Source organism: Trifolium pratense, linkage group LG7 (assembly GCF_020283565.1).
Source record: "Trifolium pratense cultivar HEN17-A07 linkage group LG7, ARS_RC_1.1, whole genome shotgun sequence".
Classification (NCBI taxonomy): Eukaryota; Viridiplantae; Streptophyta; class Magnoliopsida; order Fabales; family Fabaceae; genus Trifolium; species Trifolium pratense.
In genome coordinates this window covers 22,187,554-22,258,012 of record NC_060065.1, presented here as the reverse complement: position 1 = coordinate 22,258,012, position 70,459 = coordinate 22,187,554, and the positions used below count along the sequence as shown (strand labels likewise).

The window sequence follows — 70,459 nt, the reverse complement described above, 5'->3', positions numbered from 1 at the left end:
TTGCAGCTTTAGCCTCAGCTTCCTGTAGGGTTAATTGAAAAATATAAATACAATAATATAGAGTAGGAAAGATTCTAAAAATTAAAAATAAAAAGTATTCTGAAGACCTGAAGTCGAGAATTAAGACTTCTTTCAACAGCAGCCCAAGCTTCGGCTCCTCTGGCATTTGTTTCCTGTTATCGGGTGAATTCTAGTCTTAGTACAAATCCCACTTAGCAGAACAAAAAACAGAAGGAAAAGTAATTTTTTATCATATGTTTATTACCTGCATGGCTTCAATTTGCCTTAAAAGCGGCCTTGTAGATTCTGGAACTTGCGTAATCAGTTCTTCACACCGTCTTTCACTTGCCTAGCAAAAGCAAGTCAAATTAGAAAACTACCAAAAGCACAAACACGGCTGCTAAACTATAATAAAACAAGGAAAAGCAAACCCATCAAAAGTTAAATAACTGAACAACAATCAGAAAGCGGGGGAGCAGACCTGGTAACGCTTTTTCAAAGTGTTCAGGTAACAAAAAAATTAGAAATATTTTACATACTGAACACTTTTTTCCAAAGTGTGTAGGTAACAAAATAAATTTGGAAAAATTTTACATACCTACGCACTTGTTTCAAAGTGTTCAGGTAACAAAAAAAAATTAAAAATTTTTTACATACCTGAACACTTTTTTCCAAAGTGTGTAGGTAACAAAATAAATTTGGAAAAATTTTATATACCTACGCACTTGTTTCAAAGTGTTCAGGTAACAAAAAAAAATTAAATTTTTTTTACATACCTGAACACTTTTTTCCAAAGTGTGTAGGTAACAAAATAAATTTGGAAAAATTTTACATACCTACGCACTTGTTTCAAAGTGTTCGGGTAACAAAAAAAAATTAGAAAATTTTTACATACCTGAACACTTTTTTCCAAAGTGTGTAGGTAACAAAATAAATTTGAAAAATTTTTACATACCTACACACTTTTTTTCAAAGTGTTCAGGTAAAAAAAATTAGAAAAATTTTATGTACCTTGACACTTTTTTCCAAAGTGTTCCGGTAACCAAAAAAAAATTTACATATCAGAACATTTTTTTCCAAAGTGTTCCGGTAACCAAATTTTTTTCTTCAGGGTTTTAGTTTATATATAAGGGTAAATTTGTCCATTCAAAATTAATGTTGGGGTAGATTGACAATTGTTGTTGTAGAAAAGAAAAATTCCCAATACTCAAACATTATCCACTACTTAACAATCGTTACTTAGTAGATGTGAAAAAATAGGGCGCGAGTAATCAATAACCGACAAAAAAGTAGATCCCATAAATAAATTTGAAGTTTTATTTATCTATTGAAAAGCAATTGGAGTTGTGTACTTTCAGAAAATAGTGACCGCGGTGCAATTGGTACAATAAGATCAAATGGTCAAAAATTTAAGCTTCATATTTCTATTTATGAACAAAAAATTGTTGTGAGAGTGACGTTGTTGTCGATTTGTGTCACCGTTCACTTGAATGGTAGATACAATTGATAAAATTTACTCCTTTTTTCACTATCCTCAAAATTACTAGTATAATAATAATATTTATTATATGCAATTGTGTTAGAATTCTACCCTCTCCAACCTTACTTTGTAACTAAATTGGATCACCTCCTTCTCCAATTTTTTACATTTCTCTCCTTCATCTCTATTTCTCTTAAAATCACTCTCTCTCTCTTGGTTTATATATTGTTTTTTATTGATGAAAGAGATTGAAATTAAGAGAAATAAAGAAGAAAAAGAGATATGTAGAGATTGGGACGGAGAGGATCCAAGTCCCATAGTAATAGCATTTCCAATAGTAAACTCTACGAATAATAATTTATGGGTCACATTTGAGACGCTCATATTAAAATAACTCACATATTTTTTTACTTTAATAGTGCAACTTTAAAGAACCCACATTTGATACTTCAACTTTACCTAACACATCAATATTTTATTAGTATTTAATTTTATTGTAAAGATGAAAGCAGAGCCGATCAAGAATTTTAGAGTTCGCATGCAAATTTTAAAAGTGAGCTCTTAATCTATATATATATATATATATATATATATATATATATATATATATATATATATATATATATATATATAATTCCTAGATAGTTCTCCTACTATCTATGTAAACCCTAATTCACTTAAACCAATGAATTTTTTCCATTTAGCCACGTCAGCCACTTACAATGCCACATCACTTATCTTTACATCATTATCATTTCTAGACTCTATCCACTTTTCATATACCTACATTTATATAAATGACTTTTCATATTGTCCACATTAAACCATGAGGAACTTATACTAAAGATCCACAATTTACTACTTACTCACCATATATTCCATCGGTTGCAAAAACAATTCATCCATTTACATCATGCATGTTCCATAGTTAATGTATTAAAAATCCTTTATATTTTATTAAATTTATCAATTTCATTTTTAAATTATTCATGTGCACTCAATACCTATATGGCTATATCTACGATGCATAGATATTCATCATTTTTTTCGGTGAAATATTGTGATGGTTTTTATCTCCATAAATCCATTCCTCAAGACACATTTAGAGGCAAGTGTATATATATTATATCAATTTAGAAATATTTACCTTACTTTTTCTATTATTATAGTAAATATTTTTAGTTTTTTTTATTATTGACTCTTTTTCCATTATTATAATAATGTTCCAATGCTTAACCAATTTTGTTTCCTCCCTTTTCTTTTTTTATTATTGACTCTTTTTCTTTTTTATTATTATTATTATTTATTTTGATCATACTTATTGTTTCAATTTTTCTATGTTATAATATAAAACAGCGCATCACACCCGTGCATCGCACGGGTAAGGGTCTAGTATATATATATAAATCCTAGATAGTTGTGGAATTGCCTATCTAAACCCTAATCCACAAACCAATGAAAACTTTTCATTTAGCCACATCATCCACTTACATCCATTTAATGTGGGGTACTAAATCTAATTATTATTATTATTATTATTATTATTATTATTATTATTATTATTATTATTATTATTATTATTGTTGTTGTTGTTGTTGTTTTGGGTTATTATTCATTTTAAATTTTTTTGTTCATTTTATTATTTTATGTATTTTATTGTTTTTTTTTTCAAAAAAGTTAATGTTTTTGCTAATAATCTTTTGTCCAATCTTTGTAAATATAAGGAGTTGGTCGATTGTCAGGACTACTTTCTAATGTTAGTAAAAAAAAATAGATAAAATAAAATTTACTAATGATTGTTATGCCCTGTATGATTTTTATCATATTCGATATTTGAATATGAGTTAAGTTAATTTATCTTTGCTGCAATAAGTTTCAAATTAATATAAATGTCAAATTCGATAATACAATAGTTTTTTGGTAAGAGATAATGAAGTAGTTTATCCAACTCAGAATCCTTCAATGAGATTTATAATATAAATAAAAATTTATGTTTCAACATCGATTGTTTTTCATGGTCAATTATATGTTGTCATTTCCATAGTTATTTTGAAGAATGAGTTAAAGATATTGTTAATCAATGTTAATGAAGAAAATACCAAAGTAACTTCAAATGTGATGTTTAAATAAGTTTTTTAAATGTATAAACATCTATCTATATCTATATATATAATTCCTAGATAGTTGTGCAACCACTAATCTAACCCTAATCCACGTCAGCCACTTATATCCAATTAAATCACTCAATAATGTCACATCACTTCTACTTACATCATTGTCATATCTATACACTTTTTCATATGCCTACATTTATATACCTATGACTTTTCATTATACACTCACTCAACTAATAATAATAGTTTTTACTAAATTATACACACTAATTAATCTTTTATACTATATATTGAATTATAGTGTCCAATTAAGAATCAAATGCACAATGTATGAGTATGACCACAAACCATTTTCATAGTGACATGACAATTTTTGGATTACCAACTTATTTTGGTAGATGCAATAGGATCCATTGTAATCTTTTCGAAATGTATAAACACATCTTAAATATCTATCTTATATTTACATCACTTTTATTATTATTAATTTTTTTTTTGAAGAAGCTAAATTAGCCCACCCAAATTGTATTATTATTATTATTGTTTTTATTATTATTATTATTATTATTATTATTATTATTATTATTATTATTTTGTTGTTGATGTTATTATTATAATTTTCATAATACTTATTGTTTCAATTTATACGAATGATTTTTCAACATTATAATATAAAATACCACATATCACCCGTGCATCGCACGGGTGCGGGACTAGTAAAAAATAAATACAAAAAAAAAACCTAGATTTTAAATTGCAAATAGAAAAATACCAACACATTATATCATACTACTACGCTGAGATGAAAGTTCATATTTAGTAGCCTTAAAAAAATAAACGGCAAGTGATGATGCATAATCATCCTCATCTTCATTTGTAAAAAAAATAATATATATATATATCTTCATCTTCGTCTTCATTGTCAAGTTTTCGACCATCCAAACAAAAAGTCAACAAACACACATTTTTCTCTATCTATCAAATTTCTATGTTCTTCTCCCAACAAACAACACACATTAGAAACTCTAAATTGTGAAATTTCAATTTTTATCTTTAGCTTCAATGGATATTCTGAGAATGGAAGAGTGGGTAGGGCGACGGTGGTGATGGGTGGCTGGCCGTCGTTTCTTGTGGACCGATGGTGGTTGTGTGGTGTTGTCTTTGTCATCTTTGTATTCACGAGTTATGTATTGTAATTGTTTGGATCTTTCCTTTTTTATTTTATTCTTTTTTAAAAAGATTGAGCCTAACAATTGAACCTTTATATTTTGCAGCAATATATTAAATTTTACATCGCTGGTTTACTAATACTAGTACCTTGTAAATTATTTCTTAGGCCTTCCTATTTTAGAGGCCCACTTCCATAGACCTTGTTGATGATTGCTTTTTTGGCCCCTATAGTTTCCTCTGAGGCCCCCCAATGTGACCATTTTGGCCCTTAAATGCGTTAGGATTCTAGAATCCGAAACTTATTTGTTATGGACCATACAATCGAAAACCAGTTTAAACAAGCAATTGACTGGCTATGGCTGACTTGTACGTGATGTTTTTCCCAGGAAAACATGGGTTTGAATTGTACAATCCGAAATTCCTTGTTTTTAATGTGTTTGGATTCTAGAATCCGAAACCAGTTTAAACAAGAAATTGGCTGGCTATGGCTGGCTTGTACGTGATGTTTTGCCCAGGAAAACATGGGTTTGGATTGTACAATCCAAAATGCCTTGCTTTTTTAATTTTTGCATTGTTTCGGATTGTACCAACTGGAAACGCTGACATTCGGTTTGTAGGATCCGAATACAATCTATATAGCCTATGTGACAGAAGTTGTACTTTCATAACCACTTTGACACTAGGGCAATTTTTTGGCGTATCAGAGGTTTGAAAACAACGTTTATCCACTCAAAGAGGGTCGCAATGCTCAATCGGAGTCATACAAGAGGTAATATGCACTTTAAACCGTTAATTTTTTCAATTTTCATGGTATTATCGCCTTTGGATCACACAATCCGAAACCATTTCGGATCCTACATGCCAAACTGTGCAGTTTTTTAAAATTTTGTAATTTGTTGTTATAGGTAGGGTTTGGGATGGCCGAACCTCCGTTTGAAATGAAATCGAACATCGATGAACCCGACATTGCACAACCTAATGTAGTTGAACCCGTCATAAGTTGTAATTTTCTTATAGGTTCGCTTGTATTGTTTTTAAGTTTGAAGTTGTAATTTACATTTTAGAGTTTGAAGTTGTAATTTATTTGATTTTGTTTGAAGTTATCGTATGTAAGGACAATAGATATTTTTAACTTTTAATTTAGTGCAAAAGAGCAAATTCTGAACCTGCATAATGTTGACATTTAACCTGTAAAAATTTCCTGCAGAAAACATGATTTTGGACTCTACAATCCAAACTTGTAATTTGCTTGTCCATTTCGGTTCGCATGATCCAAGCCTGTAATTTTCGTGACCATTTCGGTTCGCAGGATCCAAACCTAATTTGTTTCGGATGGTAGGATCCAAACCAACATCCACACACAATTTTTCCTTGCAAAAACCATGTTCCCATCTATATTTGGCTTGTTTCGGATCCCACGATCCACATCTAATGTATTTCGGATTCTAGAATCGATATCATCCTGAACACCCCAAATTCAAGGTTATTTTGGGATTTTTGGGGGGTTTAAGAAGAACACGGGGGCGAAAAAAGCAATCTTCTTTGGTTTGGAATTGGTTTGAAAATTCAGGCCCAATAGCTAATTCAGGCCAAATCTTTAATTTTTTAAAATTATTTATTGTATAATAAAATAATTAATTAAAATAGGTGGTGGAGGACAGGTGGTCAACACAGCGGTCAACACGACGGTCAACGCCGGACCACCGGTGGCCGGCGCGGCGGCGCTCCGACCGGCACGACGACAAGCGGCGGTTTTCCGGCGGGCCTCCAGCAACGTTTACGGCGGCCAGCGGTGGTGCTCTCGGCGGCCGGTGGTGGTGCTTCGGCGGCCGGCCACCACCAACCACCCATACTATTTTATTATTATTTTATTTTAAAAATCAGATTTTTAATAATTACTTTAAAATAATTAAAAAATCAGTTTTTAATGTTTTTAGTTTTTAAAAATGATTAAAAAAATCAGTTTTTTTTTAAAATAATTAAAAAATCAGTTTTTAATGTTTTTAGTTTTTCAAAAATTTAGTATTTTAGTTTTTTTCCTGTAATTAATATTGGTTTTTTTTTGTATTTAAAAATCAGATTTTTTAATTTTAAAAATTACTCTTTTTTTAAATAATAAAAAATATTTTTAAAACAATATAAAAAATAAGTTTTCGGCTAAGTAAAAAATAATTTGGGTTTAGAAAAAATACTTTGTGGGTTGATTATAAACCAATTCAATCATAAAATGAATGAAAAATTATGTTTTTAAAATAATTAATAAATCTATTTTTTTAATCAACTAATAAAAAAATTAGTTTAAGTAAAAAACCTATTTAAAATTGGATCATGTAAATAACTTAAATTTTATTACAAACCGGTTATAAATTGGTTTCGATCCGGTTAATAACCAAATCCAAATTAGTTTTAAAAAATAACCGGTTTGTCATTGAAATGATTTTGGTTTAGAACCAAAACCATCAATTAGGTGTGGTGTGGTGTGGTTTCCAAACCATGCACACCCGTAATGGTGTGAAGTGAACCGAATGATATTCTTTCGATAAAAAAAAATCACTTATGGTTCGTTTTGATTTCGGATGAAAGATGAAAAAAATCCAATCTAATTCAATTTAGTGTGGTTTAATATATGGATTGGTTTTCGGATATTCAAATTATAAAATGTATTTTTTTTAAAATATTAATATTGTAAAGAATGGTAAAATAACAGGCTTAATGTAAAGTACAACATATAATATTAAAAATTAGACAAATTACACTTTAATCCTTTAATTTAATTTCAAGTCACGATTTAGGTCTTTATCTTTTTTTCTCGTTGTTTTACTCTTTTTGGTCCTTCATCTATATGTTTGAAAATGGTTTTTTAAGCTTCACTTATGTTGAAAGAAAATTATAGATTTGAAGCTTGAAATACATTGAAAGAAAATCATAGATTTGAAGCTTGAAATACATTGAAAAATGACTAGAATGATGAGAAAAAAAAAGATAAAACTAAATAGATTAAATTAGACAAGTAATATTAAGAAATTAAAAACCAATAAATAATAGGTTAATGCAATATATGTTTCTAATAAAAAATAAAGAAGTATTAAAATATAAGTATGCAGTTTGATTTGGTTGAATGGGTTTTAAAAATCAATTCAAAATTCGATTCCATCTAGCGATTTTCACAAAAGGACTCCCAAATATTTGGTTTTATGCAGCTTTTGGTTTCTTTAGGTTAAGTTATTTTGTATTGCTTTGATAGTTGACAAAAACCAGTTTGGTCGAGGAATGGAAATGCCCAATTTCAGTTCTTAATGTGGCTCGGCAAATGATCTTCGATTTGCAATATATATTTTGTAGAATGTGAGTCTTTTACAAGACATGACAATCAACGTTGCTACTAATAGAATGCTTTTGCGAAAAAGTCAGATTATAGAGGAATTGCCCTCATTGTTGTGGCAAGTATGGGTTAAGTCCCACATTACTTAAAAAAGTGGAGGTTGAACACTTTAGTGGAGGTTGAACCCATAAACCTAACATCTTAAGGTTTTGGGTTAAAATGTGGTGTCCAACTCACTTGTGCGTTTGTTCTTAAGCTCAATGTGGATGATCTCTTGGCTGCCCCCTCGTGACTCAACACTCCTATCCGAGGATTCTTCACGATGTAAACTTTCATTTGAATTAAGTAAAGTTACTAGAGTTTATCGGTGTTTTTCTCGCTAGTTTCTATTCTAAGATGAGACACCAATTAGTTTGGACATGTAGGCTTGGAATTCTTGTATATAAATTCCTCAAATGAAGGAAGAAAGGCACGTGATTTGAATTTTTTTTAAAGAAAGCATAAAAAAGAAGAATACGAGAGAACATAGCTTTCGAAGATTATGAAACGTAATAGAAAGAACAAATAAGAGAGAGCATAGCTTGCGAAGATTATAAATTAGGAGAATTTTATTAGTACCTGGATTTCATCCAAACAAAAAAGAAATACTATTTTGCAAAAATATAGGAGTAGGTGCTAATTTGAGGTGAAAAACTCACTTAAGATTTCTATAAAACAAATTTGAACATATCTTGTGTGTCTAACAAAATTTTTCAACTGAGATTAGTCATCATTAAATAATGGTAGGAATTTTGTAACTATAATATAATAACAAAAAAAAAAAAACCGTCAATTCATTGGTAAATTTAATCCGGTATTAGAAATGTAAATTTGTTAAACACCCTAATTATGAAAGAAAAAAAAATGTAAATTTGTCAAAGACCCTAATTATGAAAGGAATAGAAAAATAAATAAAATTTATGTGTTGAACATTAAAAAAAATATTCAAATATCATAAAATAAAATTCCAATTATGTGCTACATCTTTACTCATTCCAAATTCACTGATAATTCCCACACTTCTAAATTCAAAAAAAAGTAAAGACTCATACCTATGTTACCTGATGTTGAGAGTTTTCGTAGGTATCAAGTTTCCTTCTCACCACCGGTATTGTCAATTAATCATATAGATTTAACTAAAACCTTCTTCTTTCTTAGTGGTGTTAGTGGTGTTATCACTACTTTTGCCCTCTAGTACTTCTTGTAATAGAGGTGCTTAATAAAATTTGCTGATTCAAAACAAAAAACATATAGATTTAACTAAAACCTTCTTTTTTTGATAAACTAAAGTATCTTTCGCACGCAACTGCAAGACTAATAATTAAGAACCTAAAACCAAATGATTAAGAGTCCCAAATATCTATCACTTGTGTCTTGATAACTAAAATCTTTTTTGATTCGTGATAATAGGATTGCTAATAGAAAGGTTGATCATTACATTCATAATAAAAAAGATATAATATTACTGCTTGACCTTGACACACACTGCACTCCACACAAATTAGTTACCATCGGTCGGTTCTTTACCGCTAGCTAGCGGTCACTCTCGCTGGTGACCTCAATCAATGGTCAAGATTGGACAGTTAAGATTTCAAATTATCAATTTGATCCGTTTATTCTTTATCTACCGACTTATATAGACCGACTGCAGTGACTATAGGAAATTTCACCCATATATATGTGAAAGGTTGAGCAGCAAGTAACTAACAATGGACTAAACAATCAACCATATTTTATTATTATTATTATTATTATTATTATTATTATTTTTTTACCAAATATTTTATTAAATTTTTAAAACTAGAAAAAAGTCACAATTTACAACCAATGTGCTACTTCCAACTAATTTTCAAATTCTGGGTCAAGTTAAAAATAAAAGCTTTTGATCGTTTACAGTCAATAAGAGGTAAAAAAGTGAAGAAAATGGTAAACTTTTTGTTGTGTTTAAAAACTCAAAATATTTTACTGATTTTTTTATGTTTAAAAAAATATTGGTGTGTGTTAAATAGTAGTAAATCTGAGGTTAATAAAGGTGAAGGTCAAGATGCTTTTATACATTACTTTATCTTTACGTGTTGAATAAAAAGAAAAGTACTATGGTTATTGGTTAACACTATTTAATAGTGGATTACAATACAATATATTGTACTAATAAAATCTAAAGCAATGTAACAATTCAGAGATTCTTTTGGATTTCTGGTTTTCTTTGTTGCTTTAGTAAGAGCTGGCTCTCTCCTTTTCCTTTTATTTTTTTTTATTTTCACATCTTCACACTCACTTTTTATGTTTTCATATACTCCATGTGGGTCATATACTTCAACATTTGTTGCATTGCATTATGTTGCTGACAAGTTGTCTCCCTTAAACTTGAATTCTTGTGTTAACTTCCCAAGAGTGAATTGAGCTTCTTTTCTTGCCATTACTACTTCTTTGAATTGAGTTCGTGTCTCTGTCTGTGTTAGTGCTGCATAATTATCTATCTACTCATTTTTAGGCTGAAAAGTTGATGTGTAGGAAAACATTAGTCTAGTGAAGCTTGAGAAGAATAATGGCAGGAGGTGGAGCTGCACCACAACCAAAGCAAGATGAACTTCTTCCACATCCAGTTAAAGATCAATTACCAAATGTTTCTTATTGCATTACAAGTCCTCCTCCATGGCGTAAGTTACTTAACTTCTTCATTCAAACAACTTTTTTGCTAGTACTTGAGCCTCTTTCTTCCTCACATCAAACTTTTTGCTACATTACATGGTTTCATCAAAATTAAACCTTCAATTTCATCCTGAAATCTATAAAGCACAGACACACCAGATACGACATTGACACGTAAACATCAATTTAAGAAAATAAAAGTAATTATACATATAACCTCATGTGTCGGTATTATGTATACACATGATACGACATTGTAACATCTTCAATCCGAGGTGTCAATGATACATAGTCCTAAACTATCACTCTCTCCTATTTGGTCCCTAAAACTATAGAAATATAATAAACCGTCTCTAAACTAATCTCATTTTTTATGTTAATGAAGCTGAGGCAATCCTACTTGGTTTTCAACATTACCTTGTGATGCTTGGCACAACTGTTCTAATTCCAAGTTCTCTAGTTCCTCAAATGGGAGGAGGAAATGTAAGTCTTTGGATCAAAGTTAAATTAAGAAGCAAGTGGTTATTAATATTTTGTTAGGTTCATAAATCTAATGAAGGATTTCAATATAGGAAGAGAAAGCAAAAGTGATTCAGACTCTACTATTTGTGGCTGGAATTAACACATTTTTTCAAACAACATTCGGGACTCGTCTACCTGCTGTCATCGGAGGATCCTACACTTTTGTGCCAACAACCATTTCAATTATTCTGGCCGGTCGTTATAGTGATATTGTGAATCCTCATGAGGTTTGTTTGTTTGTCACAAATCTACTTGATTAGATCTTCATTTTTGTTATGTAATCATAGTATTGTTTACTTGACAAATATGCAGAAATTTGAGAAGATAATGAGGGGAACACAAGGTGCACTTATAGTTGCTTCAACACTTCAAATTGTTCTTGGTTTTAGTGGCCTTTGGCGCAATGTAGTGAGGTTTTTGAATCTGTCCTTTCTAAACTACTTGATCATTTTGCTCTTTCTTACATTTTTCTGCCACATTTATTTTAACAAAAGAGTGTGAAATCATCAAATGCCAGAATAAGACATCCCAACTAGGTTGGCACCATGGGCGGAGCTGAGTTTTTAGGGGTTAGTTTAGGACAAAACTGAGTTTTTTGTTAGACTATTTATATATTGTCACATATGAAATTTTGTCCAGACTCTATAATTTTTCTGGCTCTGCCCTTGGCACCCCGTGGCCGCCACTTAGCAGTCCCGAAATATTTCTTACATTCTACATTTTTCTTGCACATACTTACCAATTTAGTACATCCTCATATATAATCATATTCATGAACAATTTGTTGTATTTTTGTTTAGGTTCTTAAGTCCTCTTTCTGCTGTTCCCTTGGTTGCTCTCTCGGGCTTTGGAATGTATGAATTTGGATTTCCTGTGGTATGCATATTTGCAACAAGAACTAGTCCTTGTTTTCTTATCATAATAGTATTTTATAATTATAATGTGTGATTCTCACTCTCTTCATTGTTTTTGGCTGTTGAATTCTAGCTTGCAAAATGTGTGGAGATTGGATTACCAGAAATCATCATCCTAGTAGTATTTTCACAGGTAATATAAAATTATAGTTTCACAACCAACATAGTTCAGCTATATATATAGTTTTGTTAGTTCTTTTGTTTTCATTTTGCAGTACATTCCTCACATGATGAAAGGAGATAAGCCACTCTTCGATCGGTTTGCAGTTTTATTCTCAGTAGCAATTGTGTGGCTTTATGCTTATCTTCTAACAGTTGGTGGAGCTTATAAAAATTCAGCACCTAAAACCCAAATTACATGTAGGACAGACCGTGCCGGAATCATAGGTGGTGCTCCTTGGTAAGATCTTGTGCTGGTTTTTCCAATCATATATAGAAATGTTGTATCTTCTAAATTTAGGTAATAATAGTATTTTTCAATCTACATATATAGTTGGAAACTCTTGAAATTTTTGTGTCTACATCAACCATATTAGATGAAAGACAACATAATTAAGCGCTTATCACATAAGTGCTTATGTATTGGCTATTTCTGTCGCAAAAGGTCTTATAAATTGTTTTCATAAACTATCTGAAAACTGCTTGTGGACATGTCGCCATCCAAAAAATTATCATAATTAATTATATTAGTAGATAAGCTCAAATAAGTCAATCTGAACGAACAAATAGTTTCTTACAAAATACATTTTGCAGGATAAGAGTTCCATATCCCTTTCAATGGGGAGCTCCAACTTTTGATGCTGGTGAAACTTTTGCTATGATGGCTGCTTCACTTGTTGCTCTAGTAGAGGTATGTGTTTATTGTTATTTGGTAATTAATATATGCTTTGTTGAGGAAGAGCTTTGGTTTCTTAACATGTAGCTGTGGTTGCTAATAGCATATATAGTATGTTTTAAAAACTGAACCAGACATCGAACTGAGACCTTTGTTTAAATCATAATTCAATTGCATTAAACGGCTCAAATCAGGATGAAACGGTTTCATGCAATTAAACCACAGAAATAACCGAACCATAGTAAAAGTTGGTTCAATCGGTTGAACTATCTAGTTCGGTTTTTAAAATCTTTGGGAGATGTAGAAATAACCGAACCATAAAATTTACTTGTTCCACAGTCAACAGGTGCTTTCATTGCTGTGTCAAGGTATGCAAGTGCAACACCAGTTCCACCTTCAGTTCTTAGCAGAGGTGTAGGTTGGCAGGTAAACAAAAATTTCTTATATTTATTAATCTTGCATTTTTTGTCATAATTTCATACTATGTTCAATTCTTTTATGATCATCTAAAATTGTTATTTCATAATTCTTATGTATCAGGGAGTTGGAATAATGTTATCTGGGATATTTGGGACAGGGAATGGATCATCAGTTTCTGTGTAAGATTTCAATCCATTATAATTTCATGTTATTTGAAGGGTTTTAAAATAATGTGTATGCACCCTAATCTGGGCTGCCACATTATGATTTTTTATGTTTCTGCAACTGCAACGCACTTATTTTAACACTTTTGGTTTTTCTCTAGGGAGAATGCAGGACTGTTAGCTTTGACACGTGTAGGTAGCCGAAGGGTTGTTCAAATATCAGCTGGATTCATGATCTTTTTCTCAATTCTAGGTGAAATTTTAATGCTGGCGATCTACGAAACACAAATATTGACACGAACACTAAATATGATAATGATACTTATACTACACATACAAGTAATCATTTTAGAAAATTAAATGAAGTGACTGAATGTAACTAAATGTGTCGGGTTGTTAAACATTGACAGGTTCTAGACATTAGACAGGCCTTCAATATGAAGTGTCGGTACTACATAACTGATAATTCTGGTGTGCTTTTGTTTGATGTTTTGTTTAAATTTGAACCTAAACATTTGTTATGAATCATTATATGCAGGAAAATTTGGAGCAGTTTTTGCTTCTATTCCAGCACCAATAATTGCAGCTTTATATTGCCTTTTCTTTGCCTATGTGGGTATGTATTAATATTATTATCAATTTAAAGATGTTGAGCTATTATTAATTTATTATTGAAATTTCATTCAAGCATCATTTGATTACATTTTCTTTTATTAACCCTCTGATTCTCGGAAAAATATTTATTTACATTTTTATTTGTGTTGGCACAATACAATTCAGGCTCTGCAGGTCTTAGCTTCCTTCAATTTTGCAATTTAAACAGCTTTAGAACAAAATTCATCTTAGGGTTCTCTATTTTCATGGGATTCTCAATACCACAATATTTCAATGAGTACACAGCATTTAAAGGCTATGGTCCTGTACATACACGCGCAAGATGGGTATTTTTCTTTCTTTTTTTAGTTTTGATTCATGCAATATATCGTGAAGTATCACATTAGATAAAACAAAAGACTAAACAGAATCAAAATGTACGAGTAAATAATGTGAATTATCCAATGTCAAGCTGTATTCTCAGAACCCTGCGGTAAAAATTTAACACAATTTTCCACAGTAATAAATCTGGACCGCTTATTTATGATTGGATGGTACAGATTTTATACATACATCAAAATAATCTAAACTGCTGATTTTAGATCCGACAATCCAGATCTGTTACAGCATGACACTATAACAGCGTCAAATTTTGTCCCATATTCTCCAACAACTATCTTAATGTATAATCCATCTCTGTTGTTTATAAAAACAAATATTTATATCAGTTTTTCAATAAACGTGAATTTTTACTTATATTTTACGGATTGAGTTTATAGAAAAGTGAATCCTTAACAAATGATTTTTTTCTTTCCCTTTTGACAGTTCAATGACATGATCAATGTTCCATTTGCATCTGAAGCATTTGTTGCTAGTTTTTTGGCAATTTTCTTGGATGTAACATTGCACAAGAAAGACAATCAAACACGTAAAGACAGAGGAATGCATTGGTGGGATAAGTTTCGTTCATTCAAAACAGATACAAGAAGTGAAGAATTTTATTCTCTTCCTTTTAATCTAAACAAGTTTTTTCCTTCTGTGTAATTATATATTAGACTATGATGCTCTTAGAATTCTCGCAATAATGCTTGTGATTTTTAAATTTTAGAAAACAGAATTTTCTTCATTCTTAATGTAGCAATTGAGAGTAGCAATATGAATATTGTAATTTTTTTTTACAAGAATATTATCATATTTAATATCTTCGTCCCTATATAAGATACCTTTTAGAAAAACACAAATATTAAGAAAGTTGATTGTGATATTAAATTTGTTGATAATTAGTATTGTTTTTACAATTTTATCTTTAAAGAGAGAAGTTAATGTTTTTAGTGTATTTATTAAGGATTGTAGAAAAAGATGCACTATAATTAAGGGTATGTTGGTAAAAAAAATAATGCCCTTGAAAATTTGAAAGTGATCTTATAAAAATAGACAAAGAAAAATCTCAAAAGGGTCTTAAATTAGGGACGGAGGTAATATAATAATTCTCCATTTTTTTTCTTCTTCACACTACTTTGTCATCATCAACTTCATCTCACAAAGTAAAGAAGATTATTCTCACGATTAACCAAACTTATAGAAGAAGTACTTTTCAAAAATTGTTTCTCTCTTTTATGGTGCGTTTGGTTCTAAGGATTCTAAGGAAAGAAAGTGGGAGGAAAAAAAATTACGCAAATCAATGCATGAATATAGAATAACATTAGTCCAAGTTTATGCATTGATTTGCGTAATTTTCTTTCCTCCCACTTTATTTCCATGGAACCAAAGGAAGGCTTTGCAAAACATCAATGAATTTTGAACATTTAATTTGTATGTGACAAAGCTCTCAACAATAAGGACACTTTTTTTTTTAAACACCAAATGTTTTTTTTAAGAGGCCAAATTTTACACACCACCAAATGTTACTAATATTTATAGGATCATGCTAAATAGTATCTCGTGACACTGGTTAAACATACTAAAAAGGAAACAAATGACAAAATTAATGATAAGAGAGAATGCCTTATACCCTTAACTAGTGTCCCGGAGGCACTATTTAGGATTTTCCTATGAATTCTAATTGTAAAATTAATGTACTTTTTTTCAATGAGCATTAAAAGTGTACATAAATGTTCCCCTAAGTTTGGGTTAGGATCCAAAAATAAATTCCCTAAGGGCCCGTTTGGTGCGCAGGATAGCATAGTGACAGGATAGGATATAAAACAGGATAAGGATAGGATAGGATAACAGCAGGATAACAGTTATACTCAGTTATCATATCCTGTGTTTGGTGCACACAGGATAACAAACATGATAACTATTATATTTTGTTTTTAATACATACTTGCTCATAATAATATGATAAGATATATAACATATTTAATTGGCAAAATTACTCTTGTAAAACAATTGTTATTTTTTTTAAATTATTTTGTAATACTTTGAATTTTATAAATAAAAATCATGAGAAAATAATCAAGTTTAATTTTTTATATGAATCATGATCAAATAAATAACTCAATAATATATACATGTTAGATAAGCCAAATAAATATATGATATATCTCATACATAAATAATAAAACTACTATTGCAAAAGAATTATATTTAATTTTTTATAAAATTTAAATTAATATCCCTATTTGTCAATTTTTTAATAATAATTTTACTTTAAAATATTGTAATTTTAGTAAAATTTTGATTTTTTAGAATATATAAATTACAAAATTACCCCTGTGAAAAAATCACATATATATTTAAAAATTAATTATTTAATTATTTATATTTTATTAATTTTATTTTATGTATTTTAAAATATATTTTATAAAATAAACCAGTATTTTTTTTTCTTATCCTATCCTGCTGGTAACCCAGCTCAAATTCAGGATAAGAATTATAACTAGAGAGACAAGATAGGATAAGCTTCAGGATTAACTTATCATATCCTGCTGTATCACCAAACACTGGATTGTGGCAGGATATGATACAGTTATGCTATCCTGTCTCTTATCCTGTGCACCAAACAGACCCTAAAGGTAAGATAATACAGTACTTCAACAACTTCTTTTATGCTATGTTTGGAATAGAGAAAAGGAAAAGAAAACATTGAGAATGATGGGCACCAAATTCAGGTTTTAAAAACGGTGAATGAACACAACCACCAACACGGTAACAACCAATAACCCACTGACCAGCAATAAGAAATAACGACCATTTCTAACCACCAAGGCACCGATATGAGGATGACGAAGAAATAGTGACCACCCTTCCCAAAAATCAGCACTTATTTGACTCAATAAAACCAGGATATCGTTGTCACCCAAAACGTAAACAGTCACCACCAGGCACCAACAACAGCAACACCATTAACCTAGATAACCTTAAACTCTTCGGGGCGGAGGAGAATATCCAATCTATGAAACTAAGCGCTTGCTGGAAGGAGAGATGGAAACACGTGGAGCGGAGTATAGAACTCATCTTTCCACCCCCGTTGCGGCTACATCAGTCACCTGTGATGGCGTGACGCGAACAAAGGCGTAGCAGTGATGGTGCGAGGTGGTGTGGCATTGAGTGACAACACAATCTGGAGCGGTGGAGATTGTAGGATGAGAGCGAGATTTAGGTTCACGTAGAAGAAGAGGACTTCACGAGATATGGAGGTAAGGGTTGAGTACTCTTATACTTCTTATAATTCAAACTTTGCTTATATGAAAAAATAAATAAAAATAAATAAAAGAGATATGGAGGTAGTGTTAATATAAAAATGCATTAAATTAAGATCAATTAATGTCTACTACAAAGTCTATATCTCGTGAAACCGTCTTCTTCTACGCAAACCTAAATTTCGTCATCACCCTACTCGTAGAATTAAGACTTGTGGTAGACATTAAATTAATCTCTCTATTAGAACGAATAAAAAACTTTTTTTTTTGTTTTTTTTAGAGAATAAAAAACTAATGTATCCTTACTATAAAAGTCAAGGGTATTGTTGGTATTATGAAAAGTCGACACCAAAACTTTTATATCCTCTTTATATATACTCCCTCCGGCCTTATTTATAAGCAAAAGCCAACAAATTTTTTTGTCATAAATATAAGCAAAAATTATCAAAATCAACTTTATTTAATGCTATTTTTCCAAAATTACCTTAATTAATTGTTCTACTTTTTAAGATGATTGTAGAGTCCCAATGCAAAATCTATACACTTGACACATAGAGAACGAATTTTGGACACTGTAGATTTAATTCACTTATGCCACGTCGACTCCGTTTTAAATTTTTTTTCAATTTTGTTTTTTTGTCATGTTTTTGTCTTTTGTGGTTCTGCATAAAACAAAACCCATCGCCTTCCCCTGATATACCTTCATGTTTTTATGGTGCAGTCATTAACCGGTGGCGGTGGTTTAATTTTCCCTCACATTCTCAATCACGCTGATTTGAATTCTGAATCACGCTTTTTGTTTGTGTAAAACACCTTCCTCAGATATCGTCTCGTCGTCTAGGCGTTATCTGGTGCTCTAATTTTCCCTCTACAAACAGTTTCATCTATAAATTTGGGTTGGGTTGAGATGGAAGGTAAATTGGTCATCGCTTCCAGTTTCTTCTCGTGTGTGCTATTTCTTGTGGTTTCATCTATAAATTTGTCATCGCTTCAGGTACTGTTGATTTGCAAAAGATTAGGGTTTTCGGTTTCATCTATAAATTTGAATTATGAATCCTTCGATTTTCAAATTTTTGTTGTTGGCCAGTTTAAATTGAAGTTCTTTGTATCCAAACTGTCTATAATTAGGGATGGAAAGGATTGACGATGCAGAATGAATGAACAGGGAGCACACACAACAACGGCGGCAGCCTCCGATGTAGAGGCAAGGATTCAGATCCATTCTATTTTGGCCCTCAATTTGTTTGTGATTTTTCTTCTTGCTTCTACTCACATCATGTTTTATTTTGTGCATGTGAAATCAGAGATTGCTATTCATGAGACTGAGTAAATAGGTATGATATTTAAAAATATTAGTTTAGCCTTGAGATTTGAGTTTTTGATTTTATATCAATGAACAACATTTCGATTTTGATTATTTTGTTGCAAGTTCAGTCTGTTGTAGCTATAACATATTTTGCCTTTTGTGCCATGGAATTGCATAAAAAATTTATGATGTAAAATCACATGAAGTGTAACATAAAAACTTCAATTTGAGCTACTTAATGGTATGCAAGAGGAACTTTCATTCAATTTGAGCAGCATGGAGTTTGATTTTACTAGCTAAATTATCAAACCTGTTTGAAGCCTTTTTTTAGAATGATTATAATCTCATATGAGCTTTGCAATAAGAAACAAAAAATACAATGTTTGATTCAATGTTGGATTGGTTTCAAAAACATAAGATTACTTTTTAATGAATGTTTTGTTTGTGAAGAATCAATGAATGATTTTTAATGAATGTTTTGTTTGTGAAGAATCAATATTTTCTATGCAAAAAATAACATGTTGAGTGTGATACTATTAGGTTGGGTTAAAGTGTGATAGTCATTTAATAATAACATGCTACTTGAGAGGGATAAATGGTGCAGAGAATAAGAAAACATTGACTTCAATCATTTAAGGGTTGTTGAGGGGTATTGAGTACAAAGAGTATTTTAATTGTTTCCTTTAATTTCTATGTTTGGTATATGTATATTTTGTAGGGAGGTATTGATTTATAATTGAAAGGGAAAATTGGAACCAGCTGTGTTTGCTTTAATAACATGTTTACAGTCTGGCTTCAGATTCAAAGTCATGCGAAGGAATGCATAATGTTTGGGTGTTTTGGCACAGAACGGATGAAACATTACTTGCTGGCTTTGCTACAAACTAGAAGCGTTAATGAATGCATTCTCTTTTTAACCACGTTAATATTTCATGTCTCGTAAATTACCATTTTTGTTAACTAATCTTTTTCTGGCTCCATCATCCCTATTTGTTTTTGTTTCATATTTTTAAACCAATTTAATTTAATATAGACATGATAAATAGTGGGTACACTTGCAGGAGTGAGATTGATAAGGCAAGCGAGTATTTGACTGAATAGTTGGTGTTGTATACATATGGGTATGCATTGAAGTTTTCCCTTGCGATTAATTTTGTAAAACTTTATATTTATGCTTGAATATTGTTCCTTTATCATAATTTTATTCATGCAGTGAAACATAATGGCTCAATTGAAACTGGGATTCTCAATACCATATATTGTAAGTCATAGGAATCTTTATCTTAAAGAGGTATATTAGTTGTTTACTATGTGATGGTTTCTTTGTAAATTTGGTAACAGCTTTACAAAATCATCTTACCCACCAAGTAGTATATTGGTTTACTCTTTTGTTTTGTGACTGGGAGATGGTATCCACAAATGTACTTTTTTTTATATTTACAAATACAATGCTTGAATGTTAATGCCACTGATACAAAAACAAGTAATCTTTTTATTGCCTTCAATTCGGCCATTAATTGATTTAGAATTTTTATTTTCTGTTCTAAAATGAAATTGCATCTTTAGTTTTGTTTTTGTTGTGATAATTGTTTATGGATGTGAAGAGAAGACTTATAGTTATAACTATGAAACTTATTTGATAGTTTAAATTTGATGTTTTTATACTCTAATGTATCTCAAAACATGGTTTGTGAGTTTTTGAAAAACTAATTTGAATGACCATGCCACTGATACAAAATTTGATTTAAACATAAATAAGCCAAAGAAAATAAAAATGAATATAAACATGCTTTCAATATATCAGTAGGTACTACTACCGTGTGCAGGCAAATGTGTAGTTAGCTAACTGAAGCTTAGATAAATAAGTTGTTTTTTACCTTATAAGCTGCTTAAATACTATCCATTGCCTTTTTAGATATCATATGTTTATAATTCTGTTATTTTAAATTATTGTATAGCCTCGTGAAAGTTACCGACATGTTTGGTGAATGATTTTCGTGTATACATTGGTAATTATGCAATCTTGCAAGATCCAAGTAGGCATCGGATGGTGCAGTTGGTTATACAGGGATAATGGCATATAGATATAATTTAGTTGACTTTTCACAACCTTATATTGAATCTGACCTCCACATGGTGGTTACTGAACAACCAGCAAAATCAAAAACATGGAAATTTTTGGATGCCTTTACAAAAGAGATGTGGCTTTTGATAGCAGCTATTCATATTTTTGTAGGCTTTGTTATTTGGTTGATTGAAAGGGAAGATAATCGAGATCTAAGGGGAATTGGTTTCATGCTATGGTTTTTAGTCACTGTACTATTTTATGCACACAGTAAGTCCTCAAACATTAAATTTCAGCATGTTTATTTAACTAACTTTGAAAAGCATGCATAATAATCCTAATTTTGGATACATTTTGAATATGTGCGCAGGAGAACCAACGCAGGGAACATTTTCCAGCTAGGTGGCTTTGGCTTTGTTATTTCAAGGATGGTTGCTATGACTTGAAATTTTTTATGATATTGGTTTAGGTGCTTGGGTTACAATCTTATTTGTAAAGCCTTGAATAAAAATAGCAAGGAAAATATTCTCACACCTTGCCATGTTGAATATGAATGAGAATTACTTATGTCCTTTTTGAAACCAATCTTGAATTGTGAGCACAATAAAGAAAAAGCACATGTTGTAAAAATAGCTTAACTTTCGCATCTTTAATTAGTTCACTACAAATTACCTGCAACTGCAAGTAGCCTACCGATATAAGAAAAACAAACAAATTCGAGCTGCATGTGAAATTATAGTTCAATGAATGATTCCTTACTATTTGATAGCTCTGTCATTATAATTAGCGTGCATTTCAAATTTATATATGCAATTGGTGTTACATAGTGGGTGCATTAAGAAAATATATTCATATATATATATTTTGGTTTGCAGTGCAATCCTTATTGATATGTAAATATGTGTGTATATTAATTTTTATTAACTGAGTCATTTGATTGTTGACTTATAATAGACCAATTCCAATAAATAAAAGTATGTCAAAAAAAAAAAATAGTTACATCCGTGCGGAAGCACGGCTTTAAAGACTAGTTAATATATAAGGTCATTTTAGTAATTGTAATAGAATTTTTACATAAAATCAAAACAAAAAACTTCTTAATAAGTATGCAAATTAAAATACTATATTTGCGTATAAAAGAGGTCGGAGGGAGTAGGTATAGATGACACATTAATTTTTTTTATTTATTTTTTGACAAGTATGACACATTAATTAAAATATAATTTTTGTGATAAATTGAACTAAGCCGTTAGATAATTTGTGATGTGAAGACCCTACCCTATATGCGGTCTTCACTCTAGACTAGAAGTACTCCCTCCGTCCCAAAATATAAGCAAAAAGTGGTCAACTAAAGTGGATGTATTTGGACTAAATTTTTAACCAAATACATCCACTTTAGTTTACCACTTTTTGCTTATATTTTAGGACGGACGGAGTATTTTATTATGGAGGGAAGGAGGGAGGGAGGGAGGGAGGGTGTATTTATATTTAGGCTTAAATGCAGTTTTGGCCCCTCAAGTTTCACAATTGCTTGATTTTGGCCCCCCACATTTCAATTGCTTGATTTTAACCCTCTAAGTTTCACAATTGCTTGATTTTAGCCCTCCAAGTTTCAATTGCTCGATTTTGGCCCTCCAAGTTTACCCCATTTTGCATTTGCTAGCCCCCCGTTGACTTTTTTTACTATAAATTGCTTATGTGACGTTTTAAAAAAATTAAAAATATGTTTTAATTAAAAAATAATAATATTTGCTTTTATAAAAATGTATTAAAAATTGTTTTTTTAATAAAAAGTTTAATAATTATTTTTTATTTAAAAAAAAGTTTACAAAGTTTTTAAAAAATAATTCATAAAATGTTTTTTTTACTTTTTTATATAACAAAATTATTTTACAAACTACATATAATAAAAAAAAATTATAATTTAGTTTTTAAAAAACAATTTGTAATTTATTTATTTATTTTTAAATACTTATTTAATTTTAAAATGCCACATAACCAATTTTTAATGAAAATATTCAACGGGGGGCTAGCAAATGCAAAAGGGGGTAAACTTGGGGGGCCAAAATCGAGCAATTGAAACTTGGAGGGCTAAAATCAAGCAATTGTGAAATTTAGGGGGTTAAAATCAAGCAATTAAAATGTGGGGGACCAAAATCAAGCAATTATGAAACTTGAGGGGTCAAAACTGCATTTAAGCCTTATATTTATAAGCAGCATAGAATAGAAGGGACTGGGGAAGGGAGTTATCGATGATCTGTTGGGACTCACCACTGTGACACACTACACTTGGGTTGGGCAGGCATTACTGTCATATCTCTCTCTCTCTCTCTCTCTCTCTCTCTCGCTATGGTTGCTTCATTCATCATCGAATCTCTTTGGCAGGTTTTCTCCGTTCCCTTCATTCTTCTTCCATTTTATTTCCCCTTTATTATCATCACATGCATTTTTCTTAATCAATTCAACAAACAATCATAATCACTCTCTCATTTTCTTGATTACATTTTTCATTGCATATCGCGAGATTATGCATTTATTAGGGAGCAAAAACAGTGCTTCATCATAAATCATTGCATTTCAATATCAGATTCTTGTTTATATTCAAATGTATTCATAAAAAAAAAAAAGAGGAAATAACAAACAATGTACAACTTTGGAGTAAGAATCAATCAATATAACATTGTACCAATTTTGTTTTGTCAAAAAATTAATAAATAATATTATTTTAATTGAATCTTGCAAGTTCTTCTACATTGATATATATATATATATATATATATATATATATATATATATATATATATATATATATATATTTATTTATTTCAGTAGATTGTTTGATATAACATTTGTTGTTTGAATCAGGATTGTTGATCATAGATCGTAGAAAATAATGGTTTGTTCAAATTCTGCTACGCTACAGGGCTATACTGCTGCACTATTTGACAATAATTTTTGTGTTTTACTAAAGAGTGTATTGCGGAACTATAACAATTTATTCAAATTCCGCTATGTAATAGACTGACCGATATTTGACAAGATTAGTTAGAATTGAATTCCCATATTGTTGATTCAAATCTTAGAATAAAAATGTTGTTTGTTTCTTTTTGTACTTTGACTTTGGCTTGGTATATAATTTGGAGAAATGTTATTTTGACGACAATTTTGTTGTCCAATAACGTTTTTATATACGGTGTAAATGTGATTTTGTTTTTTTAATTAGTTTTTTCTCCTTCTCCAAGTCAAATCAATAGTTATAATTGATGTATTTGAAATAGAGTACGCTGTTAACTTTTAGATGTTCAAATAACATTCCTGACTTTTCGCGTTTTTATGCTGTAGTACTTGATCACAAATTTCAGTGACTTTCAATTGGCGTGTTTGGGGAGTTTCTTTATTCATGAAAGCGTTTTCTTTTTATCTGGACTACCTTTTATATGGCTTGAGAGGGCCGGATGTCTGTCAAAGTACAAAATTCAGGTTTCTCCATTTTCAATTCCATTGCCTCCTTAAACTTTTTTTATTTTTTATTTCAATGAAGATTAGTCTAGTGTTGTCAATCACTGAAAGTAACAGATTGTTTAAATTCCACTATGCTACGATGCTATAGACCTGATTTTTGACAATGCTGTGTAGTAAATACTAAATAGCATATTGTGGAACAATAGCGATTTGTTCAAATTCTGCAACATTGTAGCTGCTATTTGACAACACTAGATTAACCATTTTATGTTTTTTTCCCGTCTTTCCCTTCGAATAACTTGTGGCAAGTTCAAATGACAAACTTATTGATATGCTTCTCAGATCATTAGGGCAGCTCCATTTACATGATAATTGATATCAATCAATCATTCACCTTTTCCATGCCTTCTGTGTTGTACTAAAACAATGTGTTCTGGTATTTACAAGTTAAAGTTACAGTTTAGTTTCCTTTATAATGTTCTACGTTTTACTGTTATGACTTACGATACATGTTTTTGCAATATGCCTTTTATTGTTGATTGATTGTCGAATTTTTGGTTGACCATTCTCACCAAAATGAACACCCTTGAAAATATAGAACAATTTTGTTTGTTTCTTTGAACTTATGCATCATGAGAACATCTTTTGGTACCAGATGTCAGATAAATTTATTCCATCTTAGCTTGATATATAATTGTCTATGTGTTACGGACTGAATCCTATTTCTGCTATTGTTTGAGATCTGGTACTGCAGTATATATTATATATATATATATATATATGAGTTTTTCCCCAATTAAAATTTTATGGATAAGTTATTGATTTAGAGCATAGTAGGGATCAATCGGTATGTAAGATTTTGTTACTAATATACTCACTTTCATGTAGGCAAAAACTAACAGCCCTGCATCTGAGGAGAGATGTATTATTCGCTTGTTGATGTATCATTTTGGAGTAAATCTACCTCTGATGATTTTTTCATATCCTGTCTTCAGATACATGGGCATGCGAAGTAGTCTTCCTCTGCCGTCCTGGTACTTTCAGGTTTCTTTAGAAGACTGGTTCTCTTATGAGTTTCATGATGAGAATTCTTCTTAAAAACATTTAGAATACATTTTTCCAATAAGATTGCTTAGCAAGACTTGCTTTCAATTTTGCAGGAGAGTAGTTCTAACGCAAATAATATTTTACTTCATTTTGGAGGACTTTGTATTCTATTGGGGACATAGGATACTGCACACAAAATGGTTGTACAAACACGTACATAGTGTCCATCATGAGTAAGTTTTATACATGTTATGTAGTCTATCAAATATCAATGAACTGAGAAATGGTTTGCGGTTTTGCTTAAATCTCAAAGGTTTTTAACTATATTGTGAAGGTATGCTACACCATTTGGACTTACTTCTGAATATGCTCATCCTGCTGAGATACTTTTCCTCGGTTTTGCTACCATTCTTGGTCCTGCTGTCACTGGACCACACTTGATTACTCTCTGGCTATGGATGGTTCTTAGAGTCCTTGAGACGGTTGAGGCACATTGCGGTTACCATTTCCCATGGAGTCCATCAAACTTCTTACCTCTTTATGGAGGGTGAATTTCATGTTCCTTCTCCTTAACTTGACATCAACCTTTTAGTTTCAGTTATTATGCTCATTTCTTTGTTGTTAACAAATTTATATCTCCATTTTTCAGAGCTGACTTTCATGACTATCATCACCGTTTGTTGTACACTAAGTCTGGAAACTATTCATCAACCTTTACATACATGGATTGGTAAGTTTTTAACATATTCTTCTCAATATGATGGGATAACGTTAAATAACATTGGACCTGAATTCTTTGCCATTGTGATAACCTTGTTGTATTCACACAGTCACGTGATTTCAGCCTTCGGATCTTAATCTGACGGTTTGTATTTCGAGTTTGCAAAACATATCCAAAAATGAAGTCAAAACACGAACTGTCGGATCAAATTCATATGGTCTAGATAATGTTTTGACTGATGAGAATTCATTTCCATGTAACATTGGTTTATGCATTGGATATTCTGCTTGCTTAACTGACACCAGTGTGTGATATTTTTGTCCTTTATAATAGGGTATTTGGAACTGATATAGGATACAGAAAGTTGAAAGCATTAAAGAACGCTGAAGTTGAATACAGTAGCGAACAAAAGAAACATTGATGGAATGGAATAAATTGTGAATATTTAGAACCATTGAAAAAGTTGATTTCCAAACTTGAGGGAAAATTTGAAAATTGTCTTCTTCTGTGTTTTGGTTCTGGACATGCATGCCATGTAATTTAGAAAAGTTTAGTGAAAGTGGTTGCTTTTGGGATGGTTTCTTCCCCTATTCCACCATCTATTTTGTTGATTCCAATTCTTTCTTGGCAAACATTGGCTATTGTTGGATGTAAACCAGTTTAATGAAATGAAATGAAAGAGACGATTTGTTCTGTGACATATCTTTCCATGCAAATGACACTAGATATTGTGTGCTTCTAGATTTGTTACATTGTAAGAAGTGAAAAGATTTATTTTACAATTGACATTCTTACTTTTGAGAGTACTACACCTAATATTGTCTGTTAAGCGACTACTAACTTCATTTTGCTTACTACTTCAACCCTAATTATAAGCAAAAGTTTACTTTTCAGATTCATAGGATAATTTATGTATCTGATCATAGACCACATATATTAGTTATTCGGCAAAATTACACCAGAGGTCCTTTATCTTATTTATTCGTAACACTTTGATCCTTTATCTTTTTTTTTGTAACGTTTAAGTCCTTTATCTTTTGTACTACGCACATATAGGTCTTTTTTTTATTTAAAAAATATGAGTTGGCAAGCCATGTAAGAAAATCTTATATTTTTTAATATTAAAAATTTAAATTCTAAAATTCATATGAACATTCATCTCATGTTCATCACCTCCTTCATAAAATTAAAATCAATTGAGAAACAAATTCTAGATTTTAACCCAAAACCCAGTTTTTATGGGTGGTCTGAGCTCTTGTTGGTTGTGGCTATTACGTGAGTATAGTTTTTGTTGCAACATTCCTCATGTTGCCTCTCTACATTTTGATATTATGTCATTTCATCCTTTCTATTTATTGATGATTTATTCACTTCACTTGGAAACAATCAATAATCTACCATAATGATTAATGATATGGGGCTATTTTTGGGTTAAAATCCAGAATTTGTTTATGGGTTAATTTTATTTTTATGAATTTTGGAGATTTTGGGAATTTTAGGGTTTAATGAAAATTGGGGATTTCAATTTTGTAGTTTAGGAGAACATTGATGTAAACAAAACACATAGAGATTGATACTATTTTGAAGTGCATTTGGGAAGTAATTGATTTTGGTTAAGAATGAAAATGATGAATATATGAAGATGATGATGAAGGTATGAAGAAGATGATGAACATACATGGATTTTATAATTTTAATAAAATTAAAAAAATTAAATATTCCTATGTGCCTGTCACATCAGTCTTTTTTTAATAAAAGACTTAAACATTACCAAAAAAAGATAAAGGACCAAAGTGTTACAAATAAATAAGATAAAGGACCTTCAGTGTAATTTTGCCTAGTTATTCAATGAATTTGAAAAATGAATTTTTACTTATAATTAAGGCCGGAAGGAGTACATGAATGCCCCATAGGCTGTTTTAAGGGAGCTTGAATTTTCATTTTGATATTTGAAACTGATTTGAGAGATTTGAAACCAAGCTATATTGTTATTCTAGAAAGTACATAAAATGAGCTTAGCTAGGTAAATTGGAAGGTTACTCCATGCAAGTTCTCAATCTGATTAATTATTAATTATTATACAATGATCAGTTTTGACCTCAGACTGCAATAAAACCCCACGGCCTGTTCTTAAATCTAATAATCCTTGACCCCCTCAACAAAAATATTTGCCACTAGAGACAAATGTTGTTCTACAGGTTATATATGTTGATAGAAAATTGGAAGATTACTTTTGAATAAGTTTTATATGTTGATGGGTGCACTAAAGTATAATAAATTTTGAGTTTAATGACTAATGGTGTAAAATAGTTTTACACGATCGTTTAATAAATAACTATTATTTTGTCATGTCATGTCAAGAAAGTGGGGGAAAGTGGGGTTATGTGGCGCAAAACATGGTTGGTATTGATTGACAGTGTAAAATTATTTTACACCGTCGATGCATATCAATTAAATCCATAAATTTTTGGCATTTAAATTTGACGTTGAACACAGAAGAAGAGGCACTAAAGTATAATTTGAAAATAAAACAGAATTGTAACATTTGAAAATATCTACTCGAAAGAGTTGTTTTTGTCCCGTATCCGTTCAAATTAAGTGTTCTGGAAAATGAGACTCAGACTTCGGCCTAAACTAAATAAAATTTGAACAAATAACCGTTTCACTAGGAATTAAACTTTGATTCTTCTAAACGAATCGTCTTAGGAGGCGCTCATTAATAACTTGAATTCAATGTCTTAATTTATTTTTTAAAGAATATGTATATAAGATTTAATCTAGGGTCTGTTTGGTAAAAATAAGCTATAAGCTAGCTTATAGCTGATAACTGAAAAACTAGCTTATTGAAATTAAAGTGTTTGGTAAAATTAGCTTTTAAGTGGTTATTAAATATAAAATTACATAATTGATAGTGGGTAGTTTATTTTTTAGAGTGGGTAGTTATTAAATTAAAGGGTAAAAATGGAATAAAGTGTAAAAAGCTATAAGCTATAAGCTCAAATGCTACTTGAAATAGCATCTGAAAAAAAGCTATAAGCTAGTACAAAAAGCTTGTTACCAAACACCTCTAATTTTTTGAAACAAGCTTATAAGCTCATATAATAAGCTATAAGCTAGGTTATTTGTGTTACCAAACACACCCCTAATTATCGTACTTAATAATAGAGAATAAGTCGGTGTCCTTCTATTTCAAAAAAAAAGTCTGTGTCCTTCTCAACGGGCCAGTTTCCACCAAAAAATAATATTATAAACCCACATTCTTTAAACTGGTGATAATTTGTCTTTTGTTAACAGAAAAATATTATTTTTAATTAATATTAGTAAACTCACATTCTTTAAACTGGTGATAATTTTGTCTTTTGTAAACAAAATATTATTATTATTATTATTACTAGGGGTAAACCCGTGCGTTGCACGGGTTCGATTAAATATATAATTAAAATATTTTTATAAATGAAAAATAATAATTGTTATAAATATAATAATATCATATAGTTAAATGATAGATATTAAAATAGCTTATTTAACTCATCTTCAATGTATTATTGGTCCAAAAAGAATAAGAAAATATGAGACATAAGAGCAATTTAAAGTTCACTTATAGAGATGTCATAAAATAAATTATAACCTTTAACTTCTAAACTTTTGCCTATAGGTCATATATATTCAAATTATTTCTAATGTAGTTGAGACATACATTTTTATTTTTTTTACAAAACATACCAAATCCATAGTTTAAATAGAAGAAAAACTTCCGATCAAATTGACGTGCTCCACAATCATCACAAAAAATGGCTTTTTAGTCATAATTTGCTAAAATATCTATACATAGAAAACATACAAAAAATGAGAGAGCATGACTAAACAAAAAGTATGTGATACAGATGAATAGATATTAGTTATATAAGGATCATGGTTACATTGAGAAGTATTCCAACAGTCATAAGATTTAATTCTAATGATTGTTTAGTTATCATTGCATTATATTTTTACAAATTAACTATGCAAAGGTTAATTTATAGCATAAGAAATTAGAACTCTTTATGCAAAAACCACAATAACACATCGAGTTTTATTCTTTTCATTTTAGTGTGCCGTTTCTTTTGCATATAATCAAAAGTCACACTATTAATTGGTGTTTCCAATTATTTGCAATTAAGCATAAAATAAATCTCATAACCGATTTCAATTATTTTTTCTTCTATGGACTAATAATAGACATGTTATTGTTCTCGTATTTATCAATTCTCTTTTCTAAAAAGTCTGATATCAAATATAAAATTATATTCATAGTTATACAATAACTTTAGTAAAATTACATATTATTAATTTTTTTTCTAAGGAAGATTTTTTTTTTGTTTATCAGAGAATTTTTTAGTAAAGTTGGACGCAAAAATGTCAATATGGCACAATTCAATTTTTTCTCAATTACATTATATACTATCATTTATCATTATAAGTCCAAATTTAGTAGAAAGCTGAGACAAATAATATAAGAATACATAATTGTTTGTTGATATATCTTCTTGTGAGAATTTCATTTTAGAATTTCAACAATCATGAGAATTTAATAGTCATAGTATCAGTTATGTCTCTCTCTAAACCATAACCGAGATATAAGTTTGTAGGTCTTACAATATTAGTTGGTCACTTTTAATTAAATTTTTCATTTTTCATTATTGATATATTCTTTTGTAAGAAATTCTCTTAGAGGTGTCATATCATCACAAAGAAAGCCTAAGAGCAATTCAAGCTTCCTTTTAATAGTAAAATATGTTATATCAATTTTCAAGATATAATTTAGCCGATCAATATAATAGATATCCAACCATAAAAATTATGGATTAACATATATGAAGAATATGAAATACAAAATGGATAAATAATAAAATGGTGAAACTGAATATACAATAGATGATAAGATATTCTTATATGAGTGACCATTTGTTTTACAAATTTCTCGTAAGGATGCATGAAAATCAATAGATACTTTAGTCAATATTCTGTCATAGAAATCAATAAATTAGTGAAGGCATACATGAAAAGTAAGAAAAGAACATAAGACATTATTAAAAGTTGAAGAATACGTACCCAAGAGTTATATTTGAGAAAGGAAATGATGACTCAAACAAAAAATCTATAAATTATAGTAAATACTTTTTTCTTCCTCTGGTTCTATCACATGGATCTGGAGTCAGTAGACTAAAATAATATAACGTTTCTATGTTCTCGATAACAAATGAACAACCAATATCAATAAATAAATAAGAAAAATAAGATTGTATACCTACAATCATTGTTATGATAAAAAAATATTTTAAAGATAACTTTTAAATGAACAATATAATTTGATAAGAGTAATTGAGAATATCGGCCTTTTCATCCATTAACATTCTATTTGTAGTGAAAAATTATTTCTTTCAACCTACAAATGAAGAACAAAAACTAAACATTAGTACAAATGAATATTGAGTGAAAATGTCAAATATTAAGATTTAGAAATGAGTAGAAAAAGAATGTGGGGTGGTGGTTATAAAAAGTGAGAGTGAACCTATTAGTCACTAAACTTTCTCATTTTATAAGTTATATTTGGAGGAATGTAAAATGATGCATACAATTATGATGATCTTTTTAGTTACTCATACAATTATGATGATGCTAATTTAATTTTTTTTAGATTTAATTTAATAAATTAAAAGAGATAATATTAAGATTTTAACAAAGATTGAAAACATTTTCTTAGAGTGCCACATCATCACAATGAATGCCTATGAGCAATTCAACCTTCCTTTTACTAGTAAAAGATTTTATCATAATAATACAAATCCATCCCTTACCTTACATCTAATCTAAAAAATCCTTGACCCCCTCAACATTGGCCACTGAATGCTTCCAATGATATTAGCTTTCTCATCTCTCCACGTGGCACTTGCACCATCTTCATAGGCCCCTGCCGGTTCTGATTAGTCATCATCTCAAACATATAATAAAATAATAAAATAAAAATATACAAACAAAATATCACATTTTACATTATTTTACAATAATAATTATTATTAGTAGTATTATTAGCACACGGTCCCCAATCAATTGACTTTCATAACAACCATAAGTTTGTTGAGAAGTTCTTACAAAAGGAAGGCCCTATAGGGTGCTAGCTAGTACAAAAGAAAATATACACATTTTTCATTATAGTACAATTTCATTCATATTTTGTTGAGTTTGTGAAAGTGTCTGAGATGGGAAATTGTCAAGCTATAGATGCTGCAGCACTAGTGATTCAGCATCCAAGTGGGAAGATAGAGAGATTGTATTGGTCAGTAAGTGCAAGTTATGTCATGAGGGCAAATCCTGGTCATTATGTGTCATTGATCATGCCATTGCCTCAAGAACAAGAAGGGCATAATAGTAATAATAATGAGGTGAATAAGGCTGTGCTTTTCACTCGTGTTAAGTTGCTTAAGCCTGAAGACACTCTCACTTTAGGCCATGCTTATAGGCTCATCACAACTCAAGGTTAGTTACTTTTTTCCTTTTGAAGGATTTGTGTTTGTTTTCCCATTGTGTTTTTTTTTTTTCCTTCTTCTTCTTCTTCTTCTTCTTCTTCTTCTTCTTCTTCTTCTTCTTCTTCTTCTTTATGTTTTCGGTGTTGTCAATCACAGATCGTGAAAAATACCAGGTGTAATTCTACTATGAAATAGTGTTATAGTATCACTATAGTTGTTATTTCTGCTATGTTACACTCCTTTCAGTTTTTTTTATAAGAGACATTTCACATTTTTAGATTCATTGAAAAATTAATGTATCTGGTCTATATTTCTAAAAGGATCGGAGGAAGTAGCGCTGATATAGCTGCTATTTAAAACAATACTTCATTATGTTTCTGAAAAAACAGTTTTCTGTTTTTTTTTTTTGGTTTGAAAAGGTTGAGAGGGTATTGAGAGTAAAGAAGAGGAGGACACATGGAAAAACAGTGGAAGGTGTGGAAATGGTGGAGCTGGAAAAGGAAAATTCAGCTTGTGAGAATGAAGGGATGTTGGACACAGGAAAGATGTATCAGGTTTGGTTCTGTTACTCATCTTCACCAGTCATTTTTGGCTTTTCTGTTTTGGTTAATGAGAATTGATGCTATAACTACATAACAAATTTCAGGCAATGAGAGCCGATAGACGGAGGCTAAAGGTAGGATCAACAAATCCTGCTGCACTGAGACTAAAATCGTGGCGCCCTTCGTTACAAAGCATCTCAGAGTTTTCCAATTGACTGGTGATATAAGCTCTTAAATGTGTTGTGGCTCATAACATCATTCAATTTCCTCTTTCGTGTTTGATTCCCCTCTGTTGAATTCCTGATACATGCATAGTCAAGGAAGTTCAACTGAGGTTAAAAAATTTCATATACTTCTCTTCCATTACAATCACCATGTTCAGTTACAACATGTTTGTATAGATAACCAAAAAGAAAAAAAAAATCAAAATTTAATTGAACTGAGATTTTTTTTTTATTGTTATTATACTTTTAAGGATACAGAATGTTACAAGCATATGATAAATCTTTACATTGTAAAAAAGAGAGAAAAATGTGAAAATACAAGTCATTTTGAGTTCCAAACTTCCCAATCTTCATCTACATGATTTTGTGCCCATAATAGTGATGCTCTGGCAGCCAAAGGTGCTCCAGGTAATTTCTTCTTCTTTAAAGCAACCAACATATCCGTGAACGGCGTCACCAACAATGTACCCGGACCTCCATACTCCTTGTGTAAAAACTCGCTAAATATCTGAAATTAAATATGTTTGAAATTAGTTCAAAGTGAAATTAAATATGCTTGAAATTATGATGAGTTTGACAAAACTACAGTGGTACTTTGATTTTGTTGAAGCTCCGAAGTATATTTTTTTCCAAATCACCGTGGAACACCGTAATTCTGTCAAACTCACCGCCAATCCATTATAAACAAACTTGACACTTATCTACACGAATCGAAGAGTTTGGAACCATAATACTCTGAAAATTACTTGGGAAACATTCATCATTAGTAACTGGAGATCAAATCACAGATACAACATAATACATATTTTACTTGCATGTAAAACAACAAAATAAAGAAGAAACATAAAACCAGTCCATTCTCTTGAAACAAACAAGTAACCTATTAAGTCATATTATAAATGTGCAAGTATCCGATAAGAACTAGCACAGACTTGACATATCAATAATCAACAATGCCCTTAACATTAATCGGCAAGCAAGGTGAATTCTTATGAAACTCATTAAACCAGTGCTGTTATCAAATGGTAGTATCATTTAATGGTTACAAACACAAAAAGTATTATCAAAGTAATATGTGCATATCTTTCAACTTCATTGTTAGTCCACAGATGACAAACACAGTATAATTCTTTGATGGAAAAGATAATTAGATTCAAAGGGAAATAGAGGCGACTTCTAGGGTGGGGAAGTGTCTCATATGATATGATCTATGGATGATCAATGCATGAAAATGGTCTAAAACTCCAACAACATCCGATGACACTCCTTATAAGTAGAAACTCATAGTATTGTTTGCCCTCGCAACTGAGATGGTGACTCATTCGGTGCCATTTCGGCAAAAAAAATAAGAAAAAAAAATAGTGCTTCAAAACGCAATTTATATTCATTTTAACCCTTTTATTCGAATCAACCTCAATTAGATCATTGTCTCAGCCATAAGGACATTGAGGACCTTTTCTATTGTACAAACTACAGAGAAAGATGAGGAGGAACACAGGAAGAAGCAGATGAATGCTGAGTCAAATTGTCAACTGAGTGGCTGTTGTAGTTTATTCAATTCTGTACTTTAATTCTTAGGGTTACATAATACAATGCAGTGAACATGAGCCATGCCATACTCAACATCAACATGCAATTAAATCTAATTTGACTTTTGTGTATCTATAAGGTCCTGAAATATAGTTTACCAAAACCATGGCATTAAATGTATTGATAAGGCATGAAATATAGTTTAACAATGACACTACTTTCAACAAAAACTTATGAAGGTAAATGTATAAACATCACAAGATATTGACATCACAACTACTATGAAAATGAACAGAGCAGACTTTAATGTGAAAGACTAGGTTTCAGCCGTATTTGAATAAGTAAAGCTGTAAACAACTTTTATTTTAGAACTCTCACAATCAAATCTATTAGAAAATCTAAGAACTCAATCATTGACTCTACAATGTTGAATCATATAACCAATATCTTTGAATGGACCAAACAGAAAACAACAAAGTTGCACACATGTCCTACGTAATTCAATCATATTGAATTAAATATATTTGAGTAGTACCTATAATATTGACACTTTTGTTTTTGGTCTATCATATCGAATTAAATATATTCGAGTAGTACCTATAATATTTACACTTTTTTGTTTTTGGTCTATCAATCCATATTTTTCTTATAGGCTCCCTACATTGGATGTAATCCTATTGGAGATCCTATCAGACAGTAAATATGAACACCTCTTCTAACCGGAATTTGAATGTCGATTTCCCACATCATCAGCGACTAGCCTCTTCTATTAGACTCGACTCTGTTGGACGGAACGAGAATTATTAGAACTAAAAACAAAATTTGAGATAATTGTAGCGACTAACAGCATACTTAACTCATTTTCTAGTAATATTTTCAAAGGATCAATCACATATTTGGTTCAAGTATTTTCTCAAACACCTAGCATACAAAGTATATTAAATAAAAAATAAAATAAAAACTCAAAACTCTCAACTAGGTGAAATTTTGAAACAAACCCCCAAACGCAATTAACATAAAGTTTTGTTCTTGAGTAAAAAAAAAAGGACATTAACCTGAGCACAAACGTGAATAACCGCATCAAGTTCATTACCAAACTCATCTACATCGTCAGAAAGCTTCTGAAAGAGCTCAACTTTGAACTTGTGCGTCTCAAATTCTGCAAATTCGGGACTTGGGTCAGGGTACACGTGCTGGTTGGTGAGTGAATGTCCGAGAACGCACGTGAGAGTGGTTCTGGAAATGGGTTTCGTAAAGAGCGAAGAAGAAGCAGAAGAATGCGGGCATTGGAAATAGTGGCGCAGGATAAAGCAGGGTATGCGTAGGTTAAGAACATTAGAAGATAATGAGTTTGTAGGAGAAAGAGTAACCGTTGGGATAGAAGAAGAAGAAGAAGAAGAAGAAGAAGAAGGTATACATAAGAAAGAGGAAGTGAAGAGCAACATTGGTGCACAACTTTGGATGATCTTCAATGTAATGTTTTTCTGAAATTTGTTTTTGTTTTCTATTATGAAATTTTTAAAAGTTTGATGTTTTTTCTTTTTTTCTATATATTGGTAATATATTAAGTTAAATGGTTTTTGTTTTGAGTTTTAAAAATTAAAATCAGAGTGGTAGTTGTTGGAATTTTTTTTTTCTACCCCAACAATCTTCCATCTACCCCAACACAAATTTTTTAATGACGAAAATGCCCTTCTATATAAAGTAAAACCGTAAAAAAAAAAAATCATTTTCCACTCACATTTAAAAAAAGTGTTCCGGTGTTGTGAAAGAGGAATTTGAGAGAGTAAGTACGAAAAACAAACCGGAACTCTTTTTTCAAGTGTTCCGGTATGAATATTCATACCGGAACACTTTTTTCAAGTGTTCCTGTATGAATATTCATACCGGAACGGTATGAATATTCATACCTCATACCGGAACTCTTTTTTCAAGTGTTCCGGTATGAATATTCATACCGGAACACTTTCGTTTATGTATTCCGGTATGAATATTCATACCGGAACACTTGAAAAAAAGTGTTCCGGTATTAAAATTTCTCATCTGTTTCGCTTGTTAATGTTTGCATACCGGAATACTCAAACACAAGTGTTCCGGTATGCATTTTTTAACTGTATTTGCATTTTTTTTATTAATGAATGTTGTTTTTTTTATCAGTGGCGCGTATCAGAGGACGCGATGGTAGAATTAGGCGTTCCGAAGATCTCGGACATGAAGAGTTTCTACGGCGCCAGGCGGAGGAGGAGCTTGTGCCGGAGGTGCCACCTGTGGTGCAACCTGTGGTGTGGCCTGGAGGACCGATTGATACTAGTCTTCTGACACGGTATCATGAGCACGTTGCTCGTCATGTATGGTTTGGCGAGGTAATCAATTTTTATTTATAGTTTTAGTTAAAGTTCAATGAAATGTATAGCAGTAGGATGTATCTTATGATCAATGTTTGGGAAAGAATCTCAGGTCAAAAATTATGAAAAAATTCACTTAATGTTTTGGTAACACTCGTAACCTAGTATTATTTATAAATAGCTATTGCATTTGTTTTGTTCACTTACTTGCTGCCTGATTGCATTTGTTTTGTTTTGTTTACTTAATTACTACGCTATTCTCTGGTTTCTGTCACCCATAATATGACCAAAAAAGTTGTAATTGTGATAAACTTATTTACAATCCTTTTCATATAATGTAGGAACGTCATGGACCAAGAATTGAATTAAAGATAGCATCTCTCGGTGGCAAATTGGCCGAATGGGTTCCTGATCAACATTCACGATATGTTGAAGGTTGGATGACTGCATCTGGGTTGAGATCACTTGAGCGGACCAGTTTGAACAAGGTCGATCCGAATCTTATATCCGCATTTGTTGAGAGATGGCACCCTGAGACATCGTCATTTCACATGTCATTCGGTGAAATGACAATTACACTAGATGATGTTACCTGTTTGTTGCATATTCCGATTAGGGGTGACTTTTACACACCGTCATCGTTCACAGAGGAAGAAGCTGCGGCACTTGCAGCTGAGTTGTTGGGTGTCAATCTTCAGTGTGCGGCCAGAGAGACAAGAAAGCAGCGATGTGGATATTTTTCTCAACAATGGCTATTTGATAACTACATAAGGCAGTGTGATGTTGAGAATTATGATTGTGCTGCTAGGTCGTATTTGTTGTTGTTGGTCGGCTGTACCATTTGCACTGACAAGAGTTTTACACACGTGGATGCAAAATATCTACCGATGTTTAGGGTTTTGTCTACATGTGGTAGATTTGCTTGGGGTGCAATTGCGTTGGTTGAATTATATGATACCTTGAATGATGCTTCTATCTTTACCACAAAGGGGCTCGCTGGGTATGCGACACTTTTACAGGTATTTAATATCCTTTAAATTTGATGCATTTTCTCAAAAAACAACAAACTTATTTTCAAATTATATGATATATTTTTTTCAAATTATACAATTACTTGTTCTAATCATTTTACTGAAACTGTTATCAATTTATCATCGAAAGACTAACATGATAAGAATCTAAACAACATGAGTATGTTATGTGTGTTGCTGATATATGTAACTGTCCGTAAAAAGTGATGCATTATTATTTTTCAGCTTATTGAAATAATGAAAATTTTGGTTGTAACAGTGTTGGATTCACGAGTATTTTCCTACCCTTGGAAGGCGGGCTGAGTCTGGTCTTGACTGTGATATTCCTGGTGCGAGTTTACCTCGAGCTAGGCGGTGGAGGTATAGGCAAGGGAATGTGAAGCTTCCTACTTATCGACCAGTACTGGATGCATTGACCCCGGATGACGTGATATGGCGTTCGTTTCAAGACCATAGAGCTGCACTTCCTTTTGACCTGGTGAGTATGTATAGTGGATATCTGCGTGGCTGCACTGTAGTTCGTTACTTGCCTGAGAGATGTATTAGGCAGTTTGGCTATGTTCAGTATATACCACCACCACCACCTCCAGCTCCTGCCATTGATGTTATTGATAGTGACTGGATCGGTTATGACATCGCTGTTGATCGGATTGTTCAGCCGACACGTCCAGCGACATATGCTGCTGAGGCTGCAGCTGATTACTTGCTGTGGTACTATATGGTATCACATCCTATAGTATGTCGCCCTGTTGATGGACCACATGGAGCACAGCCAGTTCCACAGTATATGGCAGCACAAGATGATCCGATAGAAGAAGATGCACCAGCTCCAGCAGAAGATGACCTCCAACGCGAACGAAGATGGAGAGGTATGATTGGTTCCACGTTGGAGAGGTTTGTGTCGCGGTTAGATGTCGACAGAGATGAAGAGGGATTTGAAGATCTTTTTCTTGCACTGGATGTGGCTCGTGGTGAACATCCATGACTATCAGTCAAAATTACTCTAGGAAATATATCTTGCTTAGTAATTAATTCCTTCAACTTACCTAACGCCCAATGATAATTGGCCGTCTTCTCAGATTTCATGTAGGCAAATCCAATAGCAAATGTCATGTTAGTTGATGTTATGCCAGTAATTTCAAGCAGTGGCTGTCTATATTTATTAGTTTTGTATGTGCAGTCCATAACCAAAACAATGGGAAACAAGTTCAACAACTTGATTGAATCTGAATGCGCCCAAAAAATATCACTCAAAACATCGGAGCCATCATCTTTTCTTCTATTCCAGCTGACATATTTTGCATCAATCATCTAACAACTGCAGCAAGTGTTGCAGCTCTGTTCTAGAGCCTCTTTCCTGTATTTGCATCATGTGTCTTTTCCTATATACAAGTGTGGCATCAACAACAGACTCTGGATTTTGATCTTTCAAATCTAAAACAATGTGTCTTGGTGCTACTTTACGCTTTGTCAAATCTTGAACACGTTTGTTTTCATCAGCGGTTAAACGTGCCTTGCGAGGATGACCATGATATTGGTCAGGTAGCCCGTGGTTGTGAACTCCATGAATAACCTGAACTTTCCATCCTGAACCATTTGTTGAAGGTGCAGCTCTAATTTTAAATGGACAGTTACATTTTTTCGATGCAGTTGTCGTGGAACTTTGTGAAGAGTCATATTTTCCACCTTTATCACAACCTAAAACCAACTTGTCATTTCTACCTCTTATTCCGTTCTTTTTATCTGACCGAGTAATGATAATACTGACTTTGTTGGCATCTCCAACATCTCGAGCCCATGTGAGAACAGCATCCGGTGTAGCAAATTTTTGATCAGTTGTAAAAACATCTGTAGTATCTACTAATATTTGACTTGTATTGCCGATTTGAGCCATATCTGTTTAAAAAAAATAAAGAAAAATAAAATTAATTAAACTGCTATGCTATACCGGAACACTTTTAATGTACCGGAACACTTTTTACAACTTGTTCAACACACCGGAACACGCATGTAATTACCGGAACACTTTTTGTATACCGGAACACTTTGTTGTATACCGGAATACTTTGAAAAGTGTTCCGGTAAACAACAAAACACGTTTATGTATACCGGAACGCTTTGTTGTATACCAGAACACCTTTTGTGTACCGGAACACTTTTATAAGTGTTCCGGTATAGACACAACCGTTTCTGGAAAATTGTAATACCAGAACGATTTTGAAAAGTGTTCCGGTAATAAACTGGAAATTTAACAAACCGGAACACTTTGAAAAAGAGTTCCGGTAAATTCGACAAACCTGAAGAAAAAAAACGTACCGGAACACTGGGTGATGGGTGCAAACAGTCTACCCAAAAAGTTACAAACTAACAAAGTGAAAAAATAATAAAATATATTTAAATTTGATAAGGGTATAATGGGAATATTAGAAAAAATGTTGGGGTAGATAGAAGATTGTTGGGGTAGAAAAAAAAATTTCTAGTTGTTGTTGCAGCAGTCGATAGTGGTGAACGGAATGGACGGATCCAGAAATTAGGTGAACGGCCTGGACGGATCCAGAAATTTTGACTAATAGGGTCCAAATATATAATAAATATTTTTTAGAAAAATTAAATGAATTTATAAGTGATAAAGTAATGTCATTATTTGTTAAAAAAAAAAGTAATGCCATTATTTTATTTATTTTTGAATCAAGTAATGTATTATTATTAACCAACAATGAGATACTACAGAGATGGGTAACTCAACTAGTTAAGCTAATTGAACTAAGAGTTAAAAAACATGAGGTTCATGATGCAAATCCTGACAAGGAAGAAAAAACTAACATAACATTATAATACTAACAACTAACATTGTTTATAAAAAAAACAATGACATACTACAAAAATTATATAATTGTATATCTAAAAAATTTAAGACATTTGTGATTAAGCTAAAATGGCTAATTAGCTCCTTAAACACGATTTGTTTGAAAAAATCTGTGTTTGATACTAAGGGTCTATTTGGTAAAAATAAGCTATAAGCTAGCTGATAGCTGAAAAGCTAGATTATAGCTGATAGCTGAAAAGCTAGCTAATTGAAATTAAAGTGTTTGGTAAAATTAGCTTTTGAAGTGGTTAATAAATATAAAATGACATAATTGATAGTGGATAGTTTATTTTTTAGAGTGAGTAGTTATTAAATTAAAGGGTAAAAATGGAATAAAGTGTAAAAAACTATAAGCTATAAGCTCAAACGCTACTTAAAATAGCATCTGAAAAAAAGCTATAAGCTAGTAAAAAAAGCTTGTTATCAAACACCTCTAATTTTTTGAAACAAGCTTATAAGCTCATAGAATAAACTATAAGCTAGCTTATTTGTGTTACCAAAGACACCCTAAGAAGAATTTTTAGATAGACTTTACTTATTTCTACCTGACCAAAACCCCTTCCCCTAAAAATTGGAGGATTAACAAAAAATAAATAAATTAATTAAGACATCTTACAAATTATAATTGTTTTCTACAAATTTTCATATTTTTAAAGGGCAAGCAGAATTTTTTTATTTTATTTTATTTTATTTTTAACACTATAAAGTATATGTGTGTGACAGAGAGCTAGATAGTTAGTTAAATTAAATATAATCAAATACAATATTGATTGTTCACAAAATGCATAGGAGAAAAACTCTTATCTTAATCTAAATTTATACTTAATACGGGGTAAGATAGTTTTTTTCTATGAAGGTAAAGAGTTAAAGTGTATCCAATACTAAGCTAAACAAGATATTTGTAAAAGAGTAGTGGGGGCAGCTGCCCCCAATTGATTGGCTGTGCATCCATCCCTGGTGAACGGTGGTAGTTTTGAATAGTTGAAGCGGTGGTGTAGCCAAAATGATACCCTCTCATCTCAGGGTGAGGCAAGGTAGCGCTTGCTCGTTCGTTGTTCAATATCTCGTCTCCAGAAACCATAATTCTAACTTTGAAATAAACAAGACCAGAGCTTGGTAACCTAAAAAAATAATCCTCTTTTGGAACCAGATTTAAGGTCACAAGAGGCATGTGAATATGCATCAAGCTAAAACTAATCATCATAATACCAATACAGAAAATCAAACCTGTTCTGCAAAAAGGAAAAATGAACGTTAGAAAGCTAGAACCAAACATGAAGCAATATTTACTCCTTGTATATGCATTCAACATTTGATGACAATTTTGAAACTCTATAGAGTATAAACCTAAAAATTTGAAAACAACAATCAAAACAATAATATAACACAAAAGTAAAAACACATAAATTAAATATATAAAACTAAAGACTCACTTGCGATAACTCTTCCAAGTCATGTAATGTGACAAAAACACAAACACCTTGAGTTCACAAATATAAAATACAATACAACATGTAACTAAACAAAGGGTTGAATCAAATTTTGATTTAAATCAATGAAAATGCATACATACCTTTATACAGTTCCCAAAATAACTCCATTGTTAGAAGAAAAAGAAACAATATACACAATAGAATAACAAATAAAACAAGAAACAAGTTCAAACCTTGAAATGAAACAGAGAATCAAAATCAAACCCTGCAAAAGAAAAAAAATCCAAACAAGCTCAGGAAGAACGAAACAAGTGAAACAACAAAGAGGTAAGTCAGCTTATATAGAGGAAAACCGAAAAGCAAACCCACAGCGGACAAACATTCACGCACATCCCCCCCCCCCCCCCCCCCCCCCCCACATCCTTCTACCTCCGTTTCTACAAAACAAGTTAAAAACCAACAAAACACACCCAAAAGGAAGAATCACCAGCGAATGAAAAGGGAAGGGAACACATATCATGCACAGAGCATTCTAAGACCATCTACAGGATTTTGGTTAGTTCGACTTTGTAAGGTGTATTGATATACAAGATAATTAATTTCCAATACAAAAAGGAGAATGTTAAGATGTGCCACTAGAGTTTATATTAAAGAAACAAATGTAGAAATTATTTGTTAAAACTTGTGCATTCTTACTTTTTAGCATTAAATTTTTTACATCATTAAATACAAAATTTCTATATTGGGATACAACACTCTTTAACTAAGGCCCAGTTTGAAACACTTCTTGAAAACACTTTTTTAGTTTTCAAAACTTAAAAAAGAAAAAATCTGTTTGGGAAGGTTGTTTTTAAAAACAATTTTTAAAAACTGTTTTCAATTTTCTTGTTTTTAAATCTAAAAAACTAGAACAGGTTTTACATGTTTTGGTTTTTAATTTTGGTTTTCAGTTTTTTCACTATTGCAAAAATGAGATAGAAAACACACGGAGAACACACCGTTTTCATTAATGACAACTTTCGTAATTATTGGCATTTTGTTTTCAATTTTTCTCCCCAAAAAAAGGTTGTAGAGCATCTGTTTCTCTTTCTCTTCCACCGGAACCTAATTGTGTAGAATACCCTAATTGCTAGAATACCCTAATTGAATACATATATAAAAATGGTCAACAAAAATGTAGTTTGGTAAAAAAAAAAGTAGCAAATAGCTTATGGCAGATAGTTGATAAGCTAGCTGATTGAATTTGTAGTGTATGATGAAATTAGTTGTTGAACCAGCTTATAAATATGAAATTTTTTCCTTTTCAATGAAGACAAAAGGGTAAAATTGAGAGAAAAAATGATAAGCTATAAGTTACTTGAATTCGCTTATAAAAAACGCTATAAGTAGCTATAAGCCTATAATGTTTTGCCAAACAAACCTAGTATAGGTTGCAGAAACTGCAGTTAGTTTTTGTACTTGGTTACTTCTCCCTTTGGGGATTTGTCAGCATTTCTATTGTGCTTACTCATTTTGTTTTGTTTTTTTATTTTTATATAAGCAATGTTAGTTGTTAGTATTAGAATGTTATGTTAGTTGTTTTCTCCTTTGCCAAGACTTGAACCCTAAACCTCCTGCTCCTTAACCCTTAGGTCAACTAGCTTAACCAGTTGAGCTAACCATCCCACCGGCTTACTCATTTTGTGATATACTAATATTCCTTTCAATTTAAAATAGCAAATAGCAACATAAAATCGAATATTATTTGTTATCATGGATGATTTATTTTAATAGGGAAAAACAAGTACATAATAAAAATGGAAATTTGGATTTGCAATTGGAATGTGGAAAGGGAAGACGAAAAGAGGAAGAAAGAGGTAACCTGAGAATGAGAAGTGGATGTTGAAGATGAATGGGTAGAGAATGGAAGGCCATCAATGAATATCATGATTTAGCTGGTGTCGATCAAATGAGATAAGATCGGTTTTGATGTTGAAAATAAGCTTCTTTTAACAGCTGCTGCATTCGCCGCTTTTAAAGAAGCTATTTTCAACGCCAAAACATGTCTTCTTTGTGCCGCTGTTAAAGAAACAATAATAAAAAAGAGCCATCCGGATCGTCAGCTGCCTCTGCTGCACCATTTACAGCCATCCAATTGATTTATCCAGCGCGCTATAAGATATTAAACACACCACAAAATAAAACTATGAGATATTAAACACCACAAAATAAAAAACCGTAAAAATATAGGTTTTGATTTTGATTTTGATTTTGATTTTGATGCTGACGGAGATATCAAACCGAGATCTAAGATCTGAGATCAATATCCAAAATCACAACTTTACTACTTCTATCTAGAAATGAATTTTGTTTTTTTTTTCTATAATGAATTATTTAGTTTAATAGGGAAAAATAAGTACCTACTATGTTAAGAAACATGGCATCCATGGGAGGAGAGAAAATAGGTCAAAAGTGTATAATATTGATGAAGGAAAAATATTACAAATGAGAAAAGTGAAAGTAAAAGATTACATCAAAGCCTCCCGCAAGCTAGAACGTGTTCACAACTACACTTCTAGCTTGAGATAACTAATACAAAAGTACATCAAAATAAAGGAAAATACAATGAGATTCGCCGGAATACATCGGCTAAAAGGACAACTCAAAATCTCAAATACAACTAGTTGTGCTTAACCATCACAAGGAAGAAACACAACCCATCAAAGCCAACTAAGGGCAAATGCTTAACCATCAAGTAGAAGCCACAACTCAAGGCTAAACGACTCGGAGGAAGCAACAAATCAACGCTTAACCACCATAATAGGCAGAAGCAAATCAACAAAGCCAATTAAGGCACAAAGCTTAACCATCAAAAGTACCAAACACTCATGACAGAAGCAAAAAAGAGAATGTCAAAAGAGGTCCGATGTCTATAAAGTGAGGCATCAATACTCAAGTTGTGCTAAAGGTAATTAGCTCATCTAAGGACCAACAAATCAAGGAGAAATATCAAGTAGCATGGTTGATGGCTAGAGAGTAAAGCATCAATACCAATGTTGTGCTCAAGATGAGATAGCACATCAAAAACCAACTAACCACTCGACAAAGCAAGCAAAGATAACTTGCTCAAGGTACGGCAGAAATCCAGCAAAGCCAATAAGGCGAATCACTACCAAGGAAACAAAGAGTAGATCAAAGAACTCAAACCGGTCTTCAATCTTCACGATAAGAGAAAAAAACTAGCATGAAACATCCATAATGAACAGTCCAATTGGCACTGCTCCCAGAAAAAAGAGAGAAACATGGAGCTTCATATTACTTCCAATTGGTAACAACTCCTCTGTAGTGTGGCAACAATAAATGATTTGAGAGCTTTAAATGTTTCACAAAAAAATCAAAGACCATCTAGTATGAAGTGATGCAAACTGAGACCAAGAAGCAATATGAATGGAGACACTCTCAACACAAAGTGCACTCATAAACTTTTACATAAGCCTTGAACCTATAAACCAGTCTTGCACAGAGAAGTATCAAACCACTAATATGGTGCAGGAATACACACATACATTGTGCAACTTGCAGCCCATCAATTACCAATAATGTGAATTACCAATTAATTCTAGCAAGGACAATAACACTAGAAGCCACAAACAGCACCATCAGGGAAATACAATCCGAAGGAAGAAAAGCAAAAACCAACTACTATCAATTACAAACAAAAGTTTTCACTTGCCTCCATGAATGTAATCACTTCCCTATTTAACAAAACTACAGAGTCTTCCGGAGCATATACTGACTAACGAAATCAGCTCCAAATTAATGTTCCATTTTCCAATATCAATATGAAGCAACAGAGTTAGAGAATCACACTATGAAACCATCCAACAAATCATGGCTTAGGGGTAAAATCGAATAGAAACTTCCAAAACTTTAAAATGAACAAAATAGAGTTTCAATCTAAAACTCAAGATCCGAAAATGCACCATAAATCTTTCAAATCAAACAGTCTAACCTTCAACAAAACCAACTCAAATTATACATATATGGAATCTTCAAAAGTTTCTTCAATTGCAGAAATCAACTCAAATTCGTTGCAATTAAGCTTCAAATCCAAAGAAAATGAAGAACCAAAAGCATAACCATGGAAATCCATCTTCAGAGATAACACAGCAGATACGATAGAGCAATGAATCAACAATTCTCTGCACCAACTCACAGAGCCAAAACGACGATCCTCCAAACCCGTTCAAATTTCAGAAGTAACATATATAGCAACAAAAATTTGTGACTTTGTCACTATCAAGAATCAACAGTAGATGAATGTCAGTTCGAAACAAAATCGGGATCGGAACTTGAAGAAGATGATTCCGATCAAGTGAAGGAAAAACAGAGTCTAAGAATGAAACAGAAACGGTGATTCGAAGTCAAATCAAGGAATTGAAATCGAATTGTAAAACCTATAATTTGTAACTGCCTCGAACAAGAAATTGAAACAGGCATAGCCAAAGAATTCCAATCTGAACCCTAGAAATTGGGAAAGCTAGCACAAAATGATGAACAAGAATGAATCAATCTGCAAACATCACACAGATATGAGCGAAGCAATATCAAGAATGCAATCGAAAACGAAATTGAAGAAGATGATGAATCGGTGAAATAAACGGATAGGGGAAATTGAATCTGTGAAAGAAATTGGGAGAAAGAAAATAAAGAGATATGAGAAAATTGAATTTTCTCGAGAAAATGGAACGGAAAATTTCTTTAAGGTGGATACCAAATTTGCTCCGATACTTAAGAAACAAGGCATCCATGGGAGAAGGAGAGAAAATAGGTCAAAAGTGTATAATATTGATGAAGGAAAAATATTACAAATGAGAAAAGTGAAACTAAAAGATTACATCAAAGCCTATATATAGGCATCAACAAACTACTAACTAATCCTCCTAATTACTAACTAACTATATCTTTAACATACTAAGATCAAGAAATTTGGATTTACAATTGGAATGGAACAATGAGGAATGTGGAAATTTCCAACGAAAAGATGAAAAAAAGAAGAGGATAGCTGACCTGAGAATGGGATGTAGATTATGAAGATGAATGGGTAGAGAATGGAAGATGGGTTGGTTGGCGTTGAAAATAAGCTTCTTCGATTGCTCTATGTCTCACTATCAACCATTAATCATTTAATCAATTTTTCAGCCTCTATACTAATCTTTTTTTTTTTTTTTTGAGAAAAGCCTCTATACTAATCTTTTTTTTTTTGAACAAGCCAAAATGAGATATTTATATAAACAAAAGTCTACTCAGCACAAGGCGTACCAAGGAAGAGCCTCTATACTAATCTATACGGTTAATCTAAGAAAAACATGTTTTTAAAAGGCTTAATTAGTCTATTGGTCCCTTAAAGACATTTTAGGTTTCACAATGGTCATTTAAAGAAAAAAATGTCTGGATTGGTCCCTTAAAGAAAAAAAGACCCGGATTGGTCCCTTAAAGAAATATATGTTTGTCATATTGATCTTTTCCGTTAAATTTTAACTTCAAATATAACAAAAAATCTCAATGGTTAAAATTTTAAAAATTAATAAGGTTTTTGGTGGACCACTTACACTTAATGACATCCACAATTCAGTCAACTAAAACTAACGTTTTTTGTAAAAAAATGACAGAAAGGACCAATTGAGAAACTGATGTGTCTTTAAGGTACCAATCCAGACCTTTTTTTCTTTAAGGACCATTGTGAAACCTAAAATATCTTTAAGGGACCAAAATACTAATTAAACCTTTTTAAAAAGTCAATATTGCCCTAACCTTTCTTTAGCTGTCAAGTGTCTCGTTGACTCGTAAAATCTTGAGTTCTCCAAATTTTTGAATGAAACCAGGAAACTTTAGTTGTCAAGTGTCTCATTGACTTGTAAATTTTTTTGAATGTAACCGGGAAACTTTAGCTGCCAAGTGTCTCATTGACTTATAAAATCTTAAGTTCTCCAAATTTCTGAATGAAACCGGGAAAGAAGTGGAAGAGTACACTGAATAGTCTTTAATCTTATGTATTTGTACGTCACATATCTAATATATTTGTTTGCACAAGAAAACATAAAACCTCTTTTTACTTTCTCTTTTCCTTCTTTCTTATTCTTTCAGAATCTCATTTCATACCAAGAAAAACAGTCTTTAATTCGTTGTATTTGCATGTCACATCTCTGCTATATTTGTTTGCATAAAAAACCATAAAACCTCTTTTTACTTTCTCTTTTCCTTCTTTCTTATTCTTCCAGAATCTCATTTCATACCAAGAAAAACAGTCTTTAATTCGTTGTATTTGCATGTCACATATCTGCTATATTTGTTTGCACAATAAACCATAAAACCTCTTTTTACTTTCTCTTTTCCTTCTTTCTTATTCTTCCAGAATCTCATTTCATACCAAGAAAAACAGTCTTTAATTCGTTGTATTTGCATGTCACATCTCTGTTATATTTGTTTGCACAAGAAACCATAAAACCTCTTTTTACTTTCTCTTTTCCTTCTTTCTTATTATTCCAAAATCTCATTTCATATCAAGAAAAACAATTCTCTCTCGGTGAAAGAACCCAAAAAAGAAGGGGCAACATCTTGTCTTGTACCTTTGTTTTGTTTTGGATTAAAAAAATAATCATATTCTTCTTCTTTTACAAGAAACACTGCTATCAGATCTGAAGAAAAAAAATTACTTTTTACATTCATTCATGCAATTTTTTTATTATACTACAACTTTTGTTTGTGTTTCCTTATTATGATCAACAATCACCTTCTTAAACATTCTCTTTTTAGCTTCATTTTGTTTGTGTTGCTTTGGACCTGCTTACATCCTCTGGTTTGTGTTGTTTTAGATCTGTTTAACATATTTATCTAGCTAAAGAAACTATTATTTTTCCTCAGTCTCTGTGTCTGCTATCAACCTATTTATCTCTTTTTTTTTTTCCCTTCAAAACTATTTTTTGTGTTTACTATTTATACGTTTTGTGTTTATCTAACTATTTTACAAGTTTATATCATTTTTTTTTGTCAAATTATTATTGGTTTACATTTTTTACTATTTTTACTTTTTGAGTTTATCAAACTATTTTATAAGTTTATCTCATATTCGACTTTTATTTTTTTATTTTTAGTTACATATTTTACTATTTTGGCACTCTAAACTAGGGCTGGACAAAACCCGATTAACCAGCCCAACCCGGCTTGCCCGAAAAAACAAAACCGAAACGGGTCGGGTCCAAACAGCAAAACGGGTTCAGTGGCCCAATAAATCGGTTTCATGTGACTAGAGTCGGTCGGGTTCGGTTCAGGATTTTTCATCCACGGGTAGCCGAACCGACCCGTAGTACTTATAGATATGTTTTTATTTTTATTTTTTCCTAGTTTTAGAACAAAACACGGACACCACTCTTCAAAAACACAACATATTCTCTCTCTTCAAACAAACCCTAGCACAGCGCAGCCAGAGAGAGAAGGAGTGAAGATCTGAAACATCGCCGCTCCACCACCGTCGTCTCACACCCAGCCGCCATCTTCATAGAGCTCAAGGTTTCATTCTCCATCCTTTTCTTCCTCTGTATTTTATTTCTCTCCCTTTGTTTCATTCTTCTTCTTCTCACGTTCTTCTTCAATCACGCAAAAAAATTCAGAGGAAGAAAAGGATGGAAGAAAAGGATGGTGATTTGGTACTCTGTATCATTCTTCTTCAATCACGTTCTCTGAATCACGTTCTCTGAATCACGTTCTTCAATCATTCTTCTTCAATCATTTTTCTTCCCCAGCCACCATATTTCTCTCCCTTTAGCTCACTTGTTGATTTGGTACTCTGTATCAATGTGTGCACTTTGCGTTCTCCGGTCGCAATGTAACCATTCTCCGCCATCTTAGGGTTTCAGAAGACTGGGCTATGTGTGGCCCAAATTTTTTTTCTTTTATTACTAACTAACATTTGTTTATTTTGAATACAATTGTTAACAAATGTTCAGCTCTTACGGTGATTGACTTGATCCCATGAAGAACGTTAGAAACACGAAGAAGAGATTGGAGAGGCCAGTTGAGTTGGATAAAATCAACCCCGAGACTAGGGTTCAAGATGTCGCTTGGGTTTGCTCCCTTTCAGAATCTGAGATGGTAAGTTTATTATGTATTCTTTCTATCTTTTTAGTATTTGTCAATCTTTTAAAAAATGAACTTATCATTAAACCGATGAGACCTTAGGGTCCTGGTTCAACTGGTTTAAACAATTCAAATTGGGTTGAAAGTGCAATTGAAATGCTCAAATTATTGAACGGTAGTCTGTAGACAAGGTTGGTTTACGGTTCAATAGTCCAATTTGGTTTTTAAAACATGGATATTTCTAGTCACTAGGCTAAGCTTTGAGGCCTCTAGTAAAAGGTTTTATGTCACATTTATTCTCATAAAATACCTAACGTTATATTAAATAAATCACACTATATGCAATTTTTTATTCATTCATAAGAGAACAATAATAATTAAAGAGGATAGGAATCTGGCTCCTCTAACGTGAGTAGTGTGAGTGAAGTGAGAAAGTCAAGGAATGAATTGTTGATTCAACATACTTATGAATTGACTTATTCATTGGTGATTGATAGACTCTAGCTTTTCATTTTAGAGGAACTGGTTTCAGGGGATATAGTTGGTGAATGTTCAAAAGGGATGAGAATAAAATCTCCCCATATGATGAGCCCAAACAAGAAATCCAAGAACACCGTGTAGATTTCCTTCTTTTATGATAGTAATCCAAAAGTGATGAAGGAAATTGAGAGTTTTAACTGTTAAAGTCCTCTTTATATAACATTCTTGTGATATTTGGGAAGCAGTTACACTTTGGGATAAGTTCTTTCGTGTGTTGGCTGAATATTTGGGTGTGTGTGTGTTCTTCACCGTGTAGCTGGTTTTGATTGTGCATTTTTGTTCTATTTTTTATATTTGTTTAGATATTGTCCCCTACTCCCCTACCTAATATCTCTGTTCTCTCTTTTATAAAACTTCATTTTTTAAGAATGTGTAAGAATTGGAAACCAACATGCTAATAACAAATAAGTAATTAATAACCAGTTCATCAAAACTTTGTGGGTAATAGTGCATGTGGCTCTGACCAGGTTATACGTGCAAATCTAGTCTGAAGTTGATCTTACCAGACATGGGTAACTGTGCTATCTGTGTTTGATGAATTTTAGTGTTCAGCTTTGCCTTAGTGATTTTTCATGTAAATTTGTGATATTCAAAACCTTTGCAGGACTTTCTGATTAGCTTGAAATTGTTGATCACACAGCGAGCAGAAAGGATAGGATGTAAAAACTTGGCTGATAGATTTGACCTTAAGACAATTCGAGCTATTGGTATGTCGTATGTCGTATGCTTGCCTTTTAAAAATATTCAGATGTGTAATGTTCCTTAGTTTTGCAATATGTGTGTAATGTTCCTATAATTTGAATTGTTGAGATTTAGAATTGGATTTGATTGATTATTGCTGTACTATTTACAGTTAATTGAATTTCTTACTACCATGTGCTTGGAAAAGTCAATCCAGTTCTTGAAATAGTAGCTTCTAGGTATTATTGATTAGTAGAACTATTTCAATAGTTGAATTCTCTAACGTTATAAGAACCTTTATTTATGCAGCATTTGTTTTGATGGAAAATCTCAAAGCTGAGTTGAAAGACACATCAACTATACCAGATACGATGGAGTCTACGACTTTCTTAGATGCGTGCAACATACTTAACTGTAATAATGAGGTTTCCGCAACTATTGAAGAGCTAAGCACAACTGTTGGTGCAGATATACAACCAATTCTAAGAAGGTACCTACCTCTACCAAACTGTAATGTTTGTGGGAATGAACTGAATAAATGATTATTGTCTGATTAAGTGTGCAAATTATTGTCCAAAGATAGCTATGGTATATGGAGTATGGTAGAGAGCTTGAGCTTTATTACAAATGGATACAAAGCATATGATATATTTTTCCCTTGAGCAGCTGTAGAAGATGAAGCACGTTAACAAAGAACTTGAATTTAATAATAAACAAATTCAAAGAAATTTCCACTAGAACTATATAAACAGAAGAGAACAAAGCTAATGAGTTTTTAGGTTTATTTGTCTTAAAATTTAGGTGGAGTTAGCTCAACCCTACAAAATCCCAACTTATAAACATTTTTTTCAGGCCATATATTCCAACGTGATACTATCAATACCTACTCTCTCATGTTCAAGATTGAACACGTGGAGTGTGACTTGAGTGACCCGATTAGAGCTTCCAAGATCTGTTGGGCCACCTATTACTGGGTCGCACTCCAAAAGTTCAGTCCTAAGCGAGGGGTTTGTTGGCTGTACCTCGGTGGATGATACATTTCTTTACAAGCTGTTTATAAGTGGGTGGTATACCTCAAGTTGAGTTAGGTCGAACCCAAATTCTAAGATAGTATCAGTCTACCCAACATTCATTGTGTCACCTGCTATCGGGTCACGCTCTAGATGTACAATCTTGGGCATGAAAGAGTCCTACATTGAATGAGTTATTATGAGATGAAAATGGGTTTGTAAGTGGGAGGTATCTCTCACCGTATAAATCAATTTTGTAGGGTTGAGTTAGACTCAATCTAAATTTTAAGAATTCGCGCGACCTTAACTATTACCATCTCCTTAAATTATGGCTCTTTGGTATGCTGTATACTAATTTCCTCACTTTATGCATCTTTCCACATGCACTTTTTGTAATATTTTTATTTATTTTTTTATACAGTTCACCAACTTCCAAAAGAAAGAAGCAGAAAGTTAGAAGCATAGAATAAATGATTTTGCTCTTCATGGAGGACCTCTAAATCCTCCTTATTGAAGTGTCTTCAATTTTGCCGGGAAAACATTGATTTTGGGTGTACTTATTGGCTAATACACATGCAGTAATTTTTTTATAATTTGCTTAGCGTTAAAGATTTCATGCATGATTGTACACAAATGTGAGAACAAATTTAGTGGAAAAAGATGAAATTTTGCAATGTTTCAATAGGAGTTTTTTTTTTTTTTGTAAGAATGTATAGATAATGTTTTGTTTTAATGACAATTTATTTTGCTACTTGCATTGCATGACAGAAATAGTTTGAGTATAAATATGTTGATCGAATTTAGAAAGATGTTGCTTACAAGAATTAACAAGAATTAACCCACCTGTACCAACCCTGCCCGACACACCGAGACAACTCCCATCAACATTAAGAACGAAACAATTTTCTTTAGATGGGTGCCAAGATGATGTAGGAGGATTTCTTCTGTATATTATTATTTTAGTTAGATTTAGTTTTATTATATTTTAGATTGATTTCTTATTTTTATATTTCACCTAGGTTAGTTATTTTTATATTTTAGGTAGATTTGTAATTTTTATTTAGCTAGGTTTGTTGTTTTTATTTTTACAATCTTTTAGGAGATTTGTTAATTTTATTTTTCACTCCTATATAAACTAAATTATTGTAGCCTTGAAGGCAACTTTTTGATTGAATAAAAATACAGAGATTTTTCTCGAATTTGGTGGATTCCGGAAGTCTAGTGGATTCTAGATTAGTTACTCTTTCTGGTGGATTCCGGAAATCTGGTGGATTCCAGAACCTTTATCTAATAGGATTAACGCTTGCTTTTCCTTCACGCTTCCGTACTGCGTCAGTTGGTATCAAAGCAGGTTTCTCCTGTTCTTTTCCTAACGTGATCAACCATGGTGATGAGGGCAGACCTTGCCGATTTAGCTATAATGGTCAAAGTTCTGTCGGATAAGTTGACGGCATTGACGACTAAGGGGGACGACGTCGCTAACAACAACCGAAACTGCAACAACAATAAAAACAATAACAACAACAGAAACGGCGATGACAACCGCAACAACCCATCTACTGATGACTCGAGTTCTGAGGATGAGGAAGTTGTGTCCGAAAAGGGAGGTGAAGAGACTTCAACTAGGATAAAAAAAATTGTCTTGTGCAAGTCTGGCGATCCACAACTTGATGTCGACCTACCTATGGCGGCTCCTTCTAAGCCAGATGTATTTGTGCGAAATCCGGCAACAACCTCACCGCCACTAGAACCTCCGGACACTAGGATGCATGCAGCGAATTCCATCTCAGCAAAACCGCCGCATCACAGCCGTCACATTGAACTCAAGGATTTGCTTGTAGATCGGGTTTCATTCGGGTTTTACCTTAAATCTTATGGTTTCGGCACTAACTCAAGCATGTTAACTGAGTTGGGTCAAATACCCTTTTGTGATAAATTTCCAATTTTGTGTGCTATCTTTGAGCAATGGAACCCCGGTGGTCATTTGGATGTGTTGACACGAGACAGGTCCTCTCACTTCATTCAATGGGATCCAGGAGGGTGGTCTCTTGTTCATTGGAGGAGTCAACCTGCAAAGGAAGCTCTTTATCAAAACGAGAACTCGGGGTCGAGTTCTTTTGAGGTAGAGGAGACTGATGTAGGAGGATTTCTTCTGTATATTATTATTTTAGTTAGATTTAGTTTTATTATATTTTAGGTTGATTTCTTATTTTTATATTTCACCTAGGTTAGTTATTTTTATATTTTAGGTAGATTTGTAATTTTTATTTAGCTAGGTTTGTTGTTTTTATTTTTACAATCTTTTAGGAGATTTGTTAATTTTATTTTTCACTCCTATATAAACTAAATTATTGTAGCCTTGAAGGCAACTTTTTGATTTAATAAAACACACAGATTTTTCTCGAATTTGGTGGACTCCAAATTACTCCTTCTGGTGGATTTCGGAAGTCTAGTGAATTCTAGATTAGTTACTCTTTCTGGTGGATTCCAGAAATCTGGTGGATTCCAGAACCTTTATCTAATAGGATTAGCTCTTGCTTTTCCTTCACGCTTCCGTACTGCGTCACAAGAAACCAACTTAGGAGTAATTTGAGAATCCATAGGAGAGGGAAAGCAATTCAACAACAGGGAAGCAAGTCTTCTAACTTCAGCCACAATTTGGAATAAATGAATGGTGTCTTTTCCCACACAAACAATATTTCTAGCTCTCCAATTCCACCACAGACCAACTAAGAATAAATTATGCAAGGGACCAGTAGCATTCAAATGCAACCAATCATCAATAATCATATTGCCAAAGAAACTAGAATTCGTAAAACCAAGGCTATGCCATATAGATTTAGCCACAACACAGTCTCGGAGGCAGTGAAAGATAGTTTCAACATGATTAGAACATCTAGGACAAATATTAGAAGGAAAAATATTTCTATTATTCAGCAACTCAAGAGTAGGTATGGAATGATGACAGGCACACCAAATAAAAAACTTGATTTTTTTCAGGGGCAAGAAGCTTCCAAATCCAAAGCCAAGACTTATGAGGATCACAATTTCTCTTTTTGTCAATTACAACCACCTATATCCAACAGCTGCAGTGTAGTTACCATCTAAGTTCCCTTTCCAAATGAAACAATCAGGAGTAGAGGTGTTCAATATTAACTCACACTTTATGATAGAAGCTTGTAAGGAAGCAGGGACCGGCGTATATAATTGATTCAAATGCCAACAATCATGATAGTACAAGTCTTTAATTTGAGTTTGCGTATCATGAATAGCCACATAATCAACAAGCTTACAGAGAGGCTCATTAGAGAACCAAGGGGCATACCAGAATAATGAGCCACCATTCCCGACTCTAAAGCAATAACCATCCCTTAGAACATTTTTAGCTTTACAAATCGCATTCTAAACTGGAGAGCCATTGGACGTATCAGAAATTAACAAATATTTATTACACAAATATTTCTCTGTTATCATGTTGACCCAAGGCTTATTAGCATTATGTTGGATATCCCACACTAACTTCCCCAACATTGCAGTATTAGCATCTCTTGCAATTCGCACTCCGAGGCCCCCATCTTTTTTGGATTGAGTAACCTGATGCCAACCAACCAGGTGGATACCTTTATTGGTGTTGCCTTGCCAAATGAATTTTCTTGTCATCATGTCAATTTGAGAGCATATCCCTGTAGGCAGCCAGCTAATTTGCATATAGTAAGTGGGAATGGAATTTAACACGGATGTAGCTAAAGCCAATCTTCCTGGTTTATTGAAGAGCTTGTTCTTCCAAGAAGCTAGTCTAGAATTTAACTTATCCAAAATGAAGTTAAAGTCCTGCTTTTTTACTATGCCAGTGATCATAGGGAACCCTAAGTATTTACTCAAGGAATTTGTGTTTCTGATAGAGGACAAACTTGTCATTTTTTCAATCTTTCTTCTAGGTACCCCAACAGAATAGAGACCCCTGGATTTGGAACAGTTGATATTCAGTCCTGATGCATTACTAAACTTGTTAAAAATCTCAGCCATAAGCCTTCCTTGAGCACAGGTTGCTTTAGAAAACAAGAGAACATCATCTGCAAAGAAAAGGTGAGAAAATCTCGGTCCATTTTTTGACACTTGTATAGTCTTCCAAGAGTTATTAAGCACAGCATCAGATATGGTTAGAGACAACTTTTCCATACAAATAACAAAAAGATATGGGGATAAAGGATCCCCTTGTCTAAGGCCTCTAGTGGGAGCAAAATTTGGAAGACGTTTACCATTCCAAATCAAAGACAAAGAAGAAGCAGAGACACAATGCATGATTAAATTAATAGTGATGGACGGGAAGCCAAAATCCTGAAGGCAACACCTCAGATAATCCCAACTAACATGGTCATAAGCCTTTTCTAAATCTATTTTGTAAGCAACATCACCTTTTTTCTTTTTAGATTTATGCATTGAATGAATTATCTCTTGGAGGACTATAACATTATCACAAGTTCCCCTCCCAGGGAGGAAACTTCTTTGAAAAGGGCCAATATTGCTATCCAACGGAGGTCTCAATCTATTAACCAACACTTTAGTAATTAGCTTGTAGATAGTATTACACAAACTAATAGGTCTAAAGTCTTTAAAATGCTTAGGACAATCAATTTTTGGAATAAGAACTAAGAGAGTCTCAGCAAGACAAGGATTGAAAGAACCTGTTTCGAATGCTTGGCTTACCACGTTATAGATGTCATCACCAATAATGTGCCAATATTGTCTAAAGAAGATTCCTTGAAAGCCGTCAGATCCAGGGGACTTCAAGGGGTGCATTTGGTTAAGAGCATTCAGAACCTCCTCCTTTGTAACATGCATGGCCAGAGAATCAACTTCAGTTTGGTTGAAATGAGGTACATTATTCACAATAAAAGGTGTTGTCTGGGTACCATGATCAGAACAAAATAACTTCTTAAAATACTTGTTGGCCTCCTCTTGAAGAATGTTGTCATCAATACACCAAGTACCACAAGGTAAGTGAAGCCCATGAATTCTATTTCTCTTCCTCCTTATGATAGTTTGAGCATGAAAGAACTTAGTATTCTTGTCTCCAAACTTGATCCATTTCTCTCTCGATTTTTGGTACCAAAGGACTTCTTCTTGAAAAAGAATTTGATCCAAATCTTGTAGAAGTTGTTGCTCAAGAATGACAAGTCTAACCGAATCAACTCTCTCTAAGGTATTTTGAATTCCTTTAAGTCTATTTTCAATGTCTCTTTTTTGCTTAAAGATGTTTCCAAAAACTTCCTTGTTAAAAGTAATGGACTCATCCTTAACTTTATTAAGTGCGGATACAATACAACCTCTCTCAGAAAACCAAGCATTATTCACCAAATGTTCATAATCGGCGTGATTAATCCAAGCCGCCTCAAATCTAAAGGGTTTAGTACCTCTAGCCAAAGGGAGTCCTCCACACCTAAGAGAAAGAGGATTATGATCCGAGTTAGCTCTACAAAGGGTCTCAATGAATGCTTCTGGAAAGCTTAAGCGCCATTGTAAGTTGGCCATCCCTCTATCCAGTTTCTTTGCCATGATTTGGAGACCTCTGCGATTTCTATGCCAAGTAAATTTGCCACCAACATTGTCCAAATCAATGAAATTGCAATTATTCATAACAGCAATTAAACCATCAGCTCTATGTTGATAGAAATTACCACCTCTTTGTACATGAGGGGATATAATCTCATTGAAATCCCCTATGACAAGCCAATGACCATTCACAGTAGTATTCAGATTGATTAGATGCTGCCAAAATTGAGTACGAGTAACGAAGTTTGGGCTGGCGTAAATACCTGTACAATACCATTTTTGTTGACCTACACTAATGCTAAAGGTAATTGCATTATTGTGCACATCCTCCACTTGTACAATGTAATTGTTCCCAACTTGTTGTAAAATCCAAATTCCTCCCGCATGCCCTTGGGCTTCAACTATTGCAACCTTAGAATACCCAATTTGATCCCAAAACATCTTCATATTGTTGAAAGGAGAATGAGTTTCAACTAGCACAATAAAAGTGGGTTGTTTGCTTCTAACCAACTCTTTTAAGTATCTTTTAGTCTTAGAATTGTTAGCTCCCCTAACATTCCAAGAGAGCACACTCACATCATTAAACACTAACATAAGAAACAAAAAGCTGAAGTAACAAAAAAAACATTACGAGACTAAGTGAGCATGTTCTCATCCTCCATGTTTTGAGTTTCATACACAACTTCAACATCATTTGCTTGTGAATCATTCTCCACTCCATCCTTGTTCAGATTATTGTTCAAGAGATGATTCGCTGCTATTTGATTCGTCGAAGAATTCGCCGCTGATTGATGCACTGAGGAACTCGTCCCATGTAGCCGCTTCGATGGACTCGGCGGTTGTAGCTCGCGCTGCTGTAATAGCTGTCATCGGTGGTTTGTTGTTACTGTTCATCGCAATCCTGAGAAGGGGATTATCACTTTCTTGGTTCGTATGTTGGGCCACCATATCATGAGATCTTTTATTTTTTTTCCCCTATTTTTTTGAAAGCTATCATCCAAACCCATAGTGAAGTGGGCTGGGCCAATCTTTTGATTTTCCATACCATTTTTTTTTTCCTTGGTAGTTATAGTACTATTTACCTTACCATTTGACTTTGGATTCGTACTATAATTGCCAATGTTTCTATTTGGAGTGACAGCTGGCTTATTTCTTTTCTTTTTTCTTGTAACTACCATCCAGTCTCCATGGATATCGGACTGCACGTTATTCTCCTTATTATTGCTATTTGATAACATTAAAGGCTCATTATTCTCATCTTTAACACAATTGTCACTTACAGTAATTTTATCCAACATTTCCGCGGCCACATTAATTGCTTCGTCTCCAACTTTTCGGGATTTCTCCGGCTGAATGATGGTTGTGGTTGATGGCTGCACTGGTTTGTGAGTACAATTTCTTGCATGATGGCCATATCTTCGACACGTTGAGCAAATAATATGAAGACCTTCATATTCTACCTTGTACCAATACCCATTCAACCAAATAATCTCAATACATATGCGCGCAAATCTACCTCTTTCATCATAATACACAAGATTAAGGCCAGGGAACCTGATCCAAACCAAAGTACGCTCAACCTTAGCTTCTGGAGAGATAAAGTCCGGGCTCCAGTGGGACACCGCAAGATAGTGATCGGATATCATCCAAGGTCCTTCTGATACCACCTTCTCCTTATCCGCAGCGATATCAAACTTAACTGTATAGAAGCCATTGTCAACATCGTGGATCTCAAACCCACCTAATAGCTTCCAAATTTTTTGGAGGCGATCCTTCATGCCTTTGTTTCCCAAGGTCTTACCCAACAACTTCACCATAATTGCATCGGTCCATGAAGAGCACATTCCCTTGAAAACCTTGTCATCAAGGTAGACCTTAGGTAGCAATCTATTTCCTCCTTCATGCTCAATACGCACAAGTTGTTGTGCAATAAGATCAACTTTTTCATGTGATTTAGGAACAGCAAGGCTCTCTCCTAGTAGCTTGTCACGGAAAGAGATTCGAGGAGTTTCTTTGATTTGGTTTATTTTTTCTGGAGGTTTTCGTGGCATTGCATGATGGTCACCTTCTACTTGGGCAGAGAACACAATTCTCTCCATGAGTTCCTTAGCAGTAATTCCCAAAAGGTGATTTACACTAGGAAGATGATATAGCAATACTTACGGGCATCCTTCATCCAACATAATAAAAAAGAATGATATAAAAAAATGGTTTCATCAAACCAGTTTCAAAATAATTATACAATCATTTGAATTAGAAACACACTCTTAGGTATTTTTTTCAAGATTCGAAACAATTGGTTTAAAAATTACTTTCAATCGATTTTTTCAGACCAATTTAAAGCATCCGCACACGCCAAGTTGAAACTATCTACACTGAATTAAAATGCTTCTTCATTAATACTGTATTATCTATGATCAAACTTTGTGCAAGTGCAGCACGACCCTTAGTAAATGGCCTAAAAAAATTTAGTGCGTCATAATTTTATTCTCCTATTTCTATTCATTAGGGGTGATCGCGGTGCGGTTTGGTTCGATTTTGAGCATAAAAGTCATCCTAACCGCGAGATAAAAATGCATGCGGTTCGGTTTGGTTCGGTTGATTTTTAAAAAGTCATCCAAACCAAACCAAACCAAACCAATGCGGTTTGGATCGGTTCGGTTGGTGCGGTTTAAAACATAACGATTGTACCGAACAATTTTAAGCATAAAAAAAAAAATAAAAAATTGAAGTTCCAAAATAACATTCTAGTACCAACAAAAATTATTTATCCAAAATAACATTATAGTAACTTACAATTTTAAATATATAAAAAAATTGAATTTTCAAAATAACATCACGGTACCGATAAAATTTGTTTATTTAAAATAACATTACAACACCAAAATAAAATTTCAGTACAAAAAATAAAAACAACTTGAAGTTCGATTAATTTGGTCGACTGACTTGGTAATTGGGCATGTATATTGGAATATAAATATATTTTCTTTTACGATATTGGAATATAAATATATAATAGTAACTTAATGCGGTTATCCGCGGTTTTTGCGGTTTGCGGTTTTGCGGTTTGCGGTTCAGTAAGAAAGCCATCCAAATACATCCAAACCAAATGCGGTTTTTGCGGTTTTCGGTTTGGTTTGGTTCGATTTGCGGTTTTACTTTTGGATTGGTTCGGATACGATCACCCCTACTATTCATACATCCCTCAATTGGTGTTTGTACTTTTTCATTATGGGGCTCAATTACTCCTTGTTCCTTTCCCACATATTGGAATGCTACTTACAATTTAAATTTAAATAAATTTTTGTTTGTTAATTTGTTTTTTAATTAAAGTAGTTTGAGTTTTTGCATTTCATTTGGCAAAATATAATATTTTGAAATAATTTCTAATTATATTAAAATTGCACTTTCTTTTTATTTATTAATGATTCAATTTTTAAAATTAGAACATAACCTCCAAAATGTTTAAAACGATCATCAATGTACCATATAATAGCCAAAGATTAAAGTGTACGTGACATTACAAAAATAAAAATTGCAGTCATAGAAGATTCGATCGTTTGATTAAGATCAAACAGTTCAAATATAAAAGAGATTTAATTAGATTGTATGACTGTTTTATATCTGGATCGTCTAATCTTAAATAGATGATCTGATCTTTCTTGAGCAAAATTAGAGAAAAAATGAGAAAAAACATTAGGAAAAATTAGAGATGATCCAAATCATGCATAAATGATATATGTGTTATGGGAATGGGGACAATGAGTGCATCAAACGAACTTGAGAGTAATGCTATATCTCTTGCATTCACAAAAACCCTATATTGGAAACTCGCATAATTCTCACTTTTGAATCTTTAACCCTCAAGGGCCCAACCTTGATATAACTTTTAGCAGCCACACCACGAGAATATGGTTAATTTTACAACAAAAAGATATGAATTTTCACTATGGGTCGCTCCTCATCCTTGTCATATGGCCACCAAAAGTTGAAAATTCCAAATTCCTAACAAAAAGAGAGGATAAAAAGCTAGATACTACATCTTATTGAAAACCCCTCAAAGCCCTACCATTTATTGAGATGGGAAAAGTATAGTTGTCTTTTTGGTTATATACTAACTTAGGATGCCTCTCATCTCACTTTAAGCTTAATTCTTTAATGCAAGATAAAGAAGCAAGAGATGTAAAGGAACCTTCATGTATTTAGTATACACATTTATAAGGCAAAAATAAAAGGAAACTAGCTCAGTGCTATATTGGTCCCCATTGCTATGTTGATGCACATGGCATCCTCTAATAGGTGTGCAAAATGCTTATTACTAGTTACTATAGTAACAAAATTATAAAATTTTCTGATTATAGTGACGATAATTACTATAAGGTTATAATTCATTTCCACACATGCAACAATAATAAGTAAATTGTAAGCTAGAGTGATCACATTACCCAAACTCCCATGTAAACTATTTGGCCCTCTTCGTGATATTGAGGATATTATGGGTGGGAGCCAAATGGTATGATAAAATCCAAATTGGAATAGTTCTCTCACTTTATGAGGCCAATGAAATGGTATCACGTATGGCCTCGTGCCCCAATTTGCGGATTTGGTAGTAACCATTCATTATTCATAAGTTAAAATGTTTTTTTTCCTCCTAATTTTTACAAATTTGTAATCCTTTCTAAATAGCAATGGTGAGATTTTGGACTAAAATCAAAATTTAAATCAAATATCTTTTTTTTTTGTTAAATAGCCGAATAAGTAATGTATCTACGGTTCGAATCCGACCCCTACATATATAATGTGATGTCGCTGACGAAACTAATCAAATATCTTCTAACACCAAAGCAAGCAATGGTGAGGTTTGTTTGCTCCGCACGAATTCAAACGTGAAATTTAGCAATGGTGAGATTTATTTTAAGAAAGGGTAGCATTTAGCAAGAGGCCATTGCTATGTTTATGATAATCAAGTTTATAATATTTCCGACCCAATGTTTGTCCTGATATCTGTCCTATTAGTGTTATAATTCAAAAGTACCCTTTTGATTAATAGTTTGTCTCACATAAATCTCTAAATAAAGTTAAAATTATATTTGTTAACGTGTAGGTATGCTTATTAATCCATTGCAATCGTTTGATATGCATAATTAACCTGCTCAGTTTATTTTATATATATGGTGGGGTGGTGGCTTATTTGATTGATTAGATCTAAATTTAAATTGAAATGGACCCAAACAAGAGCGTCGATCTAATAAGAGAATGCAATATATATACTTGTACATTACTTTTAATTAATTGGTGTTGTTAAAATTGACAACTGCACTAAGACACGGGGATCCACATTTGGACCTCACCCTTTATAAAAACAGGAATAGTGTAATTTGTGTAAGACATGACCACGAACCACTCTACGTGTGTGATGCATTATTGATCTCGGACGTCTAATCTCAAATGAACCGAGTAAATGCGTGATATTTTAAATGTAAAGAATCCATATCCAATTTCATGTGTTAGAATTGTGCAAAGGGCAGACAATTACTAAGATAAACAAGTGTCTCATGTGGCCCGATGATTAAAAATCACTCAAAACATTCGCGACAACAAATATCGTACAATATAATTGGACTGGACAATGGGCTTAGAGACATATCCAGCAAGCCCAATTAATATAAGAAGGAAGATAGGCCCAAATCCAGCAAGCCCTAAACACCCACTAGGCGACACATAGCCAAGGCGTGACCAACAATCACGTGACAACGCCCAGAAGTTGGATTCTGTATTATTATAAATATCTTCTTCTTCCCTGCGTTAGCAGCTGACTTGGGAAGGAAGAGACCAACTTCCCGCAACCGCCATAGCTTGGAGACCAAGGTTACCATCCCTACTTTCACGCGGCATCACCGAAGAAGACGTTAAAGACCGGATTTTTAGGAATCTTAGCTTGGAGAAGAAGACTAAGCGGTCTATAAATAGCTTCATACTTTCATTCGTAAAGGAGAGCTTCATCTGACTTATAAACTCCCAGGGTTGTTGGGATTGAACCAAGTGTAATCACATCATTTAATCAGTAATACAACCCCCTTTGAGTTTTTACCAGAACATTTTGGCGCCCACCGTGGGGCTGCGGTAAAATCATTTGATCCCAGCCTACCACACAAAACTAGACGAAAAATCAAACATTTCCACATGGCTGGAGAACACGGAAATAACGATAATTCTAGCGTTAACACCTTGCAAACCGCCGTCGTAGAAATACGGCGCTTACAGACCCAGATTGCGGCCATCGAAGCCGAAAGAACACATGAGAAAGAAAAAGCGAATATGATTTCAGAGGAGGAGGAAGGAGAGAGCGTCATGGACGTACAGCCTCTGGCACAGCACTTATGGGATACCCAAGTCTTGGAAGCAATTAAGGTTCCTCACCTCCCTACCTTTGACGGAAAAACTGACCCTCGAGAGCATCTGATGGCAATTGGAACACAAACTGCCATAATCAATGCTCCGGAGCATCTGAAATGTAAACTACTAGCCGGTACCTTCAAGGATGTAGCCTTACGTTGGTACATGAACCTTCCAAGGAATTCAATAGAAAGTTATGCTGATTTTCATAAAAAATTCATTCACCAATTCGCCGGATCGAAACACGTGAAAGTCACATCAACTAGCCTTTTCTCCATTCGCCAAAACCACGGCGAATCGTTGCGCAGTTTTCTGGCCAGATTTAGCGAGGCCACCATTAAGGTCTCAAATCCAAACCAGGAGATGTTCGTAGCGGCCTTCCACAATGGGCTAAAAGCAGGACACTTCAACGAATCCTTAGCCCAAAAACCAGCCTCATCAATGCAGGAGGTAAACAAGAGAGCGGAGTGTTACATAAAGGGCGAAGAAAGTAACGCCGAGAAAAGGCAAAGAGACGCCAAGGAGAGGGAATATGTGGGCCGTGCTACTAAAGCGCCAGAACACCCGCGACCAAAAACGGGAAATCATCAAGGAGACCCATGGCAAAGGCACCATGGTAAGCCCTACCATCAACCGCCAAGGAGAGAGTTCAGGAATCACCCTGCCAATGAAGAGTTTACGCCATTAAATGCTTCAAAAGTTTATGTGTTAAACGAAATTCTTGCCAGTGGTTTGGCAAATCTCCCTCCCAAAAGAACCAACGGTATCCCCTTGGGGCTCAATGACAACGCCTGGTGCGCCTACCACAGGTGCAGAGGTCATTCTACGGAAAAGTGCTTCCGCCTCAGAGATTTGATCGAAGAACTGATTAAAAGCGGACACCTCCGGAGGTTCATTGACGATGCAGCGCAAGGCCGGGTCGTCGTGCCCAAAATCCCCAGGCAAGAGCCACGAGATACTCCGGGGCCAAGTAAAGAGCCTCCAAAGGAAAGGATCTCTGTGAATACAATAGCGGGGGGATTCTCAGGAGGAGGTGAGTCAAGCTCAGCAAGGAAAAGATATGTGCGCCGAGCCATCTCAGAGATATACCTCGTGAGACAACCGCAACCACTCGACGTTCCAGATTTGGCATTCACTGCAAAGGATGGACTGGAGGTAGCGCCTCATGATGATGACCCATTGGTAATACAAGTCCAAATCCTGAACTGTGACGTAAAGAGAGTACTGATTGACTCAGGAAGCTCAGCAGATATTATGTACTGGGAAGCCTTCAAGGCCATGCAATTAGCGGAGGAGCAATTGCAGCCATACGCGGGAGCCTTAGTTGGGTTTTCAGGGGAGCAGGTAGACGTAATGGGCTACGCCTCATTACTCACTACCTTTGGAGAGGGGAGTAACGCCAAAACCATCAAAGTGCGATATTTGGTAGTCAAAACGCCGTTCACCTCCTACAACATTATCATAGGAAGACCCGCTTTCAACACCTTGGGGGCGGCCATGTCCACCCTATACCTAGCAATTAAATACCCTCTCGATAACGGAGAAGTAGGAACAGTTAGAGGCGATCAGATACTCGCCAAAAAATGTTACGAGTCCAGCCTAAAGATAAGACATAGAGCCTCCATTGCAAGTGGAGTACCCGAAAGAAGACAAGCCACAGTTCCGGGCGGTATAAACGTCATTGAAAATTCAGACATGGATCCCAGAGAAGAATTTCAAGACAGAAGGGTGAGCCCTATAGAAGACCTGGAGCAAGTCCAAATCGGCGAACACCCACACCAGACAACCAGTCTAGGAACGGCGTTATCCGACCAGGAGAGAAGAAGAATCATCAAAATCCTGAAAGATAACGCTGATCTATTTGCGTGGAAACCCTCAGATATGCCAGGGATAAATGAAGGGGTAATCACCCATAAACTATCAATATCGCCCAACACTAAACCAGTCTCCCAAAGAAAAAGAAAGGTTGGAGAAGAAAGGCGAGCTGCAATAGCTGAAGAAGTAGAGAAACTAAAAGAGGCTGGATTCATCGAAGAAATAAAATACCCCTCGTGGTTAGCAAATGTCGTCATGGTAAAAAAAGCCAGCGGAAAGTGGAGAATGTGCGTAGATTTTACGGATCTGAATAAGGCATGTCCCAAAGACCCATATCTTTTGCCCAACATAGACAGGTTGATTGATGGCGCTTCAGGATGTAAGATGTTGAGCTTCATGGACGCTTACTCCGGGTATAATCAAATAAAGATGAACCCCACAGACGCCTGCCATACTGCCTTTATGTCGAATACCTGCAATTATTTTTACAACGTTATGCCTTTTGGGTTTAAGAACGCGGGAGCAACATATCAAAGGTTGATGGACAGGGTATTCTCGGAGCAAATAGGGAAGAACCTGGAAGTGTACATTGACGACATGGTAGTGAAAACCTCCGAAGAGAATCGCCATGACGAAGATCTTCTGGATATCCTGGGATCAGTAAGAAAGTACAACATGAGGTTAAACCCAGCGAAGTGTTCCTTCGGGGTGCAAGCAGGAAAATTCCTAGGTTTTATGCTCACCAACAGGGGTATAGAAGCCAATCCTGAAAAATGTCAAGCCATCATAGACATGAGAAGCCCTACATCCGTGAAAGAGGTCCAAACATTGACAGGCAGAATAGCAGCATTATCCAGATTCCTATCATGCGCGGGCGAGAAAGGTTTTCACTTCTTCACATCTCTCAGGAAAAATGAAAGATTCTCTTGGACGCCCGAATGTGAAGAAGCCTTCAGACAACTAAAGGAATTCTTAGCGTCGCCGCCCATCTTGACGCGCCCATTACCAGGTAATACCCTTTACCTTTATCTTGCCGTTTCGGATAGAGCTTTAAGTTCAGCTCTGGTTCAAGAAGTTGGGGGCGTCAGAAACAGAAAATAAAACAGGGTTGAGAGGCCTTGGCGTCACCCGTAGGGGGCGTCAGAAACAGAAAATAAAACAAGGTTGAAAGGCCCTGGCGTTACCTGTAAACCTTACGAGTAGGGTACGTGAAAAACAGAAAATAAACCAGGGTTGAGAGGCCTTAGCGTCACCCGTAGGGGGCGTCAGAAACAGAAAATAAAACAGGGTTGAAAGGCCCTGGCGTTACCTGTAAACCTTACGAGTAGGGTACGTCAAAAACAGAAAATAAATCAGGGTTGAGAGGCCTTGGCGTCACCCGTAGGGGGCGTCAGAAACAGAAAATAAACCAAGGTTGAAAGGCCCTGGCGTTACCTGTAAACCTTACGAGTAGGGTACGTCAAAAACAGAAAATAAACCAGGGTTGAGAGGCCTTGGCGTCACCCGTAGGGGGCGTCAGAAACAGAAAATAAAACAGGGTTGAAAGGCCCTGGCGTTACCTGTAAACCTTACGAGTAGGGTACGTCAAAAACAGAAAATAAACCAGGGTTGAGAGGCCTTGGCGTCACCCGTAGGGGGCGTCAGAAACAGAAAATAAACCAAGGTTGAAAGGCTCTGGCGTTACCTGTAAACCTTACGAGTAGGGTACGTCAAAAACAGAAAATAAACAAGGGTTGAGAGGCCTTGGCGTCACCCGTAGGGGGCGTCAGAAACAGAAAATAAACCAAGGTTGAAAGGCCCTGGCGTTACCTGTAAACCTTACGAGTAGGGTACGTCAAAAACAGAAAATAAACCAGGGTTGAGAGGCCTTGGCGTCACCCGTAGGGGGCGTCAGAAACAGAAAATAAAACAGGGTTGAGAGGCCTTGGCGTCACCCGTAGGGGGCGTCAGAAACAGAAAATAAACCAAGGTTGAAAGGCCCTGGCGTTACCTGTAAACCTTACGAGTAGGGTACGTCAAAAACAGAAAATAAACCAAGGTTGAAAGGCCCTGGCGTTACCTGTAAACCTTACGAGTAGGGTACGTCAAAAACAGAAAATAAACCAAGGTTGAAAGGCCCTGGCGTTACCTGTAAACCTTACGAGTAGGGTACGTCAAAAACAGAAAATAAACCAAGGTTGAAAGGCCCTGGCGTTACTTGTAAACCTTACGAGTAGGGGGCGCTAGAAAAAGAAAATATACAGCGAAGAAAGGCAGGATTATCAACACCACCAAAGCTTACACACAGTCAAAACAAGGCGATTCATCATAACGTCAAGTCATAAGGTTCTAAAAGCAAGAAGGACACAACCAAATCGCTCGTCATGCAGCGAAACAAGGCGACATATCGCCATACCAGCTACAATCGCCAAAAAGGCAACAGGTATAAAGTTATTCTCAAATGATTCATAATCAATTTTAAAGTGTCTAAGACATCGCAGGTGTAAGGGTGAGAGTTTCCAAGGCAAGAATGATAGAAGGCGTTACCTCATAATGTAATATCAAAAGTATGAAGAAAGGAAATCAGACAAATGAAGAAATTAATAAAAGACCCAATAAAGGGCAAGATGTTCAGGCCACAAGAGGGCATACAAAATAGCTACAAAAGCCACAGAAGGGCAAGATTAAAATCCATTACAACAAAAGAGAAAGGCATTCACTTAGGAGGAACATAAGGAATGAGTTTCCCATCAACAATCTGATTCATCGCATCAGCTTCGCCTAGGCGCTTAGCATCGAGATCTGGGAAAAGAAGCTTGACCTGCTCAATGGCAAAAGAAAAGCCTTCATCATATTGGCTGGCGGCATAGAGTTGAAGCTCTGTGACATCACTCTCCAACCTGGCCTTCTCCTCGTCCAAGGTCCCTGCAGAAAATACCGCTTCATCCCTCTCTTTGGAAAGTTTAGAAATCTTCTCATCTTGAGCAGCAGCATTCTCCTTGAGCTTGGCCTCGGAGGCGACATAACCTTCTTTAACCTTCGCCAATTTCTCCTCATAATCCTTCTTCAACCTCTCTGCCTCGCCCTCCTGTTCGTTTTTCAGCTTTAGAATGTCATCCTCCAGCTTCGCCTTGGTCTCAGAATACCTCTTCTCAATATCAGCAAGGTTATCATCAACCGTCTTCACTTTGCGCCTCGCCTCTAGAACCTCTTGCTCCTGGCGGTTTGTCAGCAAATAATTGAGAAGAGTACCTTTGACTTCGTACTCCAGAGCCTTTTTCCTCAAGTCTTCTGTTGAAGTGTTGGTGAAGCGAGTCATGTCACCCACCATGGTCACTCCTCTCTCAATAAACTCCAGAGGATCAAAAGAGCTCCAAGAAAGGGAAGCAGCGGCATCGGCGTCTTGGGAGGAAGGTTGAGAA

The 70,459-nt window shown here is 33.7% G+C and overlaps 8 protein-coding genes and 1 long non-coding RNA gene across 11 annotated transcripts in view; 6 read left to right on the top strand and 3 right to left on the bottom strand.

The window, feature by feature from the left end:
• Positions 1–489, bottom strand: part of LOC123896064 (golgin candidate 5-like) — an 811-nt gene extending 322 nt beyond the window's left edge. The window contains exons 1-4 of the mRNA XM_045946510.1: positions 482–489; positions 266–349; positions 108–173; positions 1–22 (exon numbers count right to left, since the gene is read on the bottom strand). The exon at positions 1–22 is cut by the window's left edge and continues 77 nt beyond it. Coding sequence (XP_045802466.1) covers positions 1–22; positions 108–173; positions 266–271 — 94 coding nt within the window. The 5' untranslated portion in view covers positions 272–349; positions 482–489. The remainder of the gene's footprint in view (positions 23–107; positions 174–265; positions 350–481) is intronic.
• A 9,822-nt stretch (positions 490–10,311) lies between these two features.
• On the top strand, positions 10,312–15,427 carry LOC123899618 (nucleobase-ascorbate transporter 6-like). Its single transcript, XM_045950793.1, has 14 exons — positions 10,312–10,785; positions 11,163–11,260; positions 11,350–11,526; positions 11,612–11,712; positions 12,100–12,175; positions 12,287–12,346; positions 12,429–12,613; positions 12,967–13,063; positions 13,388–13,474; positions 13,589–13,647; positions 13,794–13,885; positions 14,171–14,248; positions 14,413–14,573; positions 15,052–15,427. The coding sequence occupies exons 1-14, from the start codon at positions 10,674–10,676 to the stop codon at positions 15,268–15,270; spliced, it is 1,602 nt and encodes a 533-aa protein (XP_045806749.1). The 5' UTR covers positions 10,312–10,673; the 3' UTR covers positions 15,271–15,427.
• Positions 15,428–18,568: 3,141 nt separating this feature from the next.
• Positions 18,569–21,919, top strand: LOC123898845. Of its 2 annotated transcripts, none has more exons than XR_006805450.1 (6): positions 18,569–18,864; positions 18,999–19,204; positions 20,238–20,297; positions 20,390–20,437; positions 21,413–21,511; positions 21,612–21,919. It is a non-coding gene; the product is annotated as an uncharacterized LOC123898845 (long non-coding RNA). The 2 variants fall into 2 exon arrangements; XR_006805451.1 differs by having other exon boundaries at positions 19,965–20,297.
• A 1,544-nt stretch (positions 21,920–23,463) lies between these two features.
• On the top strand, positions 23,464–27,166 carry LOC123898285 (methylsterol monooxygenase 2-2-like). Its single transcript, XM_045949200.1, has 7 exons — positions 23,464–23,626; positions 24,584–24,721; positions 25,592–25,737; positions 25,864–25,983; positions 26,085–26,297; positions 26,400–26,480; positions 26,805–27,166. The coding sequence occupies exons 1-7, from the start codon at positions 23,591–23,593 to the stop codon at positions 26,890–26,892; spliced, it is 822 nt and encodes a 273-aa protein (XP_045805156.1). The 5' UTR covers positions 23,464–23,590; the 3' UTR covers positions 26,893–27,166.
• A 5,381-nt stretch (positions 27,167–32,547) lies between these two features.
• Positions 32,548–33,981, top strand: LOC123897609. The gene is made up of 3 exons (XM_045948320.1): positions 32,548–32,987; positions 33,395–33,531; positions 33,624–33,981. The coding sequence occupies exons 1-3, from the start codon at positions 32,711–32,713 to the stop codon at positions 33,732–33,734; spliced, it is 525 nt and encodes a 174-aa protein (XP_045804276.1). The 5' UTR covers positions 32,548–32,710; the 3' UTR covers positions 33,735–33,981.
• LOC123897608 (protein PLASTID REDOX INSENSITIVE 2, chloroplastic-like) lies at positions 33,949–36,760 on the bottom strand. Its single transcript, XM_045948318.1, has 2 exons — positions 36,329–36,760; positions 33,949–34,251 (listed from the first exon to the last, which is right to left on the bottom strand). The coding sequence occupies exons 1-2, from the start codon at positions 36,716–36,718 to the stop codon at positions 34,066–34,068; spliced, it is 576 nt and encodes a 191-aa protein (XP_045804274.1). The 5' UTR covers positions 36,719–36,760; the 3' UTR covers positions 33,949–34,065.
• Positions 36,761–37,217: 457 nt separating this feature from the next.
• Positions 37,218–39,634, top strand: LOC123896063 (protein MAIN-LIKE 1-like). The gene is made up of 4 exons (XM_045946509.1): positions 37,218–37,257; positions 37,431–37,636; positions 37,960–38,637; positions 38,909–39,634. The coding sequence occupies exons 1-4, from the start codon at positions 37,218–37,220 to the stop codon at positions 39,632–39,634; spliced, it is 1,650 nt and encodes a 549-aa protein (XP_045802465.1).
• LOC123897610 lies at positions 37,475–54,256 on the top strand. 2 transcript variants are annotated; one of them, XM_045948322.1, is made up of 5 exons: positions 37,475–37,636; positions 50,934–51,078; positions 52,208–52,310; positions 52,594–52,774; positions 53,716–54,256. In XM_045948322.1, exons 2-5 carry the CDS (start codon positions 50,959–50,961, stop codon positions 53,762–53,764), a joined length of 453 nt encoding a protein of 150 aa, XP_045804278.1. In that variant the 5' UTR covers positions 37,475–37,636; positions 50,934–50,958; the 3' UTR covers positions 53,765–54,256. The 2 variants fall into 2 exon arrangements, with proteins under 2 accessions (XP_045804278.1, XP_045804277.1); XM_045948321.1 differs by lacking the exon at positions 37,475–37,636 and adding an exon at positions 50,320–50,496 and having other exon boundaries at positions 53,716–54,254.
• On the bottom strand, positions 39,953–40,543 carry LOC123896062. Its single transcript, XM_045946508.1, has one exon. The coding sequence runs from the start codon at positions 40,541–40,543 to the stop codon at positions 39,953–39,955; it is 591 nt and encodes a 196-aa protein (XP_045802464.1).
• Positions 54,257–70,459: the final 16,203 nt, after the last annotated feature.

Excerpts from the sequence above, each read along its gene's own strand:
- LOC123897610 (XM_045948322.1), top strand. The coding sequence starts at position 50,959 with ATGAAGAACGTTAGAAACACGAAGAAGAGATTGGAGAGGCCAGTTGAG. Across the intron at positions 51,079-52,207 it reads CCCTTTCAGAATCTGAGATG|GACTTTCTGATTAGCTTGAA; the intron begins GTAAGTTTATTA and ends AAACCTTTGCAG. Across the intron at positions 52,775-53,715 it reads ATACAACCAATTCTAAGAAG|TTCACCAACTTCCAAAAGAA; the intron begins GTACCTACCTCT and ends TTTTTTATACAG.
- LOC123897608 (XM_045948318.1), bottom strand. The coding sequence starts at position 36,718 with ATGTTGCTCTTCACTTCCTCTTTCTTATGTATACCTTCTTCTTCTTCT. Across the intron at positions 34,252-36,328 it reads TTATTCACGTTTGTGCTCAG|ATATTTAGCGAGTTTTTACA; the intron begins GTTAATGTCCTT and ends ATTTAATTTCAG.
- LOC123896062 (XM_045946508.1), bottom strand. The coding sequence starts at position 40,543 with ATGGCTCAAATCGGCAATACAAGTCAAATATTAGTAGATACTACAGAT.
- LOC123899618 (XM_045950793.1), top strand. The coding sequence starts at position 10,674 with ATGGCAGGAGGTGGAGCTGCACCACAACCAAAGCAAGATGAACTTCTT. Across the intron at positions 12,176-12,286 it reads ATGAATTTGGATTTCCTGTG|CTTGCAAAATGTGTGGAGAT; the intron begins GTATGCATATTT and ends GTTGAATTCTAG. Across the intron at positions 13,648-13,793 it reads AATGGATCATCAGTTTCTGT|GGAGAATGCAGGACTGTTAG; the intron begins GTAAGATTTCAA and ends GTTTTTCTCTAG.
- LOC123896063 (XM_045946509.1), top strand. The coding sequence starts at position 37,218 with ATGAATATTCATACCGGAACACTTTCGTTTATGTATTCCG. Across the intron at positions 37,258-37,430 it reads ACTTTCGTTTATGTATTCCG|TGGCGCGTATCAGAGGACGC; the intron begins GTATGAATATTC and ends TTTTTTTATCAG. Across the intron at positions 38,638-38,908 it reads GGTATGCGACACTTTTACAG|TGTTGGATTCACGAGTATTT; the intron begins GTATTTAATATC and ends TGGTTGTAACAG.
- LOC123897609 (XM_045948320.1), top strand. The coding sequence starts at position 32,711 with ATGGGAAATTGTCAAGCTATAGATGCTGCAGCACTAGTGATTCAGCAT. Across the intron at positions 32,988-33,394 it reads TAGGCTCATCACAACTCAAG|AGGTTGAGAGGGTATTGAGA; the intron begins GTTAGTTACTTT and ends TTTGGTTTGAAA. Across the intron at positions 33,532-33,623 it reads ACACAGGAAAGATGTATCAG|GCAATGAGAGCCGATAGACG; the intron begins GTTTGGTTCTGT and ends AACAAATTTCAG.
- LOC123898285 (XM_045949200.1), top strand. The coding sequence starts at position 23,591 with ATGGTTGCTTCATTCATCATCGAATCTCTTTGGCAG. Across the intron at positions 25,738-25,863 it reads AGTCTTCCTCTGCCGTCCTG|GAGAGTAGTTCTAACGCAAA; the intron begins GTACTTTCAGGT and ends TCAATTTTGCAG. Across the intron at positions 25,984-26,084 it reads GTACATAGTGTCCATCATGA|GTATGCTACACCATTTGGAC; the intron begins GTAAGTTTTATA and ends TATATTGTGAAG.